At 30.7% G+C, this 72,089-nt stretch overlaps 1 protein-coding gene across 1 annotated transcript; it reads right to left on the bottom strand.

Moving 5' to 3' along the window:
- Positions 1-44,595: 44,595 nt before the first annotated feature.
- Positions 44,596-46,036, bottom strand: LOC111036583. The gene is made up of 4 exons (XM_022318661.1): positions 45,926-46,036; positions 45,634-45,792; positions 45,192-45,362; positions 44,596-44,835 (listed from the first exon to the last, which is right to left on the bottom strand). Exons 1-4 carry the CDS (start codon positions 46,013-46,015, stop codon positions 44,665-44,667), a joined length of 591 nt encoding a protein of 196 aa, XP_022174353.1. The 5' UTR covers positions 46,016-46,036; the 3' UTR covers positions 44,596-44,664.
- Positions 46,037-72,089: the final 26,053 nt, after the last annotated feature.

The following is a 72,089-nucleotide window of genomic DNA, read 5'->3' as shown; positions in this document are numbered from 1 at the left end:
ACGAGCCTCTATTCACATCATTCTATAGTATACTCGATATTGTCTTATAACGTATTCAATGTTTTGGAAAAAAATGGATTAACCTACAAAATTAAGAAAATAAAAATTAGTCATCATAATATAATAACATAAACAATACTTAAAATTAGATAGTGAATCACCCTTTTTTTGTTCAGTATTGGCTTAAACTATGATTCTTAGATATTTGAATCATGAAGTTAATTTCAATATTTCACACTTGGACAGGTGTATAGGGTACTTGCATATAATATGTGTGCAAATATAAAAAATATCAAACAATAATTTTGCCGTCTTTGCAGTTGTGCTGTAAAACTGTAGTAATAAATTCTAGACGGCCCTTCTACGTCTCTAATTTAACTCTCCACCAAGATCTAGGTATACTACTTGTTGTAACTGAAGCGAAACTATTTTACAAACGTTTTTTCGACAGACTTGAAAATCACCCTAACCCACTAATAAAAGAGCTACATACCTTCTTACTCCCCGGAAATCCACAACGTTGACTCAAAAGGAAATGGTGTCGTGACCATTTAAATTAAATATCTCTCATTAATTACCCTAAATATAACGTCAAGTAAATAAGTGCCACTTATGGGTGGCTTTTTATCCAAGCAATCCATGTTTTTTTTAAACTCTTATCTTATACGCTTATTGTGCAAAATTGTATAGGTTGTGTATATGCATTTGTAAAATAAAAAAAATAAAATTCTAGAAGGGAATCAATAGTATCATATCGTATAAGCTTCATCAATCCATATCCGGAACGAGAATTAATATGGTCATCCATATGCTCTCGAGTAGAATTTTTAGATCAGCCCGCGTAACACTTGCAGGTACTTCCCTATGATGTCCATTACTCATTAGGCGTCTACGTTACTTACAAGCTACTCTGTCTTATACGGCCAGTGGCTATCGCCACGAAAGAAGTTTTCTGTTTAACATAAAATCTCGTATGAGTTGCACGTCGGCTGTGTGCGAGAGAACTGCTGCAGTGACCGTATCGCGGAAAAGTTGAAACTAATTGCTCCAATAATACGGGACCCAGTCGGAATAAGACGAGCCACGACGACGTGATTGTTTTATAAATTACGGATGCAGCTCGCAAATACAGTGAAATATATAAGTTCGTTTTCGTATCGATGTTCGTACACGATACAACACTTATACGTAATAGGTAATAAAATATATTCTAAAACAATATGATTATAGGTTTAGGTATATTGTTATGTACTATATGTTACGGGAAAAGTGGACCGTCGGGTTGTATGTTGCCAGGTACCCCCAAGTGTGGGTTGGCAACGTGAGCAACGTTTTACATTTGCCCGGTCTATACCTCAGGTAAAATGTACCGTACAATAGTTTTTTGTTTCATTTATTTAATATTTTGTAATACTAATAATTATTAATAGTTCTTAGTAATATCATGTACTTTTTAAATTATTATTTTTTTAATACGATTTTATATTATTGAATATTGCTTTTCAATATTAATTTATGTTTTTTTTCATTTACCACTGCACAAACTTAATTCATATACCTAACTTAGGGTCTTAACTGCACTTACTTTACATACACGGTACACGACTGCTATGCACTGTCCAATAACACTAAAGATGCCTCGCATGACGTACTGCATATGATTGTAACAATGTTATTGTAAATATCTTAAATTTTCCGATACACGAATGCATACTCTATTCAAAATGAGATCAGCACTGGGTGGTTGTTGAGTTTTCGTCAGTGACGATCCGGCGACGTTGACCTCTTCGGCCAAAGCTTCCGAACGAATCTCAAGTCCCTTAGCACTATAGTTGGCCGATCGGTACTGCAGCTCTCATTTTGAATAAAGTAATGACAGCCACAGTAGTTGACCGAATGCTGACTAGGTTAGCAAGGACGAAGCATCATTTTTTAACGATTCGATATTAATATTTGTTAGTTAGGTGCATATCAGTCAGTATAAAATATATGTGTTACGTATTTTTTAAGAATGAATTGGTAAATGGGCAAGGGGCTATATAGTGCCGTACAGTTTTTTGCAAATTTTAAGTCCAATATTCGGGTTTCCTCGAGTTCTGTTGAATTTCTCTTAGTAGAACGTCTGTAATTATAGTAGTAGCTAGGTGCCTATATACTTAAGAAGGTTACTTTAAAATAGTGTTGTGTTTCTTACCGTATTATGGGGACTAGAACACTATGAACCTAAAATTGTTTCTATTTCTGTACAAGGAACCTAAATAATAGTCATTTTGAAATTGTAAAGTCAAACTTCGCTGCGGAAATTTAAATGGCATATTATATTAAAATCCACGACGCAAATTTCCAGGCAAGGTGCATGTGAATGATTTTGTATTCAATGCGAAACAATAAGTTGTTTTTTTACAACCTAATACAACAGATGTGGAAAATGTCTTTATTTCTAGATGTTATTGGAAAGTGGAACCCTATATTTTGTAAACGGGGCAAAAAAAAAAAAAATACCGAGAAAAATACTATCAGAATAATAATAATAATAATAATACAAATGTTCAATGCTCATATTATTCTCGTTACACTCCCGAAGACCGCAGAATAGTATAACATATAATATAATATATTATCTAGGGAGTTTTTGACCGAAACGAAAATTTAGGTGTACGTGTAGTAATAAAAAAACTGAAACCGTTATTTATCAGTCTACGAGAAAGAATATTATAATATTATAATAATATTACGTATTCCGGACTGCAAGATTGTTATGTCTTAAATAAAAAAGTGGAACATATTTTACTTTTATAAATGCAATAATGTGTTTAAACTTTAAAACATCAAAATGTTTTGCTATCAAATACAGAATGGCTATTGAAAATAACGTAGGTAATAACACTATATTATAGATTAAACAAAAAGTAAATAATTTGGATACGATATAAGATTATCGTCGAAATATTAAGATTATAATTACAATATAAGTAAATGACGACTAATCGGTTTTTTTGATACTTTGTCGAAATTAAGTTTGGAATACATTTGTAATATATTATTAGTTATTAATACAGGACAGAGGTAAATAACAATTTGTTTTTCAAATACCTATATGATTTTAAACAGAATAATACTGTTGTAAGCAAGACATTAATTTTCTTTAAATTTTTCGTGTGGAAATGTAATGGTTTTCTAGAAGAATAATTATTATCGATATACTTACTACAGCTTGATCGTTATTCAATTGTAAATAGAATATTTAAAAATAAAATATTTTTTTTATTTAAAAGCATATAAGATATAGATTACATATAGATTTTTTTCATTAACTAAGATTATTTTTATTTTTTAAAAAGAAAACAAATTAGAATACTCGGGATAGACATTCCAACTATTAAGTTCAATAAAATATAACTTTGGTTGAATTTTATCTTTAGACTCACTTTATAATAATTATGTGTTTTGTGACTAAGAAAATGCAATTATTGTTATAATATTGGTGGTAGGTAGGCATCAGTTATTATATATGAATATAATAATATTACATTAATTAATTTGTAATTTGTATACTTCTATCGTACATGAATGATTGTGGTTATTTAAAAAATAATGTTATAATTTAGAAATATTTTTTTGTTATGACAATACGATTTTTGGTTTGGTTTTTTAAGTAGTTTTTGCTCATTTTCTAAGTAAGGTGAATGGCAATACATTATATAATATATATGTATATTTTTTGGCAAGAAAAGTGTAATAAAGTCAGAGTACGGTAATCTTTTGGTTTTATGTTTTACAGTCGATTTTAAATTGCAGAATTTCTGATCGTCTTTGGTCTTAAACGAACTAACACTACAATAAAGTATCAACTAACTTTTTGTTATTTTTAGCTACCCACCTACGTAATGTTTAAGAATACCATAATTTTGAATTATAATACAAATATAGGTGATCATTTTTCAGTAGGTATATTTAACTATGTCTGTCTGCTTTAGTTTTCAAAAAAACATGACATATTATTTATTAAATAATAATAGTACTGGTAATGATACCATATGGGTACTGTAAAATGTTGAAATATTATCTAGGTCAGATTATTATATAGCATAGGAGTTTAAGCCCAAATAGATGTATGGACATATTTTATACTTTAATTCTATTAAAGATGTAATTTTATATTACTTAAGTATTTTGCTGTTCTTAATACATTTATTGAGACGATAATGTAACTGAAATCAATATATCAAAATGATAAATGTAATATAACAGACAATACCTACATCGCTACATTGCACACTTATTGAATGTACAAAATAAAGCTTTGAGTGTATTAGTAAATCTATATTTGTTTTTTTTTTAATCTAAACGACGTGTGTCTTAGCCAAAAATATTTGGCAAGTTTGTGACTTTTAATTTTGTTTTACACTCATTTTGGAAATATCAAAAAATGGTATTGCCACTATTCAATTTATATTTTATATTTATTCGTAGATTTAACAATAACTCAAGTCACAAAATGTTGATGTACAATAGTGCAGGAAGTTCATTAAAATATGGCAAAAAGCAAAAAGTTAACATGGATTATTTAATATTTTTAAGACTTTGGCGGCAACAATGGTCGTTTGTTATATCTTATTTAGTTAGAGAAATCACAATAATGGTACTTAATAAACATAATTCTCAGGTTTGTATGATTATAATAATTTTGACGTTAATTGCACATTTTGTAGTAAAGTAAATTCTGGCTTTATTTTATTTCATTCTGAGTTTACCAATATTTTAAACCTAAACATGTCTCTAGATATCAATGTTCAAGTTCTAAGTCGGAACTTTCCGTTTCAAATAGTTGTTTGAAAATGTATTATCAGAATGTTTGTGGCCTTCAAACGAAATTACCCAAAGTCCATTCGAACTTTGTTTCATTGACTTATGACGTTTACATATTAACGGGCTTGCCACTGATAAATCGGATGTCGAGTTGGGTTTCCAACTTCCAAGGGCATGTCATTTTTAAATGAAATATATTATGTAATATGTAGAGAGACAGGCTACGCGGAGGAGGTGATATATTATTGCCGTAAAAAAATTTTTTGCGATCTATTCTTATTAATTCAATGTAACATTATTATTATTTATTTTTTAGATAAAAACACCTTTGTTGTACGTCATAATGAATTAAATATTTGATTATACACCAAGAAAGTTGTAAGAATATAGGTACTATTTGTATAAATCTCTGTTTCGGACCGATAATCCCTGTGGTGAGCATATGTTAGATTGTTAGCTATTAGCATGTTCTTTAGCATCCGTCTTCCAAGTTCTGATATGACCCGATTTACCTTTGTTGACATATTACCTTATTGACTATAATATTAACTCTGATGTTTTCAAGTTTATGCAGCGACTACAATATTGGAGAAAACATATTACTCGGCTCTGTACCTAATAGACGAACAATTTTAATAGGTCGTGTATCATAGAAGCGTATACTGTGAGTAACTCTTAATACTAGTGCAAGACTTCTATATAATATAGTTTATAATCTAGATAGAACATAGATCTTTACTACCTAATATAACTTCATTACAGCCGAAAAAAACTGTTGACTTTGCAAAAAAAAAAAAAGGTTAAAGATTAAATTAAAATAATACAAAACTTCGTCCGACCTCCACAGAAATTCTAATTACTAGATAAACAATAACAATAGTTGTTCCGTGTCAATCACTGCGTGTATATGAATATACATCGAAAAGTGAATATTTTCACCTGCGTATCCCACGTGTGCCGAGTGGATTTACGCGTTTAGTGAGTTAGGTAGATATTAGTAAAATGTACAAATACATGACCGACATACTAATTTGTCCCAAGACCACCACCGCCGCCGCCGGACTCCGTTGGTTTAATAATAATAATAATAATAATAATAATAATAATAATTGATCGTCTGTCCGCGTTCAACGTATGCGGTAGGTGGACCGGTCGTTGCAGCCACAGCCAAAATTTAATGGACTAACCCGCCGCCGCAGCAGACGTTATAATTATTATTGACGTATTAATTACTATACGCTCGTGATTGTTGTTGTTACCCGGTGGGGAATAAAGGTAATAAAACGAGGGTCGACTACTGCATCTATATACATTTACGAAAATCCTATGCTAGTTTAGTTCTGCGCTACTATGCTTATATAGGCTATAAAATACGCAACAAAGTATAAGAAATTTTTTTCCAAATGTCTATCAGTTCAATTTTAGTAACGGTAAAACTATAAAAGGTTTACATGGTACCTATAGGAATATCATCGCTTTATATATAGAGAAAAAGAGATTCGAAATAAGGCTGTTGTTTATTGCGCCTTATACGACAATGGACTGTGGGCATAATATTAATTGTTTAGTTGCAGGGCTACTACTAAGTAGAGATTAATCGGCGGGGGCTCAAGTATATTTTATGTGACTCTGTCAAAACATAATTTTTAGACAATTAGTTTGAAAGGTATTAAAAACACAATTTGACACTGGTGGACGGTCTATATTATGCACTACATGTCAGTAGATTAAATTATAATAATTTAATACGAAGAACTATGATAATTAAATCATTATAATATCCCGGACATCAGGATACATTGGATGGAGGGAATAGGAGAAAGTAGAAAAACTGGCGAACGAAACGGCAAATAATGAACAGCAGGGGAAAAACTTAAAACACTGTACTTATAAAGACACTCTTAGGTTTATTAATATTACAATTGGAACGAGATGGTCACAAAAATGGAGAAGAAAAGAAACCAAGCTAAGAGATACAAGACAGACATTCCAACCGTTGGAAAAAAACAAAAAAAATAATAGAAATGAAAAAATAACATGTTTAGAAATAGAGAATACCAGATAGGTACACGTTTCAGGATTATTTTTTAGTAGCAAAGAAAATCAAACTAAATGCTCACCCTGCGAAGTAAAACTAACAGTCAAGCATCTTCTCGTCGATTGCAGACAAACAGAAACTGCTCTAGAGTTAAATAAACTATTACTCTTGAGTTCTTCCGTAATTCTTAGGACAAAACAAAACAGCCTACAAGTGCTACAATTGTACAAAAATATTAATTAATGATCCAAAAATTATTGACAGCCATGTTGGCCACGTTCCAAGGTTTATTTTTAACAAAAAAAAATACGTTTTTCTAATCAAAATAATTAGGTACCTAACTATATATTGCCAATGCATTATTTCAGTCTAGCACAGTAATTTCGAGAGTACCTTCTCAAAATCCAAGTAGAACAGTATAATAACTGTTGACGTTTTTTATCATAAGATCATGATAATATTTTGCTCATTATTGTTTAAACTTCATAACTTTGATGTTTTGATTGCTTTGATTCACCTTAAAGGATTTAAATAGTTTAATGGAAAACGATCACAGATCACTTATGTCTTATAACATAAAGTCTTTGCAATTAATTGAAATCAATTATTGACTTACATCTTTTTTATAATTGTATAAAATAAACTCATTTTTTTCTTCACACAATACTTCTCGATGGTATATACATATACCTTTAATAGTTTGGAGTGTTAATAGTTTATCCATGTAATAAAAAGGTTAGGTCAATTAGTGGGTAAAAATAAAATGTAAATATTTTGTTTGATAATTTATCATTATACATTACATCTACATATAACTTTTTTTGTTTACGCTTGTAACCCGAGTAGGTAGACAAAATGGTTAGATCACAGCCTCGACAACCCGTACTTATCCATACGGAAACTATCAACAAAATCGTTGAACTGTATTTAATTTTTTTCCGGGGTCTTTTCCTATAGGGTGGTTTTCGGAACGAAAATTACAGACCTACGCGAGACATCTCTATCGACGACGGTTTAAAACAAAAAGGTTTCTCTGGAGATTTTATTTCATCCATATGTCCGTTTAAAATGGTTGCCGAGTTTCAATATATTTATTTTTCCCATTATACATAGGTATAATAGTAACAATATTGTAATATCGTTTTAATTACCGCGTGGACCACCCTGGGACCAGACACGCAAAATAAACATTTTTTTTTTTTAATTTGCTTTGCGATGTAATTATCCGACGGGCTATATTTTATTGGAATCATTACAGACAATAACAATTATAATTATAAGATGCGAGCGGGCTACGGAGATGGTATCTTGTGTAGGTAAAATATTATTACATCGTAGTTAGTATAGTTACTATCTATAATACGATTTATATACAGAATATTATTATGTGCGTACGTCGCGGTCGACTGAACAGAACGAGTTTGAAGAAAAGTGTTTAACCAAGCATAATATTATGTGTGTCGTATGCTCGTACAAGTTGGCTTTGGGCCTTTTGGAATGAAAATACGTAAAGATATTAACGATGCGCTATTATTTTTACTTTTAATGTTGTGAGGCGTGTATATAAACTGTCCAACTGATATAACGATAGCGAAACGAATTAATCGTTGCCCAAAGACGAGATGATGTTTAGAAATATCTCGAGATCTCGGACGCATCTCAAAATAAAAATAAAAGTACCTAACAAACAAATATCTTTATAAACAAATATTATGATGATTTATTGTTAAAAAAAATTATTCTCCACCGAGTGAAATAGTATCAACGATGGGTATAATTATCGCAGTGACTACGTTGTAGTAATGACTGCGTGTTACTGCAGTGGAAATGAAAAAAATATTCCACTTAAATCTTTTATATAGTAATTAAAAAAAAAAAAAACTATGGTCGACCACAGCGCACGGTCCACGAGGATATAGTATAATATGTTTATGGTATAATAGTACATTAACGACCATATTAAATGGACCATAATATTACGCATAGGTCGTGTCCTAGAATCGTCGCTGTAATAAGGGGTTAATAATTTATACTATGTATGTTTTCCTTGTCGTAAACCGAGGATTTTTTCGGTATGAAATTGTAAACACTTTCCAATGATGTTGGTCTAAATTCTACAATAAATAACGAAAGTTAAACGATGACATTATTATACCGTTTTTACGATCGTCGCTTTACGATAATATTATTATCAATTATGTTTATGACCAGTTTACCGAAATTATAAAGCAACTGCCAACTAATGACATAGGTGGTACATAAGTAAATAAATTGAATGCGGTCGAGTATTGGTAATTAATAAAATATAATTGTTTTAGTTACACGCATATCAATAATAAATTCACATGCTAGTAAGGACATTCGTACATTAATTAAAACATATTAGAATACAATTAATATTTATAATTTTTGAGTATTTTAAATTTAATTATTTTTTCTATGCTAATTGAAATCGTGATCTACTTAATAGTTACTATGAAAATAAAAACTGTATACAATTACACAATTATTATGTTTATATTACACCTACAGGTATTATTTATACGATCATAAAGAAAACAGAATGATATGAAAAAAAGTTAAATTAAATTATGTTATTGTGTGCACCATGGAGTAACGTGCAGTTACAATGAAAGAGACAGACAAAATATGTAATTCAATTTTTTTACAGTACTTTGGAAGCAAACAATTTAATGTAGGTATATTTGGAAGTAAAAAAAGCTATTAAGGTCTTTTTTTAAACTTTAATTACTTAATAAATCATTTTTAATGTTTATAAGCAATGTTATTTATATTTTTATGTGTAAACCTATGAGTTTATCTTGTTTCAATTTTTTATATTAAATTTGTAATGTTTTTCAATATCCTTGGCCTAGTTACTTCATAATTATCCTCGAATTTTTAGTATTTTCTGATCGTGAAATCATTACTAAATAGTTATTATTATTTAAATAGACCTGTCGTGAATAGGTGACCGGACTTAGTATGAAATAAGACAATCATGAAAAATAAACTTAAATCTACACTTCGAACATGCAATCAATGCACTAAAAAATATTTATTATAATTTATAGGTAGGTATATATTTACTTTACGAATAATTATTGCTCGTCCAGTCACCATTGCTACACCTTAGTCTAAATTTATTATATTTTTTTTAATAAAATATAATTTTTGGGCCACAGGTTTTCTAAAATATAAAAGATTTACTGGACGAATTATACGCCTGATAGAAACGACGATAATCACATTATTAGTAGGTAGTTTATTTTTTGTATTTTCTTAAAAAAACAACTTAAGCAATACAATATTCATATCTAAAATCTATTTAATTAAGTTACAATCAATATAAGTTTCTGTCAAGATTATGATAAGTTGACTTTTAAATGTAATACATTTTGTTTACTTAATTATAATTCATATTACTATTTAAGTGTATTTGACTTCCATTTGTGGCCACTTGTGATTTTCGTGATATTTAATAAACTTTGTTTAGATATTGCTTTATGCAATATTTATTCTTCAAACCCGGGTCGATCAATATTTGCCAATTTATTTTTATATCCTGTCAGACCCAAACTCGAATGAACTATGACGTTTTTTGAGTTTATCCATTTAAAGAAAATTGCTTCTTTGACCGTTCTACCATGGTTATGTATACTTTAAGTTTATATACCTATTTTAAAATGAGAATAAATATCCTCAATATTGTTCATATTATTTGTATCGTATGATGTATATTTATTAGTAAGCTCATGAAATATTTTAATTAGAATGATATTATCTTCCATTAATTTAAGGTAGCGATGTTTTTCACTAATTCAAATTATAATAATATAATAACGCATGCATAAGCATAACATAATAATAATAATATGTAGATATGTAATTCTATAAGTTATAATAGGTGTCTACGTTATAATTTAAGTTTTACACTTTTTTAAACATATATTAATATAACAATGGAATCTTTTCTGAGATGATTGAAATATTAAAATCTTATAAATTATACTCTATATCATACGCTACATGCATATTATGCCACTGTGAGGGTGGGTTGAACTTGTTACGTGTGCATGGTTGATCGAACATTAATACTCATTTTAATTAGTATTTTTTATTTCAAAAGTTTGTTAATTTTATCTTCCATGATTGTATCATACTTATAGTATGCACGCGATATCGGCTATTTCGAAAAAAGTGTACAAATAAAGATATGAAGAGAAAATTAGATTTAACACCGTCTTCCACATAGAAAAATGTATACAAATATTATACGATGATAGAAAATAGTACTATCTAAAATCAGCATATCGTAGTAGCCAGTAAGAATATATTTTAAAGTAATATTTAATAAAAGCTCCACATTATTATTGAATATTTTTTTTTGGTACAACGAAAAAAAAGGTATATTCGATTTTAATTTGTTGTATTTTATTAATGCTAATTGTCATTAATTCCTTATCAGTGATCAAGTTAATAAAGTGAATAATCGATATTTATTTTGACCTAATGTATCAGAAAACGGTTTTTTCTCTTAAATTATAAATTAATAGTATTTATTAGTTCTGATGTAGATGAATTCATTCTTTTGAACTATTGCTATTTTTTAATTTATTGTGCTTTTCAATCGACGGATGTCAATTGTCGATTATAGAGGTAAATAAATTAATAAATAAATTTCAAAATGTACGTTTGTTATAATGGCTGTTCAGTTTTGCTGTCAGCTTTTTAACTTATGGATATTTTCTAACTGTCATCGATCAGAGTACCTGGAAAAGAAAACTCGAAATATTTTGTACGGTTTTCTCTCGGAGTACAATATTAAATATATAATTTGGAAAAAATAGTTTTTTTTTTAGTATGAAATACATCCAGCGATTTATCATAACAAGCTGAAGGATATTTTTGATTTGAACAGCCCAAGTCCTACCAAGCGTAATAAAAGTGTGACCCTTTGTTATATTACACAAAATGGGCTAAAATAAATCTACACCAAAATGTGATACACACAATTTATATAAAATCTTCTATACAGGCATACCGACAGCAGATAAAGTTTCTCTATTTTTTTTTTACATATTATTTTACTTAAACCTCATTGATCGGGAGTGTTTAATAGCGAAAACATAATATTTCGTTAGGAGAATAAAAGATGCAAGTTTATTATTGAGACTATCATTCTTATTTATTAATTCGATACATTTGTTATATTTGATTTCATGTTTTTATATTAGCTTTTTGAAATAATGAATACACATAGGCACTTATCAAAGATTTTAATTATTTCGGTACAATAATGTTGTATATAATGGTATATTTAATAATATTATTAAATTGTAACAATAAGTTTTACAGTTGAGTTACAAAAAATAAATTATATTATTTTTGTTTGTTTCGTGAACCATAATTTCTATTTTAAGTTCATATAATTATATCATACATTCGTATACACAAATTATTATAGAAAGCTCATATGGTATCAGTAGGATTCGTGCGTACAACTTTACTTGTACCGTACAAGTAAAATAATGATCTATTATAAGTGTGTTTATATCAGGTATATTTTAGCAATAATTGAGTTCTGTACAAGTATAATATTATCATTATGTAAATAAATTTTATTTTTTATTTTATTTTTTATACTATTTTGTTAGTTCTTCGATTTAAATATACATATAGGTACTACCTCAATTATTACAAATTAAATCCTACTATATATCACATATCGACACATCGATCGGTCAGTGTCCATTTGTTGTTTCATGTAAAATACACATTTATATACATTCTATATAAATGTAATGTAAGTGACAAGTGTACACTATTATACAAACAATAAATCGACACGTTATTCTCGTACCCTACAGGTATATAATTCGCGTCAACCATAAGGTGCTGTACAACATAATATCACGTTTGTTACAAAGTTTGTCACTGTCACGGTAATCAAATAACATCGTATGATGTATGTCGTATTGTCGTGGTAGTGTGACTGTTAGGTATTGACAAGTAGTTCATTTTAAATCAAATCTTAGTTATTTTATTCACGCCAACGAATGAAAAACTAAACAAAAGAAAACCAAAGAGGTCGCTCCGTTGTACAGAATATTTCAAAATACACGACGCTATATCGAGTAGGTCGCTATAATGGATGTGTTGTATTTGAATTTAATGGGAAATCATTGTATACCTATATACAAAAAACGGCTGTGAGCGTAAATTGTGAATCAGTCTCTTTTATTATTTTTAATTAATCTACTCCCCAGCTAGGTAGTATGTATTAGTACGCTAAGTTGAAGTACGTTTTTCAAAAAAATAAAAAATGCATATAATTAACTTATAAGTCAACACCAAAGTACAGTAAAATGGTTTAAATAATAGGTTCATGGTACAGGTTCACCGTGGGTACACATCTTTATAGGCAAAACTAAAGAGTTCGACCAGGTGTGGCATGATAGACTGCTTTACAAATTAAAATGCCTTAACACACTTACAGGTATCTACAACATTATACTATATTTAAATCTTTTTTCTATTTTCGTAATTTCACCATTCAAATAGATAGAACTGACTTGGATATCAAATAAATTAATGCAAGTGCACAAGGATCGAAAATATCTCCAATGCTTTTAACTTATACATATCCGATTTCATCACAACAGCGAACACGGTAATAGCGCCTAAATGTGGACGATAGTGTCGTATATCCTATAGTTACGATAACATTGAAAATGCGACAGAAAAAACATCCAAACTCAAATCGATAAAATTCAAAAATGGGTGCAAAGATGGAAAATTGTCCTCAATCCCTCGAAAAGGACAGCAGTTTTCTTCACTCTACGTAGACTCAAAGATTATGATACTCTAAAACTCGACGGTTAAAATTTAGAATACCAACGTTTAAATATATTGTTTCAACCAATTATCGTAATTAATCGTCAAATTTCATTAAGCTGGAAGTGTTTATTATTGGTTGGTATATAAACAAATTATTCGTCGTCTACTCGTATATGCTGTCCCGGGCTGATGTCAATATTTTCTACAATTCACATTAATAAAATACAAGTCCTACAATCCAAAGTTTTAGCTATGTATGATTTCAAATGCCCTCATGGATTGTTCGAAATGATGCACTGCACACAGACTTAAAACGATCAAAAACAGCATCAAGTATATATCGGTAAGCTTCTTCAGTTATTTACAAAACGCAAGTGGTCCACAATATTTCGCTGCGCCCGTCCTAAAATACGCCAATGTGTTTGTCCCCACAAGGTTTTAATTAGGTAGATAACTTTTTGTTAAATTGTATAACAGTTATGTGTAACATAATTATGGTTTAATGATAAATTAGAAATATTACTATAGGTACTACCAATGTTATCCGATATACAAATGTGAAAAAGCAAATATAAATTTACTTCAGTTTAGATGACTGTTGATGTCAAGAAAAACTTAAAAAAAATACTCCGTATTATTGATAGTTCAAAATTAGACTAAATATTTTGAAAATGTCATTGTTAATAGAAAATAATAATACAACGTAATGGCGAAAAGTTTCATTTCCATGTTATACTGTTACTCATATTTTTTGAATAAGTAAAAACAATATAACTAAAATCGTAAATCTGTATAATGGATCAACAGTATCAGATAACAGATATCTGTATTAAAAAATCTCAACGGAATTCGGCAAAGTGGAATGCGTCGCTTTTCATGGTTTCGAATAGTTGTTCTTCAAACATAATATTTTTCCTCGAAATAGGTAGGTAGTTAATCGGGGATAGCTGGTGATGCGCAATAGAATATTATATTAAATAGCGCTGCCGGAAATGCTCAAATTATCCAGTGATCGAAAGACGGAATTTTTAATCCCACATATTATTATATACTAATACTGATATCACATGTATTATTTTAGGAACCAGGTAGTATATAAACACACTGTCTCACTAAAATTATATACTTTAAGGACGAGGATTTATCAGGATTACGGCGGCGCTCGGAGGTAGTTGAATTAAGCATATTATAATAAATATTATGTGTATTTGCATTACACACAGTATTGCTATCGTACGATTTTAATATTATACATTTTTTTCTCGCAGTTTTTTGGTTTGCGAAAAGGATTAAAATATTATATAGTGCCTAGTATGCACACCTGTTTGAAGGATGAAGACGTCGTCGAACCAACCGAAAATAATAAAAATAACAACTAGTTGTTTTGTTGTTATTGTATTGTATTACTTTTGTACTCGCGAGTGTGTGAAACTGGGAACATAATATTATAAGTGTATCTTACAATTATAATAAGACCTGGAAATAAATGAATGCTCTATAGTAAAAAATATCTCAGAAAATACTATGAGAAAATATTTGTATGCCCTAATAACTCAAAATAATACACTTGTTTAAAATGTGATGAAAGTATTTCAATTTTTTATAAGTTTAAATAAAATTCGAAATTTTTTTTTTTTAAATTACTCAATTTTGGAGGTAACTATTATATTTTATTACATTTCATTCGCTTCGGTTTTTCGGATTTCTCTTCAGCTTTTGAAAATAATTTATAATTAATGTACATTTTGTTATAGCGTCTGATTGCTATATACCCGAGGGCATACGAAACTATGATGAAAATTGAACCAGTTAAAATTAATTCACCAACCTCGATACCAATTACAAATACATAGAGAATATAAGTTTAGCGATATAGACACGTGTAAGGTGTATTTACAGTATACTGACAAAAAACACTGTACAAGTGTCTGCATTGCAAAATTCAGTTAAAAATGTTGTTTTTACAATCATTGAAAGGTCTACAACGTTATATTATTAATTATTAATTATCATATTGTAAAAACCATATGTGTTATAATTTACATGTATTCACTTATACTTGTAATTTTAGTATGTATATTTTCATAGCAATGGCGAAGTATAAAATAAATAATACTAGTAGGTAGGTATTAATACGTGATAATATTTCGTACACTAACAATCAGTCACAGAATATTCGGTCGATTCAAATATCAAACAAATTAATTTCGACTGAGCAAAAATTAATAATAGTCCTTACTGATTCGTCGAAATTCCGAACTGCATTCTAATTATGCTAAACGTGTATAATCATTATACGCTGTGTAGGGTTTCCATCAGGTGCAATCAACATTTTTACCGCCCTATTATCTGTTAATATAATATAATGACCCAAAGATGTATTATAATAGTTTAACATAATAACATTTATCGTCGATGAAGCGGTTTTCATTATTTTTATGTCCGAGTATCACCAACAATTATGTACATATTGTTATCATTAGATAAAGGTAGGAATAATTTATTGTAAAAAAAACAACTGTGAAAATATATACAGCTATCGTCATATTATGTTTAATATCTACATTCTACATGGAACCGTACATTATATTTTTGTTGTAGTTTATAATTATTTAATATGATATATATAGCCTACACATTTTAAAAATGTCCACGTAAGTTGATATACTTATGAAAAAATGTATGCCAAAGCCAGACATATTATTTTGTTTTAGGAGCTTTATTTATATAGATTCTAAGATATGATTATAAACCGCCTGTTCGATACTCATAAATCCGCTAATGTCAAATAAACATAATTTTGATTTTAATAATAATGGACATTTTTTTTACAAGAATAAATAATATTTTACGCACTTATGAGCTTTTCACGTACCACTAGTCGACCGCAGGTTGAAAACCGCAACATAAACCTAAAGTGGGTATGTTGGAGAGCAATGTTTAGTGCAATAATAAACGACTAATACATCACCAAGTATTGTGATATCAACCAATACTGCCTCTCTGCTTTTTTTACGGTTAACAAAACCTCGGAAATAGCTGAGAACCTTTATATTTTGGCAAAATTTTACTTGAGTTTAGAATTTATAATGTCAATTGAACACAATAGATTAACCTATTATCAAATAATACGTCAATATAATATAGCACAAGTGGCCTGGTGTGGCACGACATTTGGCTTCAGTCACGAAAACGTGTTCTGAAGTCAAGCATCAGCCGGTGCCACTAATTCCCGGATGGGTGACCACCCGAGTTCTAGTGACAAAGCTTCGCCACATATACACATGTGTTCTAACCAACCTACATTTAAAAACCTATTAAAAATAATAACTACCTAATGGCTTATGTGGCTATGTCGCCGTAGGTTAATTAATGAACAAAAATGTATGTACCATATTATACCTATTATAGCTAGTATTCTATTAAAATTCAATCAATTTTAGTTTTATCTATTTTTATTCGTATATTATATACACGAACTACCTACTATAATTTAGGTTTATTATTATAACGATGACAAATTTTGAATTTAAAATCAATAACTTTTTATAATACTACTATATTAATACAATCTAGATACCAGAAATGGTGAAATCCATTTAATTACAAACAAATTTATTTTGACAGAGCCGAAATTATTAATAGTACAGTATTCATCGAAACGTTGAACTGAATTCTAATTATTATGGTAAACGTATGCTTACATAAGCACATAATATTATAGTATGTTATTTTAATAGGAACAGCCAGAAGTGATACTATCTAGAAAATTAACGTTTCCATATCATGTGTGGCAGAAAGTACCATATCAAATAGTTTTAATTAATCATAAAATATTACAGCATTTGCTTATAATTATAGTTGTTTTATAATTATACATGCGGTCCTTATAATAATAATTAATAACCATAATATGAAAAAAACACCGAAATATATGCATATGTACCGTGGATTTTTTGAGGCGACAAGTGTCGATGTCACACAATTTGATACGAATGATTTTTTTTATCAGACTATGCTCAAAAACCGTGGACACTTGTAGTTACGAATCAATTAAAACCACGCAGGAAACTCGTTTCGTGGATTAACATTTAAATTGTCCATTTACACAAATGAACCCGTTAACGATCTGGGGGATTGCAGTCAATAATAAGGTATAATAAATATTATTATAATAATAAACGTCTAATACTGCCGACGTTTTGTCTCAAACGTGACTTTACGACAGGCCGAGGAATAAAATGTTACAAATTATTATAATGCACCGTCGTCGATGCTGTTGCGTGACAATGACACACGCGGAAATCATTGAAGGTTTATCAACAACGTATTATTATTTATTATAAGGTATTATGATTGTATTTTAAATTTATAACACGCACGTCACATAATATTCCCATATTGACATCAACATCCGAACGTCATGCACCTACGCCGTAGAGGAGGGGGGGGGAAGGGCTTAAGTTCTGTCACACGATTTACATATTATCCGTAGTCTCTGCAGACGCTCGATCTCTCGGTGTATACCTAGGTAATAACTAATAATCGCTTACCTGTACCTACCTATATATAAAGTACGGGTAGGACGTGAGTTTGGCAGAACACGTCTTATTATTATCGTCATGAAGTTGCGCACAAATTATTTTATAAGTAGGCACCTACATCTAATACAATATTGCTGTGATTTTGTAGGAACGTCGATGGTGTATTTTACCCTTGTAAAAAAAAAAAAATAAAACGTTAACGGCTAAATCATTAAATAGTTGTTCTGACGTGTTTTTCGCAAACTAATCGTGTAGTGGGCGTTCCCGTATCCCGTGCACCGTGCCTATTTAGTGTGCATATATTATGCAGTATAGATTATATTTTTTATAATAGCCACGGTTTAATTATTATTATAAATCGTAGTACCTAAGCTAAAAGTGGTCGTATTAATAGTATGTAAACGAGTTGGATCAAATTTTAGTGTTTTGTTTTTGAAATGTAACTACCGACTGTTTCACCAATTTAATAACAGAGAGAGATAAACGCATAGTTATGTTTTAATTTTTAATTTTATTAATATGTTACAATACTAATTATACTTACTGAAAACAAATATTTCTCAGAAACTAGATGATTTAAATATTGAAAACATTTTTGTAAATGCATATGATGGGATATGTACCAACTGGTTTGCACAAAGTTTAAGTATTTTAAAAACTTAACACGAAAGCGACTACAATTTTTCGATTAAACAATATAGAAGGCAACCTTGTAGAAATATGATTAAAATAATCTGCTATAACATTCAACAATACTATGGAGGGATGATATTTTTATTTATTTTAAACAAATGATGATTTATGAATGCAATATCTAACAGAAATAAATTTTTTTATCAAGTAGCACAACATAATAAGTATATGGATCAAATAAAAATTATCCAGTGATAACTGAGGACAATCATTTCATCACAGGATAGTGCTTTGTCATTTCATTATTTATTTCTAACACAATTTACTATCGCCATAGAATGGTATAGAAGTAAAAACATAGCTGAATAGAGCATAATAATATGTTTAAATAATAAAAAAAACAAGGAGATTAAGTATCCTATCTACTGTCAATTACATATTCTTAACGGAACGTATTAAAATTTAACAATGATGTACTTTTTAATTATTTGTTTTAATGTCTGTCATTTCCTTTTGGTATTTTCGGAGCAGTAAAAATGATTTGATTTATATCTTTGAGGGTTGTTCTTGGTTGAAGAGTGAATCTATTTGGTACTTTGGGTCTAAAGTGAAATTTTACAATACTTTTACGGTACAGTTAGGAAATAGTTAATATTTTTTACTTAAAACCGATTTTAACTAAAAATCGATTCACTGTTTGATTGTAATTCGAAATCAAATATTTGCATCGAGTTTGGTCATTTAATTTTTACCAAATATTTAAATTATATTTATAGCCGAATTTGACTAGAACTGAAATCTTTTTCATAATATTTTGGCTCTGTGTATAAATAGTATGAAATATTTGTTCAATAAAATGATATAACACTAGCTGATCCGGCAAACGTGTTTTGCCAAAAAGTTTTTTTAAATATTGAGTGGACCCGGCGAACTTAAAGCCTTCAGATAAACTTTATAGTGATAATAAAACATATAGTAAAAGAATTTATTTATTGATTTATTTGAATTGAAACACATCACAATCACATTTTGCTTTAAAACATATAGGTTGTCATTTGAAAAACAAAAGTTGGTATCGCCACAGGATAATCCTTAAATGTTGTGAAAAATCTAAGTACACGAAAATATCGTATTTAACTACACTTAAAAATTCCGAAAATCAGAATTTGAATACATGCATAATTTAAGCATAAAAAATGGGGTGATCATGCTTAAAAAATCACCCAACAGTACGCAACGGGGTTCACTTATTATAATATCTACTAATACCTATATACCTATAGTATATACATAATATATGTGTAGCCTACATAAAAAGGGTTTTTCCGAAAAATTTTTTTCGTAAAAACCTTCTCCTTACAATTAATTAAAAAATTGAGCCAAACCAGCACAGCCGTTCTCAATTGATGAATTGTTATACATTTTTGGCTCCATTTATATACATACATATATAGATTATATAACTATTATTGGTTATCAAAATAGTCTACTTTGCTTTAGGTTTTTTTTCAATTTATGTATGATGCAATTTTTGTTTTAGCTGTTTTTGGGTAAAAAACTTGAATATTTAATATAAGGTTTCAGTTAAACGACTGTGATGCTTTGCATTGACGTCTCTTTAAAATAAAGTGCATCTACAACGTACATTGTCATAAATCAAAAGTCTGCAAACAGACGGTATTGTCATCGACAAAATAAACAAATCGATCGCAAAGTTAGGTGTAGTGAAAAATGATAGTAATATACAAAAGTGTTTGGGAATAAATCAGTTTGTGCGTAGGTATATCGGGCGATTCAGTTGAGCGCTGTTGTTGTCGCAGCAATTCGTATATAATAATTCGTGAGCGAGCGTAAAAGAAAGAAAAATCGTTTCGCAAGATCCGTTGAAAATCTCACACCTGGGTAATATAGTCAGTGTATGGCAGTTAAGACCTCCGAAGGCTCATATTGTATATAGGCATTAGAGTATGGTATCGTATAGTACACTTAATCCGGTTCCCAAACGACTTAAGCCCCATTGGACCAAGGTCGTCGCAGAAACACATTTCATAGCGGGTGCACCTCGGCGTGGTTCCTCGTATCCGCGTGTGTGTAGCTGTGCTCTACCGATATTCAAATGCAATCGCGGTCGTATTGTTTTGTACGAACGTGTAGTCGACAGAGACCCCTATGTGTGTGTGTGTGTGTGTGTGTGCGTGTGTGTGTGTATGCGTGTGTGCGTGTGTGCGTGTGTGTGCTCATGACTATTTGTAGACGGGGCGAACACACGCGGCCACACGGGTATACATGTATTCCTTTCAGCAGCCGTGTGTGTACTAGAGGCGCGCTTTTATCCCTCTCACGCGGTCTCGTCATCATTGTGCGCCGCGTAAAAGCAGGTGTCTGGGGGAGGGGGACGGATCGTCCGTGCACATGAACGCGCGGCCTGTAACGCATAAGAGGCTGGCGGGCGGCAGCTGACGTCGGTGGGAAAAAAGCGAAAGAAAAATAATAATAATGAAAAAAAACCGAAATCGTCTTATTAATAGGCACCGCGGCGGATCCGAAGTCGGGGGGGAACCGTCGCCGATGCCCCGGCCATTATTCTACGGACTCGTATGTAACGGTTTCTTCGCGGTGCGACCCGCTCCCGAACGCCTCGCGGACTTCCGAAAACGGCAGCTGCGGCGAAGAGCTGCTCTCCGTGCCGGGGAAAACACGAGAATACATTTTTAAAACGCATCTTTTCGGGACACGAACGCGATCTGCGTTCTTTCACACGTGTGTGTGCTGTGTGCGTGTGTGTAGCACCGGTGAGAACGGTCGCTTTTCTTATGGCCATCGTGTTTTCTCCATACCACTACCGCGGTTCCGATCGATCCATTTACATCCCATTATAACTTTTATTTATCTGTTTTTGTGACCGCCGTCGTATATTATGCGTAAGTACAATATTAACCGTCCGAGAGTTGCTATAGGTACTCGTTTGTCGGGCTGAGTTCCAGTTCTGCTATGATCCGTAGGTGGGAGAGGCACGGGGGGGGGGAACGTTCAAATACCCTTATAAACGATGTTTTCTCATATGATAATACTGTTGTCGTATTGTTTATAATACAATAATTTGTCGTCGGCTATAATGATCCGATACGTTTTATTGTGTAGGTATACCTGGCTTCATTAATATTAATAATAATTATATGATTAAGCGTCCTTTTTCTTGGATTACGATTCTCCTGATACACCTGGTGTTGGGCGTCATGTGGTTTCGTCCATCACGTGACCCAGGTTGATGTAGTAATACCTTCGATCTATGCTCTATACTCTATAGTGTAAGCATTTGAAAGCATTGATCATATTATATTCATTTCAAACGAAACAAATTATCTGATAAAAATGTTATAGGTAATAAATTACTTATATTTTTTACTTTGCATACAAATGCATATTTGGTGACTTTTATGGCCACAAGTCCTCTATCCTAGACTAATAATACTGCTTAAATGTACAAATTTAAATTTTTTAGAATTATTATTGTATACAATACATAATAATTTATAGATGCTCTTTGATGTTTCAATGAAATACAAAATAGAATATATACTAAAATATCATTACTCAGAAGTCGAGCAGTATGTTCTATATTATGTAATACCAATGATTATATATTTTTACAATATATACTCAATTTATACTTATGCTTATATAATATAGTTTACGTATGAATCAAATTTCAATAACTTTGATAGCTTTCAAAATTTCAACTATGCTTTTTCTACTTTGCACGACAATAATTAAGTTTCACTGTAACTGCCAACGTTATTATTGTACCTATCTGTAATTGTTGCAAGATTAATACTTGACATTTGTGAATTATTATGATTTACAATGCAGTCTTTTATTCTATATATTTGGGTTTGGACCGAGAGTATCGTCCCGAGGGTCGACGATCCTGAAAACAGTTAAGAAAACCTAAATTTATGGTAGGAGCGAGGATTCAAGCTCACCGTGTACCACACTAGCCATTGGCAAAGACGTATTCATTTTGCACCAGAGCGACTTGGACCGTAACAGACCGCCTGTGTATATGGAATTAACGGGTCACCGATCGCTAACTGTTAGCTTACACATAATATATTACATTTGCAATCTGTTCAATTACCGATAAAGTATACCATAAACTTAAATTTTGGGACGGATAGTGTGAGGGAGAATGCTAGGCTCGTGGGCCACATGAATTCAATCCGATAGTTTATATAGCTTATACTAGGTTTATCCTTACACGTTTTCGTATCTTTATCAATTTATCAGTTCAATCTAAATTGATTGATAACTTGATAAATATTATAATATTATACAGGAATATTAAATTTGTTGTCTCCGTCTTACACACGTATCACATAGGACATTTTCGATCACTAGATTCAATAGTATGCTGTAAGTGTGGATATTAGGGTGAATTAAATAATCATCAAAATTTAAGTTAAGAACATTATCTGTTTTTAAGAGTCAGTTTTTATTCGGTATTTTAATTTTCAAGTTAAATATATACATGCATAGTTGGCGACCTCTTAAGTGCATAATCTATCATCCAAATTTGTTCTTGTTTTAAATTCGTCAGAAATAGCTTAGTCTTTTTTATTGTATTGCTGGGTTAAAACTTAATACTTAAAATCAATAAATTAATATCATCTTTATTTTAATGAACTATTTATTATACCCAGTGTGAATAATAAATTATGTCAGTTGTGTTGGGGAAATGTTTTCAATTATATGGAAGATATTGTTCGTCTAAGTTAGTAGGTGGAGCCGAAAGTATGAAAACCAGTAACATATATTGAAACAAAATTAATAATATAAAAATATGTTCTTGTACGAATAAGCATTAATTCGGCATAGTATTACCTGGTAGATATGTTACAATAATATTATTCAGAAATGGTATATTATATTATCGTGTACATAGGTAGGTGTAATATATAAATGTTTTGCTCCACAAATAATTTAAATTTATTTTGTATGTGTAACGTAGTGCATAATATGGAAGGTTTGTTAAAACATGCCTAAAAAAAATGAAAACTATTTTGTTATAAATCAATGTCATACTTAGGTAGTTAGGTGAGTAAAATATTTATTCGATTTTATTTTTCGTAATGGTGATTTAATTAACATTGGTGTTACGGATATTGTTGATGATAGATTGTTGTTTAACTCATACGTATAATGCTAACGAATCGTGAACGTCGTGTACTGGACTCAAGTACAGCTGGCCGCGAGATAGGTAACTGGTTTTCCAAGTGTCTTGTCAATGCGAAGGGACGTTGACTAACACTCAAGCCATTAATAGGCTCTCGAGTGTGGTCTGGTTTGAAAAGCGATAAATAAATTGAAAATCAATTAGTTGTGTTTCGTAACCATCTTCCGATTTTTGATTAATTTGAATAACGTCAAGATTACATTAAACAGGTGTTTAGACACAGAACGATATTATTATTAAACATAACTTAATAATAAAACTTTTTACTTAAACTTATTGTATAACATATAGAATCCAAAATTATTTTATTTGGTAAGTTTTAATCGTTTAATAAGTAAACAACAGGAGTAGTATTCTTACTCTATTTTTAATAAATAATTGTATACCCATATATTATGCTAATTTTGCTTATAACACGTAAAAAAATACGTAAAAAATTCAAAAAAGTAATCAATAATAAATAATTATAAATGGTTTTATGCATTTTAATGAATCGTAAAAATGTTTTATTTATTAAAATTAAAATGGTTCTTGTTTAGTAAATTTTGGTTTTAGAGCCATGGTTAATGGGTCAAAATAACTCTAAAAAAATTCAGTATGACCAAATTTAGTATTGATTATACCGTTTGGCATTTAAAAAATGCAAGTTGTATTACGCATGCGCGAACTGAGTGGGTCAAAAATTTGAAATTTATCTGAAAATGTGTATTTATTTATTGCTAGTTTGTAAAAAAAAATATAATCCGGCCTAGAAATCCAGTGTTCCCTAAAATGGCGAACACACTGTATATAATTGTATTCACAAGTTCGATCAACACGTGTCGATGACGACCTCGACGACTTCTAGATACAAGACGACGAGGTTCGGACTCGCTAATTAGATCGAGGTATCATACGTAGACGCATTAGACGGATATTCGTTGATTTATCTCGTATGGTCGGAGATCAGTGGCGGCCGGCACGTTTTGCAGTACTTATTTAAATTTTCGTACTGGTTTATTTTAATAGTATGCACTAATTTTTTTTTCTTGTAGTAGTTATTTGTTTTCGTTTATGTTTTTTTCACACTTCGGTGCAAGTTTCTCGGACCGAATACGATCCGCTCATTAGCATCAGCTCTAATCTCGTTTGTCATCGTTAGCACACGCTGTTCCGTGGCGGCCAAGCCCGCTCATACCGGTTGTCGAGGGCGAGCTAGTCGTTGTGGTGGTGACTTAAGGGGAGGGGGTGGGGGGTTGGAAGAAACTTCGCAGTCTCTGGTGCATGCGACATACTATACGATCCTCTCGCATTTAGTTAAACGCATATTGTTATTTGTACACGAGCAAAACATATTGAATAAGTATTATAATATTATTATTCGGTACCTAGCTCTGGTTTGTAGGCATGTATTTATATATCGGTGCAATATTTTTAAATTTTCGTTTCATTCTCCTCATTTTTCCTTTCGGTCTAGACGACCTGTATAGTTGTAGTAGATTTGTATGTTGTTAGGATTGTTGTACATGTTTTGGGCAAGTGTGGCAATGATGAGTTGCAAAAACTCGTGTGGTCACCCATCCGAGAGCTAACAACGTTGGTTGGTACGTACACTCAGAGCGTTTCCGCAGATTCAGCGTCGAACCACGCCTCATCAAGCCACGCATTTTTACTTGTTTAAGGGTGAAAGTAGTATAAATTTATTTGACTTGGTTGACTTTAAACCAACACCACTCAAGTAATAAAAAAATATTTTATACTGAGAATGACTAGAGATAGAGATAAAGTGACTTATATATAATATATTATTGCACGACGTGAACTTTACTAGAATACTTTCTAGGTACATATTTTAATACAGGTAAACATTTTCTGTGATCATTAATGAAATACTATTGTGTCATAAACGAATCAAATATGATAGAACGGATAGTTCTAGCAACTTTTTTCTTTTCAATTTGGGTTTATCAATTGAAGTAATCTTATTATATCTGAGAATCGAGATAGGTATTAATGTCTCATATATCAAGAAACTTGATCGCAACAAATGGCAGCGACGCATTTTCCCCCTTTTTTGAGTAGTCAGACTTATAAGGATAAAATGTGATAGAAAGTTCTATGAAAAAAAAAAAACCCATCCATTTACAGCATTTGTAGTGAAGTTCTAGAAGTCTTTTACCATCATTATTATTGGTTTGTGAACATTTCTAAAAGGTACTTTATACCTTCAAGCTTCATTAAATGGGGAAAAAAATAATAAAGCTTTAATGTATTACACTATATCAATATAATATTATAATAGTGTAAAATATATAATATGATAATACCATTAAATAGATAGGATTCACTTATCATAATTTATTATATTTAACCATTTGTGTAATAGGTACATAAAATGTCATTAAAAATATTTAATAATACGAACTTCAAATTATCTATTGGTATTTGGCAATAAGGTTTAATTATTACAGAACGTTTTTGATGTCATGGCTATCAAAAAAAGAAAGTACAGAAATTATAAAAATAAGCTATTCTTACGGACGTGTTAAGCTTTTAGTTTTAATGTTTATGTACATATTATAAGTAATATTGTAGCTGCAAATTATCTTAATCTGTCCTTTGTATAATTACCAATATTCATGTAAAAAAAATACCTAAATCAAATATATTCCTAATGTAAAATTGCTAAAATACTGTAGGTAAATGTTATTGAAAGAATAAAATTATGCCTGTGTACACCAACGTATACCAGTGCTTTCCATTACAGCATAAAGTGCATAAGTAACCTGCCTAGCGTTCATGTACTGAAGTCTCAGATTTTATCACAAACAAATTTAAAAATATAATTTGAAATAAAAGAACATATTTTTATGACAACCTTTTAGAAAAAAATAATACTTCCAAACAATTTCCTGAAACATAATTTTTTGAATCTTATCATATGAATACTTCCAGGATTGAGTATTTCATATGTATTTTATGTTTACTAAAGTTTATTGTATAACTAGTAGAAATAGAAGATTTTTGGAATTTTGAAGTACCTATAATACCTACTTAGTCAAGAGCGCATATTATGAGCATATTATAATATTATTAAAACACTTTTTTAAAGACATTTAAGGACTTGTCGGTGACTATATTATGTCGGTTATTAATTTTAATTTTAAAAACCTAAAATGCATAATATAGTTTAATGATATCATGTACGTACATAGTACCTAATACAATTATGGGCAACTACACTAAGTTGATAATAAATAATAAATTGTAAGCAACGGTCGTACTTCTATGTCCTTGTACGATAGATGGTAGAAATCTGAATACAATACACATAACTACGTAGCTGTCATAATGTCATATTGTGGTGAATGATATCCGTCCTACCCTGAAGCATCGGTCCGACCGACAATCCACGATAAGTAGGTGTCATGCCGGAAATTATGTAGCTCTCAAATACATGCGTATAGGTACTATATCTATGTATGATATTGTAAGTCTATATTTTCGTTGGTATGTGGTCATCACACTTTTAAGTCTGCAAAATGTAATGTAAAAAGTCTCTAAAATATTTTTGACCCACAAACGAATTGGTTCAAATCGACCGAAACGTTTTTTTTTTCAAATGCACACTTAGATTTCTAATTTTTATTATTATTATTTAGAGTGATTGAATAAAAAATAAAAAATATTATACTATAAAAAAGTATCCGAAAGTTAGTATTTGATTTTAATTACAGATACCTTGTTCTGAGATTTTTCAAAAGTACGTATTTGAGTACCTATTTAAAAAGTATTTAAAAAGTATTTGAATATTTTTTACTTCAGTACGTCTTATAATACTGCAATTCATATGGGTATAAGACAACTTTTGGATAGTGAGGTATATCCAAAATTTAAACTGCAACCAATGTCGATTACCCTTTGAAATATCTCATTCCAGATACGAATCAATTTACCCATTGTAATTAATTGTTGGCAAATAAATAAATGATACAAAATTAAAATTTCGTAACTCCTAAAATTAGCTAGGCAGGCAATCGATAAAACACATATTCATTAAATACCATAGTCTATTACAGTATGTATGAAAATTAAATTTAATCTAATAAAAAAATAAATTACTATGCTTTATAAAATAAAAAGATAATATAATTATTATTTTCAAATTATAATAAATAAATACATATTATTTTTCGTTGGACATCAGGCACATAATGTCATTAAATGCGTCGGACACATTAGAGGAAATAAATAAATTATAACAAAAGTGCGTATAATATGTATTTACTATTGTAATATAGAAAAAAACAACCAAAATATAATTTTCCATCTAGTCATTTTTTAAAATGTAATTATAAATATATTGGTTTTATTTGATACTGAAAACATTTTAAGAAATTATTCATATAGGTATTTATAATCAAGTTCTAAACTCAACAACAATAATTTTATTGGTTGAGGCCAAAGGCGTAATGTTAAATAATTATTTTCATACAATATTCTTTGTAAACAGTAATTAAAAAAAAAAAACTATGTACATATAAAAAAAACGTTTATTTTGTGGTAGTGTTTATGTTATTTAGTTTATAAAGTCATATAAACATATCCACACGTATACAAAATAACAAAAACACCACATAGGTATATCTACGACCGATACATTTTATGCATTAAATGTGTTTTATATTTATACGAGGTTTTGTGTAATACTATGAGTATTTTTTATTTTTTTTTAGAAGTTCAATAAATTAATATTCCTACCACTATCTATTTTGTATTTAGTGATGAAAATATGTACAAGTTTAGTTTCGAAAAGTGGTACAAATGAAACAAATTCTAGTTATTACGGAGTAATGACAAAATTGTTGTGGTGGCTTAGGTCGTGAACCCTGTCGGCTTTGAAGTCTATAGTTATTTAATTTTCATGATATGATATTTGATATTCATGTTCTGATTGAAGCGGTTTAGTTATTTGTGTATTATATTTTGTCGTACCCATTGTGTTTCTTTCTATAGCGTCGAGATTTCGTCGTTTTCAATCTCGAAGCTGTATTATTATTAATTTTCAAATCGTTATTGTGACGTGACATTTTAGGTTTGTGTGTTTTGTAAACTTTGAAGATAAATATCTCAAGATTGGTTTAATCCGCGCTCGTAGCTCGATCTCTGAGATGATGCTTTTCAAAAAAAAAAAAATAAATAAATTACCCTCCGTAAGCTGCATTCTGATTTATAGATACCCACCGCGTATTTCTTCAAAGATACGGGCAGACAAAAGACACAATTTCGAAATTACATGTATCTTAATTCTTAATGCATTCATGAGCACGTTTTCAACAACAACAAAAAAAAATTGTGATAGTAATAATATATTAACAAACTATCAACGTACTATATTTATTGTAGTCAAGATTGGGGTCTTCGAGAATATTTTTTACATTAATGGCATTGGGTTCCGATACGATTAATATTAGTCAGTTGGATTATATTATGTATTGTAGCTTTAAATGAGTTGCCGTGGCTACCAAATACTAAATCAACCATTGATTGTTACTCTTACAAATATAATATAATATTTTGTCATTTTGTTCACCGACGATTGAAACGTGATGGTTATAACAACTTGACATCAGTTAATTGTTAATTCAACATGCAGTATTTACTATTAGAAAAAACGCCAAAAGCTTTAACAAATATATATATACATATATACATATATACATATATACATAAGCTAATTTATAAGAATTTATTATTGACTTTTTATTTTAATATTGTATTTTAATTAAACATATCTAAGCATGCGTATTCACAGACAGTAAATAATGGTCTTGTTTTTTTCTCGCCTTACTGTTTTCAGTGTCCAATCGATTGCTTCACATGTAGGTTATGATCGACTTTTTTATTGTATTGATTTAAATTTTTTAATAAGTGTAACAATGGTTTTAATATGATGTATTTTATACAATTTTAGTTTAAAACCATGTACCGTATTATCAAGATTTTATTATTTGAAAATAAAATGTGCATGATATCACAACCCAATTGATTAGGATAATCAGAAACCTAATTTATAAGCACGATTTAACTATTTAAGAAATAATTAACGTATATATTTTGAATTATTGTGGTAATGAGTGAGGCTAAATTAGTTTGCATAGTAAGTGCGACTACTCTGTATTTTACACATGACATGGTAATGCAAGAGGGAATGCAAGAGAGAGAGAGAGAGAGATACAGGGAGAGAGGCAGAGACAGAGACAGGGAAAGAATGAGTGAGAGGGAATGAGAGGGGGTGGTCCTTCGTGTCAAACATTGATTTGGAGTTTTACATTTAATGACAAGAGAGATATGCGACCGCCACGTCGGAATTCAATACCCCGGACGGGTATGTGCAATACGGGAAACAATTTATTGGAGTATGGATGGTATAGATAAAGGGTAAAAAACCTTAACGTCATAAACATATACTGCACGGAATTAATAATGTATATATATACGGCGGCAGATAAACAAAAACACAGGTTATTAATATCTGTTTGAAGAGGGCTTTACATTTTTGAACAGATGAAAAAAAAAACTACATTATGTGTTTATAATAATTTAATAATATGTATCATGTAATACTATAACGTAATATCAGTGTATATACGAGTATATACACACACACGCGGTAAAATCAGAAAAAAAATCATATTGAAAAGTACAAGGAAGATAAAAAAAAAAATATTAAACTTCGAGCACATTTAATAATAAATACTTACAGAACAAAAATTATGAGTAGTAGTGATCTGATTGGAAAAAAAATTATGATTGCTTCGGTTACATGTAGGAAAAAAATTGTTCGGAACAATACTCGGTAATAAGAATAACTAATAATCATTCAATAATTTAGTAGGTAGGTATTGCTGCAGGACATTTAAGCGGTGCAAGACGACAAAAAAGTTCAACGTTTGGGCGTATCGACCCAAAAAATGAAAACTGAGTAATTTTTTTTCTACCGGACTCTTTAAACGTTTGGTATGAATATAATTACACATCTGCGGGACATGATATATTTTTTATTTGTGCCTGATCATTGATTGTACCCGGATTTTTTATTATATTTTTACTTTTAAATCAACAATGTACAGAGGGTCAAATGAATGGTAATAAATTATTATTTGTGTAATTAATGAGTACATTTTTTTCTGTAGGTACGATGTCAGTTTTTACATTTTTTTTTTTTAATAACGACCGTTCATTAACAAAGTAAATAAGCAGAAATACCAAATACTATAGGCACACTTATACATTCATGTTTAAATTGTAAATCAATTATGATGGTTTCCATGACATTCCATTGTCTAAAACATTATATACCTCGTAAAATTTAAGATAACTATTGTATAATAAACAAATTACAAAAAGTGGTGAATTATTGTAGATACCTAGATATTATGTGCGTTTTCCATTTAAGTGCTTCTCGTTTCTCATTTTGAGCATTTATAGGTTTTCTTTTTCCGAAAACATTTTCTATGGCAGTTAAATTTCTGAACTGTGCAGATTAAAATTTAAATCCTGACTATTCTTTGGTCGATGCTCACTGATCATAATTGATGAAGAGTGGGATCTAAATTTCTAACCATAATATGGTTATATATTAGGTCGATATATGGCTTTCATTAAAATTTAAAACATTCACATAAAGGCCGTAAATTAAAAATCTAAATTATCCATAGTGAATCACACATTATGAATTGATTGACTTAATGACTATTATTATAACAACTAAAATAAATAATTAACTTATTGAAAACCTCGGTGTTTTTTAGTGACTATAGTGTTCACAAACGAGATGAAGGGGGACATACTATTATTGGATGAAATGGATTTGGTCCGTGATTCAAATATTCAAAATGTTTAATTCAAGTCTCATCAATAGTAAATAATTCATTATTATTAGTCATTTATTAGTCATGACTTAAACATTTTGGATTTGTGCTTAAGAATACATAGAAAATACTGTGCACAGCATTTTGGCACAGTCAGAAACTCGGGAATGAAAAAACGACCTGCAGGTTTTGGCTAAACGTTATAACACTTATAACCATGTTTTAAACTATTTTGGACAAGTGAAAACGGCCTAACTTACAAGACATTTAATAATTTTTGAGAAAACTTGAGCTTCAACATTTTGAATCTGGGTGTCTAACTTCGTTTACTTACATTTATTACATGCGTTTTATATCAATATGTTTCCCTTCGTCTCGTTAATAAACACTAAAACACGCAAAGTTAATACTATTTAATTAAGTTATCGTGGACAATTTACTGTATAGTCATTAAGTCAATCAATACATATTGTGAATATAGGTCATTTATACTTCAATGTAACGTAAAATCTATAATACTACATTATAGATATATCTGATACGTATACGACTGCTGTGCGTAATTTCTTAAAACATGTTTTCAGGTGACATTTTGTAAAATAATTTTAAAAATTACCTACTAAGACTTTATGTTTGTACAGCATAAATTTAACCGTAAATAATATTATACGTTTGAGAAGTTTTTATACCTTAAAATCATATTTGATTATATTTTACAGTGCAATGTAGTCATTATGGTTTAGTAACGAAAACACAAATTGAATGTTTGTAAAATACTCATTAACAATTAAGTATAATAATTCAACTTTTGTCCGGACGATGAAAAATTACTAATTATAACATGTAGACACTGTAGAATTTATATGTAGTTCGTGTTCCACGGAAAACGGTCAAACCGTAGTATGGCATATGATTTTCGGTTGAATGATTGATTTTTCCCCCCCAAAAAAAAACTTTTTTAAAGCAACTCCGACCTCGTACTTGTATAATAATATAATATATTATAACTATGCTCACACGTCTCGGTCTACAATGTGTGCTTAATATTATATTATCATATTGACTTAAACCAGACATACGCCGTCGGAGAGGCTTTAAGCGATGGGTGTCTATATAAAATATTCCAAGAGTTTCGGCCCCACACACAGACACAAGCCGCCCCAAATGCGATGATATTAATCAACATTCGTACCATCCGTCCAAGAGCAGCCAAAACATTCGGATCGCGTCCAAGGAACACATAATATGTGTATGCAACACAAATACTTTGAACAAATATATAGACATCAGCCCAGAGCGGTCCATTTAGGTTGGGGGTTTTTAATTGAGAGCAGACCATGTATATGATATTTTGACGTACCCGTACCACAACGTTACCCGTCTCGTTCATCCCCCGCGGAGGCACTCATGTTTCGTAAATTGGATGGGTAAACTCGGATAAGTGAAACGTTGTGTTATTATTATTCGGCGGTGTATGTAGAATATCGAATGTGTGTTTACCTGCACTGTCTGTCGCCGCCACGATATCGTTGACAAATGAACCGACACGAGTCGGGGCTTATTAATTGAAAAAAAAAAATAATAACAAACCAACAGACGGACAGGCGGATATCTAGACGAGAATATGGCGGGATAGTTATTTGTTGTACGTGTGCGTGTGTCCTTTTTACTCGCTCACGTTTATTTTTTAATGGACCTCCTCTTCTAAAACCCACACCGATGATGTGGTTTCGTTTCAACTACACTACTGCGGTGCGTGTAATATTTCATAAGCATAATATTATGATTATAGTACTTACCTAAATAATTATACTCGACATTACAAGTGTTTGGAGTGCGTGGTTATAAGCCCAAAACAAATATCTATATACCATAATTTAATAATTGGCAATCTCAGGCACTGAGTTCAGAGTTTCTGAGTGTGTAAACTGATGAACCCCGTCCGGTATATAATAGCTACTAAGCACATTATATTATTATTATTATTATGTAGGTATTTTCATCGACTCGTCGTCGTTGTTCAAGACAAATTTCTTTCAAAGCACTGTCTCTCTATAGCTGTTTCTTTGATGATTTTTTAATCCACAAAAAAATAACAATAATAATTATTATATCCCTTTAAATGTAAGAATCAAAACTATATAGGTATTCTGTAAAGCTAATATGGCCAGGCATCTGGGTTTTCAATATACCGTATGTCAACGGAAACCGGGTACATTTTATCTCTCATTACCCTGTAAATATTTGTTTTTGATATTCTGATTGAGGGACATTAAACTAGGATTCATATGGATCATACATTTCCATAACTTACAATTTTATAACTCATGTATTGTGCGCATGTTCAATACAATTTTATTTTATTTTTAATGGCAACCCCATACTCAAGTTAAAAATCGAATAAAATTGATATGTCCATCTCTCTGCTGAGAATCTAAAATTTAATTAATTTTTTTTAAACTATACCCGTCTCTAATTTTGACAATTTTAGTTTTAGAAAACAAGTTGAGAAACAAATATCACTTGAAAAATCGATCAATCTGAAAATTATATTCAAAATATGGGTTGCCATTAAAAAAAAAGAGTTTGGTTGCGATGAACCGGAAAAATTGTAAGTCATAGAAATTTTCGATCAATTAGTATATAGTTTAATGTCCCACAGACAGAATTTAAAAATATTTACAGGGTAATGAGTGATAAGGATTAATGTGAATTGTTTCCACGGACTCACAGTACTAATAAAATATCTAATGTGCACAAATCAAATGTGTGCCAAAATGATTCATCAAATTTCAAAAAAATCATATTCATTGTACAATGAAGTTAGGATATGTTCTAGAGGTTTTGCACAACTGCATTGAGTTTTTGAAACTATGGCTACAACTTATTTATGTGACAACCATTACTTGGATAAATACACTTCTAAGCGATATTGATGTTAATATATTTTTTATCTTATAGCTTAGCCCTAGGGCCTAGATCATCATGTTACTAGGAAATTATATTCTGTGATTTTTTTCTTTGGATTTGAAGAAAAAGATTCTGTCTTACTTCCCTTTCTGAGAAATTTTGATGAACAGAAAAGTCACATTACACTATACAGACTCCATGCTTTAAATTTGATTACAGTCGACCCGCTTCAACAGTTATTTGTGGAATTGTACTATATTATGTGCACCGTACAATTAATGAGTGTCGCGTCATACTCACATTGAACATTTTAAAACATTGTAACAACAATTTAATGAAATTTCTATCATTTAAAACTTAATCTAAGTAACTTGTAATTAAGTACTTAGATGTTATTACGATAAATATGATTTTTGTTATCAGAAGAATCATTTTCCAACACCCTAGCTGGTAAATACATAAAATACATAATCGAGGATAATATAGTATATTAATTTGATTTGAAATAAGTATATATTTATAATAATATAATAAATTGTACTTATTATTTTAATTTAAGTAAATTCACACATTTGGATCGATATCATATTATACATACAATATATATAATCTATTTTTGTAGTGTTTATACTATCTATGAAGCCGTTTAACTGTGCTGTAGTATAATATAATCTTTGCAACTTATGATTATGTCATTTTTATTATAAGTTCAAGCAACCATTTATTGTAATTGTACGTATGCACACGAATCAGCAACTCGCCTTTGTCTTCAATGCTTGCATGAGCTATTCGAGATTAATAAAAGGTATTTTTTTTTTCGGTTAAAAGTTTTAGTGGTATTACATACCATATACATTATATTTATGACACATACTACATGTATATGTATTTATCCACATGTTGCTTACAAGTTCCTTTATATACGCTTTTTCAATTACACGAAGGAAGTGGAAGTCATTACATTATCTGCGCACACCCGCTAAATCTTCTGTAAACACAGTTTGGAAATTAAGTGTATAAAATATCATATTATACTTCATGTAGGTACCTATCTAATAATATCGAGGGTTGTGACGGAGCTTACAGTAGGTATTATGTCACCAGTGTTAGCTTAATATTTTCAGCAAATTGAATATTTAGTCCCCGATAAAATGAATAAGTCTGTATTATAAAACGCACATAATATAATTTATGAATTCGGCCAGATACAGAATAATAAAACTATAGTTAAAGTATATAGTTTGTTTAAAGGCTTAATTTTATTTCACTCATACACGACTTGTGTTCTGCAGGCAGCATATTGTATATTATGTCAAAAACTAACTCGTTTAGTAGTACGATATAAATGAAACGATTGATTTGATTTTACACGTATATTGCTTATGTAAAATGCCTTCCGTGTTAATTATACCATTGGGGATATAATATGTGATCATTTTTCATGTATCATAGTTATGATATAATAATATTTAGTTTCAATCTACAATATGTATTATGAATAATAATTTATGCTGTGCTGTAACAGCTCAAGGAAATTAATTAAAACAATTATAATACTAAAAATATCCATGCTGTAAACGACAGTGAATATATTAATATTATTATAAACTGTAATTATTTTACGAAGCAACGGAAACTACACACCGTGTTTAATAATAATTATTAATTAATCAATAATAATTTGTTGAAAGTTGAAACAATACAATTGGTACCTATTTGCACCGTGTAACTTTCTAAAAATAATTTTTTAGAGTTTAATAAAATTTCAAAAAAGTATTTAAATACACGAATAACAATGTATTTGATTAGGTATATAACTATTCAAGTACAAGTACACTAAAAAACTATGTTTTATTATTTTAAAATACCTGATTAATTTTTTTTTCACATTAATTGCTGACCCATAAAACCTCTTTATTTTTAAGTCTGGATTAAGGTGGAATAAAAAAGATAACAATTAAAATTACTAAAAATATCCATATGATTTAAACTTTAATGATATTTAAACTTATTCTTATGACTTATGCAATATAAGTTATTTAAGAAACATGATAATTGGAAAGTTATTTTAAACGCCATTTTACTTCTAGATTGTATAGGTATATCCAGAAATCAGAATTGATTAATGCTAAATACATAAGTCATATTCTTCAGTTTGATATAATACATAATATTTTATATTCTGAGCTATGAATGTATAGCTTTTTTACCGTTATTACTATTTGGAACAGCGAAAATGTTTCAATTTTAACTTTGTTTAATTGAATATTAAGATATTTATGCCATGGACCAACCTATATTCAAACCAATTTAGAAAGTGTGAGTCAATATGATCGACGTATAAGTTAATAATAGTTAATAATAATAATAACTGTTTTTTTTTTAATATTTCCGACTTGTCAGTAACAAAAATTAGTTCAATCTACCGTATTACTATACTAGAAAAACAAATTCTGATAGGTATAAATAAAATAAAATTATGAATAAAATTAATATAATATAATAAAATATTATCTTTGGAAGTATAGACAGAATCGTTTTTCGTATAATCGTATGTAATAATTTAATCATTAAATTCAACACATTCTTTCCAGCGACCATTCAATGATTAGGTACCTACTATAGCAGCAGGAGTTCCACGATTTTTTTCGATCGTTAATAAGTTTAATATATTTTTTATAGTTCAGAGAACTTGGTCTGCTATAGTAAGGTAGGTAGGTAGGTAGGTAGGTAGGTATATTGAACTAATTTTTGCCAAAATCAAATCTCAATTATTATTATTATTTTTTTAAGTGTAATATTAATAGTTATCATAATTCAACGCTGACAAACCGTAACATGGTTTAATAGCTAAAAACTAATACACAGACAAATAAATATATTTGAAAACCACACATCGTTATACAATCATTACGTTAATCGCTCAGTTTATCTATGTAACTTGAAGTAGGGTATCCAATACAATGTTTATAATAAAATTGGAACTACCAGTCTCACGAGTCACAATACCCACAGGTATAGGAACTATATTAGTAACTAATTAAGTTAAAAGTTATATTATATATTTAACGACATAGGTACCTACTAAGACTATATTATACATTATTTCCTATTAAATATAAACTGTAAATAAATAGACATTCGTCTATATAGTATTAATAAGACTATAAAAGGGACAGCTATGGCAAGGCGACTAGCAATTTCGTAGGAGACGAATCGTACGAACTCATATTATAATAACTTGTTAATTATTTTCATACCGCTGTATCGTATTGGTATAAAAACGTTACAGTAGTAGAACTTATCATTCTGAAATGCTAAATTAGATATCCTCAAGTGAAATACGTATAGTTTTTCGTATGTGTTACTGCACTTTGCAGTGAAGGTGCGCATGTACTTAAAACCCGTTTACATTGTCTAATAAAACCGAAATGTACTACTACCCCTAACCCCTATGTTTTCAATAAAATATACAAATTGTTATTGCTGGGATTTGTGTCGTATTCAATACAAATAATATAGATCCCTCTTTACCGACACCACACGGCTGTGGCCAGTAACAAGACGATAGTTTTTATTGTTGACATTAATTTCGCTGTGCCCATAGGTATAAGGTATTATATTATACTACATATTATTATATGGGTATACGGTGCTATGGTAGCGTGGGTGAATCAAATGAAAAGTTTAATGTTACATTTAGTTTTTGTAATCATTGTGGGCCTATAAATCTGGATAAAACTATTTGGACTTCCTTCGAACTCTGCAACATAATATTTACTGTGGATGCCTAAAAAATAAATGTTAAATGCGAATTTATCAGAATCACAGGCGATTAGGCGTTCCTTCCTTTGCATTTATCTCAACAACTTAACGTTTACTGTGCGGCGCCCGTGGTATTTTAATATAATCGATTCACTGCCGACGGTGAATCATTAAATTTGAACGAAATTACACATCGCACTCGGGTATGCAGTCTTCAAAATCCTCTTACAAACATACATATTATGTGTCTCGTGATGGATAGCACTAGTTCAACAGTTAATTTAGTACAAAACATGTTCATCTGTACTATGATTAACACGCTGTGTTTTAATAATATACGACATATTTCTTCAACGGGGAAATCGAAACTCGAAATTAAATTCAGCCGTAACTAATGTATTATAATAATTATAGGAAAAAAGGTGTCCATTATGACGTTTTAATTTACAAGTGTTCTTATAAATTTGTTAATATACCGTAGCAGGCACCTGTATAATATTATGCGATATTACTATCCAACTATATACGTACGTTTGAGTGATATGGTTGTAAATTAAAACTACTCATAATTAAGTGTTTTAGATCGTTTTTAAAGATAAAATAATATATATGGTAGGTATAATAGTAATAATATTATATAAAATGAAAAATTGTTGATCAATAAATTAGGGCTTATTATGTATATCAAGAATAAAAAAATCAGAAAACGATAAATTATAATCTAAACTAGCTCTCTTGGTCTTGCAGTAGTGAATGAAATATGATATTAATTTTTAATATTTTTTAAAAAAATTATAAGCACATTTAAGATTTTCATATTTAATCGATGAATCATCGATAAACGGCAAACAAGTTTTAAAAACACATTAAAGAAAAACTCAGTTGGCAGTTAGTATACTCTTATTATAGATAATAGGACTAGTATAACATTCAAATTTAAAATATTATAACGAGATGGTTAATATAAAGAGAGTAAACAATAAATACCTATGTACAAATAGTACGAACGAACTAGGTGTAAAAAAAATTACACCGGAAGAACGACTGTCAGGTGTACTTACGTCCTACATATTATTATAATTAAGACAAAATTCTTCAATTAATTATTATAATTGCATCGGCTTTACAATGTCAGAGTAATAATATAATATTATTGAATGTAGTATTGAGCGTGTACCTACTATTGCGGAATTGTGGAAAAAAATTATATCACTAAAAAAAAACCCCAGCAGTATTATGCTGGTGATTGATTAAATATAAATAATTTATTTTACAAGTTATACTCGTATATTAGAAATAAAATAAATATTGTATACCATGTGAAATATATAATATTATAGGGTATCTATTATTATAAGACAATTTTTAACATACTATATAAAATTTAATTTTCTATTATTATTATTATTACCCTATAGGTATTGGCTGACTAGGTTTTATAATCATATATGTAAAATTATACAACCATAACTTTATATATTATTTACATTTTAATTTATGTACAATAATTATTTATTATTATAAGCTTTGGTATCGCAGCATACATTTGTGTGTATATTAAGTAATATTTTTAAGATATACCTAAGACAATTTTTTTATAAAATTACAATTTTTACATAGTAGGTACAGAATATTTTGTTTTATTTCTCATATATAGAATCTGTAAAATAAATTAGTTATACTTAGTCAATCCCCAGTTTAATGCTACTGAAATTTTTTTCCAACTTCTATCTATACCTACCAATAACTGATAGATTACTTACATATTATGTATTATAAAATGTACGATATCATGGTATTACTGATAAAATCTAACTGTCACTTGATTGTCAAAGTCTAATCGTACAGGTCCTTTGCAAACGTTAAGTTTATTGGAAGCAGCTATATACGCACAAATGTACAATATATCATCGTATATAATATATTATTATGTGTAAAGGAACGCGAATCACGTCCACGTAGATTTTTCTTCCACACGTCAGTACCGCGAAAAAAAAATAAACCCCGTTTGATCATTACGGCGGCGGCGCATAGGTACTCTTTATATATATCCACGTCTAATATATAATATCGTCGTCGATTTATCACGCGTTTTACGCCCGTCGATCGTAAATCACGCAACTCGATTTTTTCATGTCGATAAAAATTATATTATTTATATATATATACATGGGTACGTTTACGAATGAGTGTGTCTATTATAATACTATTACCTATAATATATAATAATATAATATATCGTACAGAGTTAACATAATATAAACTACAGTATGGTGAGTCGATGTGCAGATTTTCGGTGAGCCGGTTTCGTCTTTGCCGGTCGTCATCGTCGGCGAAATGCAAAAAAAGGCACAACCCGCGGGTTTGCACACCGTCGAGGACGCGATAAAATATAGGTAATAATAATGTGCTCTAAGACGTACTATAATAATAATACGTATTAAGAGCTCGCGAACCCTCCTAGTTGTAATATTGTAATAATAATATATTTTATATTGCACCATTTACCTGGACTGTTAATATCATTATAATACGATGTGTGTACTTCACGCACGTATTATACGACGACCACGACTAGAGACGTGCACAACTCACTAGCGTTTCTTTTTTTTGCTTCGTCCATCGCGTTTTTTTTATCGTCCGACCGCACGCCACCGGACTATAAATCTACGACGAATTTCGCACCTCAACGTGATAATTACACCCCAGACGGCGGCGAACTGTATATATTATTATAATTATACTTTATTTTATGTATCGTCGGCACACAATTAAATTTCACGACCGTACACGAGTGTTATAATGTATTATAAATTATAATATTATATCAAGATACGCTCCGTACAGCTCCCAGTATTGGCTGGCTATAGGTGCGATAATAAACGACTGGGATGTTTCGTACCTGCCTATAATTTAAACGACGTACGACGACTGGAGCGCAAATTACACGTTTTAAAAAGCAAAAAAAAATAAAATGCTCGTGTACATATTAAGTATATTATATTATATTAATGGTATCCGAGCATAGGTAATCGTTGACGTGCCTAAATAACGAGACGAAAAGTTATATTATCAAACGATTATTATACATCATAATAATATATACCTATAGTAATATATATTATATACCTATAGTATAATATTTATTATATTATTATGAATACCTAGTGTACCTATAATACGGTACTAAAGCGCTCTCAAACGGTGCTGCACAACCGCAACAATCCACCATTATCATACGTCATAAGTACCTGTAAAACTTGGGATGTATTATTATTTTATTATATTATTATACCCCCGATCGTCACCGTATTAGATTTCCAAATGGGTTTTGTGTTTCATCGTACCTATGTTTTTTCTTTCGCCGTCGCGCGTTATCGTATATTATATTCTATGCTCAATCAATAGAGTCTTCCTAATAATATTATAAAATACACCCTACATGTAAACGGTTTTAATATTATATAACATTGTACGCGGACACCTGTCGTGATTAAATTTAATGACAAATGAATATCGTTGGCGACGGTGTGCTATAGATTCACAGGCGAATGACTAATCTATAAATTATTAAAATATGGTATGACGTATAAATAATGCGCGTATATACGGGTGGCAATTATTTTTTACGACTATTTTTTCCCTCTCCCTTCAGCGATTGGCTAAACTTAAAAATATTACATTTTGTAGGAATATGACGAAGTAATTAATAAAACGCGGCGGCACTTAAACGGATAGTAAATAAAAAAAAGTATATTATAATAATTTATAATATAGGTAATAAATATGTCTATTCATTATACTCACACAGTTATAATACAATAAATTATATATAACAAGCTCTCGAGCTTGAAAGTACCTATATATAATATAAGTCATAAGATTTTACGAGGTATTTTAGGATATTGGAGGTCATTGCATAGTATACGCTAGCTATCTTCTACACAATAATATGACGTTACATTAAAATAACCATCTAGTGGAACAATATAAGTTACATTTCCTTTGATTTCTCTTGTGTTGGATGAGGTTTTGCTTAGATAATAATTAAATTTTATTCGATCATTCGACTGGAAAACGTAAAATTTCTAAGATATTTACTCGGTATTCACCCTGAAAAAAATATATATGGTCATTGTTATCTGTATTATAGTGTATGTTAATATAAGGTATTAGGTCTTATAACCTAACCTAGATATTAGAGAGCATTGCACAGGTAGAGGCAGCCAGTGGCTTGGCTTGGAAAAGGTATTTGCTGCGGTGGTTGCCCACGACGCGAGGAATGCCTTTTACTCGGCGTCTAGGCTACTCATTGATGCAGCACTTCAACGACTAGGGTTCTCGGGATATCTAGTTCAATTTCTGCGGTCTTATCTAAGTGGCCAAACTCTACTGGTAGACGTCGATGGAGTTCCCGTCAGGATTGAATTATCGTGTGATGTCTCGCAGGGTTCTGTCATTGGACCTTGCTTGTGCAAAATTTTCTACGACGATCTCCTGCAACTGGAGTTCCAAGACGAAATGAGGCTGGTTGATTTTGCTGACGACATTGCGCTGGTCATCTCGGCACCTAATGCAGACCTCAGAGAACATTGGCAATCTGGTACTGGAACTGGTCAACTAATTGATGCAAGAGAACGGTTTGCTGGCGGCGCTGCAGAAATCTGAAGCGGCAGTCCTGACCAAGAAAAAGGCGTATCGAAACCTTATATTCGCCTTGATCGGGCAGCACATTCCAGTGAACTCCTCGTTAGTTACCTTGAGGTCCAGTCACAGATGAGGGTGAACTTTAGTGCTCGTGTCAGATTGGTTTCTGCTATGGTGTCCGCTCTTGGAAGGTTGATGCCTAACGCCCAGGTACCTTCAGTATGTAGGAGGCGTCTGCTTATTGTCGTGGTTGGTAGCTCACAGCAAACTTCTGTACGCATCCCCAGTCTGGTCACTGACGGCCTGGAATAAAACAATCTTTAGCCAGGTCCAAAAAGGGGCCGTTATACAGGTTGCGGGGTGTTAAAGGACTAGCTGTGTCCGATATGGCTGCTCTGGTCCTGGCAAGAATCCTACCTATACTTCACCTTCTGGCTGAAGAGCTGTGCAGAATCGAGGAGCGCAAGCGAGAAGACACGACGGCAGCAGTTATCAAAATGCAGGAGCGCGAGGTGATATGTGGACGCTGAAGTTGATTCCGAATATCCGTAGGTGGTTGAACCAGTCAAGGCTAGGAAATGTAACATTTCACGTGGCTCAAGTACTGTCAGGACATGGATGCTACCAGCTCTACCTGTAGAAAAGGAGGAAGGGGCTAATCCCTGCTGCATCCACTGCGAGGAGCTGGAAGACTCAGTGGAACATACGCTGTTCAATTTTCCGTACTGGATGGAGAGTAGGCTTGAGATGGAGAAGTGCGTTTTTCTGCGACTGCAGCCTGGGGATGTCTAGGATATCATTCTGGGGCTGGAGCAGGAGCTCCTCCCAGATAATATGTCGATAGGAGGTGGTGGATGGAGGCTTCAGCGGAGAAGCAGAGGCTAGCGTTTGGCAGGATAGTGGAGACGGTACGCTGGAAAAAGGAGGCTAGAGAGAGCATCAGGCAAGCAAGAAGTGGATGGGTAGGGTAAAAATCTTATTATTCTGTGGGCCGAAGGCCAGCTTTTCTGAGTGGTTAGAGGCCTCCACCTATGTGAAACTTATATTATGTTTTTTGAATAAACGATACGGCAACGGGTGGCAGTATTGTGATAATAAGTTTCCACCCGTTCCTGGTTTTCAAACGGGGGAAAAAAAGGCTTTAGAGAACATTATTTTGTTACATTGTGATGTTTGCTATATTTACACATAAATACCTACTTAGGTAGGTACCTACTTTCAATCTGTAATTGTGGCAGAAATAAATTTTACTTGTATCTGAACTAACAAAAATTACATAAACAATACAAATAAAAAAATAAACTTATGTGAAGTTGTGTTTCTCACTAGTATCTATAGTACATGATATGTTGTATAAATATAAACCATTATAGTTTTATTGTGATTTGATGTTTAATCAGTTTCCCAAGGTCGCTTCACCTCTAAAATATAAGTTACACATCCATGGACTATTTTGTTTTTGGTGAATTGAAAACGTAGTTTGTATGTCCCATAAAAAAATTGCTTAGGTAAATTTGAATACAATTCATCGTTATTCTTCATGCCAGATGAAACGTAACATCCCTACAAGTATAAAGCATTTTTTTTTTTTTTGAATTACAAATCATTTATATACTGTGGAGACTAATCAGTAATTGTAATTAAAATTACCAATTTAATCGTTAAATTAAAGAAAAAGGTGTATAATATTTTGAACAAAAAAGGCACTAATGTAAAAATATTAGAGACTATCACTAAGGCTCAGTTTTAAGAACAACTTTGGTTCGATTGGTCATCTTAAGTAATTCAATCAAAAATATGTTGGTATTTAGATCTTAATGAGTGTTATACAATACATACTACATAGGTATGTTATATAATCATAATTTAAAATATAATAATGTTTATATTATTTTTATTTATATAATACTTATCTTTACCACGGGAATAGGACAACCACGTATATTGTGCATTCCTAAGTTGTCCAATACTCTATTATAAATATTTCCCAGCACATTCTTGAGAGATGAGCAAGCTTTAGGTGACTTAAAAATATGAGCATTATCCTTCCAACCACCAACAGAATCTTTTACCGCCATATTGATTTCAACCTATAGCGAAAACAATTTGCATATTTTGACCAAAACCGTATCCACCATCATAAAACGATAAAATTCAATAATTATTTTCAGAAGTCAATATGTATTTGATAATCAACTTATGATGTGAACCAGGTGTATAAAATCCCTAATTTCTTATGTGTTCAACCATAAATCTATAGTGTATTATATTGCAGACAATTTAATAATTATAATAACTAACTAAATTTACTTCAATAGAAAATATACAATTTAATAATAACAATAACATAGCTATACTTACATTAAAAGAGTCATCAAGGGGCACAAGATTGGTGAAGTTTCCTTTTATTTCTGTGGTGTTTGTAGACGTTTTGCTTAGGTAATAATTAATCTTAATTAAGTTATTCACCTGGCTTAATTCACAACGTAGAATTGCTAACGGTTTTAATCGGTACTCACCCTGAGGAAAAATATAAAATCGTTATAAGCTGTAACATAATATTACGTACACGGTACACGCAATTAGAAGTCATTCTTTCGTTACAATGTGGTGGTTGCTATATATTGGTACATATACTTAATTAGGTGCTCACAATCGGTAATTGTGGTAGAAGTAAACGTTTAGTTGTATCCGAATTAACAACATTTACAAAAACAATTAAAATGATTAGTAAACACTTCATGGTTGGCTTAAAATATAAAACAAACATACGAATCCTCAACGCAGTTTCTTGTTCTACTGTTTTCATCAAATGAATTTTTTTACAATAGTAGGTACCTAATCACTTTTAATTTTTAATGCAATCATGTATATGTATTTTATTATTTATTGATCTTACTTACACTATTGTTGCATTAGATACCTATAACAAGGAAGATCATATAGATAATAGATGTATATTTTGTATAGATTACATTATGTTTATTATATTATCACCGATTTAATTATATCCGTGACATGAATAATAAAAAAAAAACCCAACTGCTGTGTAAAATTGTGAAAATATTAAATCTGCATAATTTTTGACCGTAGAGGGTTAGGATACCGTATAAGCATGAGAGACGTTATATCAGTATTATGTAGAGGGTGTTATGTTTAGTGGCCAATGTTTACTTGTTTCTTAACTACCTCAAATTGGTGAAGTATAAGTTTATATTATATAATTATTCTATCTATAATACCAGTAATGCGTAATACTCCATACTTGTACTTAAATATTATGATTTATGACGTAGGCCTGAATACAATAAAATATATTATATACATTTTATTTAATCTGTATTTTTATAATAAATAAAAATAATATGTAATAGGTATCTACTACTGATAACTATTAATTTAATAAATAATAATAATAATAATAATAATAATAATATACTTAGGTAGGTAATTGATTTAATTGATGGATATAGTTGAATGGGAGTTAGTGTGATATATAAATAGTTTATACGTACTTAAAAATATTCATAAATTAGGAGACAAATATTTCTAGTACTGCTGTATCCCAACTTTAAGGTTAATTTTTCAATCGGTTATTTCTATTTCACTACATTACGAAATTTAAACTGGGAGTCGGATATTGTCTATTTTTCATTAATATATAGACATTATGCGTCTGAGAAGAAATTTCTCACAAAAGTTTTGAGAAAAATATTAGTAAGCTGATGGGGTGGTATGAGGGGGGACTTGAGGGCTTGGGAAGAGAAGGGGTATATAAGATTATGATGCTGAGGATTGTATTTGAGTAGGTAGTCAAGTTGTCGACCTTATTTTCTATGTCTTTGGAGATTTTTAGTTTGGCTTTTAAATTGAATTGCTTTTGTATTGATTGTTTTGATTTTGTTTGAAAAACAGTAAAAAAAAGTCCGTTTTATTTTGATTGAAGAATGTCAATTCGAAAAAAATATTCCGGTTTTTGTTTTAATATATAGACATAAACCTTTTTTTTTAATTGTTTATGGTATCAACTACGAGGTTATTAGCCGGAGGTACTGTAGGGTTTGGAACTGTAGGGTTTTTGGAACTGTAGGGTTTGGAACACGTGTGTGAGACATAAACCTATACATTTAATTTTTCCAAATACTATACATTAAGACGTGAAAACGACATAATTTTCTTGTTGCAGATTTGCAAAAATAACTAAAAGTTCAGAATGATGAATAGCTGAGTACTTTAAAGTCAGTGTAATTATTTTTGGTGATAAATATAAAATCAAATAATTGTTTTTTTCATTTTGATAAAAATATAAGAAGAGCATCTTTGTTGAAAAACAAATATATTTAATTAAATGGGTACTTTTAATGAAAAGCTAAGATTTATTAAGTATTGTTTGACCCATTGTAATATGGATAAACTGTAATTACCCTAATGTAATATGAAAAATATTTCATTTCGCATTAAGTCTTAATCAATAAGTTAAAGTAGACTAAAAAATTTAAACAAAATGCATCAAAATAAAAACTAACCAAAGTCGGTTTGTCAGCGGTGATTGTTCGATACAGTCACAGCCTATTGAAAAAAACAATATTAAAGTATTATACATGTCCTACCTTCCTATTTTAAGTGTGTGTGTTTATGGATGTACTTCAAAATCGATTGGCATAAATGACGAAATACACAAATATGCTTGCAAATTACATGTGAGCCCGTTAGCTAGTAAAATAACAAAATAAATTATAACCAAACGAACAACAACACAATTTATTGTTCTACTGTCATTCAGAGTAAAATAATTGTTGGTTTTAATATAGTGCCCAATCTATTTTGGTTTATAATATTATAATGTGTATGTATATATTATTATTATTTATTGACCTCGCTTTCACCATTGTTTCTGTATACACCTATAACATGCAATATCATATAGATAAAATGATTATAGATATTATACTCAATATTATTGACATTAATTACTAACTATACACTAATTTGTATTGATGATAATAGGTTGGATTTGTTAGTTGATAGTTATGATTCTTGATTTTTGGAGACTAAAGTGGACTAGTACACTAAAGTATTCTTTCCCTCCTGATGTAATGATGCGAGCATGATATATTAAATAATAGATGCCGAAATTCCAGATGGTTGGATAATTGTCATGTTTGAAATACTTGAACTTCATACATTTCAATTTCCTGTTTCAATTCGATCTACTTATCGTTACGTTCAATTGCTAAGTCTGAAGAACTTTCAACATCAACCATTTAAAAGGGAATAAAATATTTGTTTATTCTACTGTAGGCAAACACAAATAACATTAAATAGCATTATTAATACGGCTGAGAACTTGAAGTTTTTCATATGCGCTCTTAATTTAGAATATTTAATTTCACATTTTGACATATTTATCACATTGCATATACTTGAGTTGAGACTTGAGCCATGGTTGATGAATTGAAAATGAAATGTATATGTTCCATAAAAAATTGCTTGTTTAAATTGGAATACAAGTCATTATCGTGCTTCATGCCAGGAGCTAATGCAATGTTTATATTATTTTTAATTGTACAACACTTCTATGAAACGGAAATAGGACAATTTATTTTGGGTATTCCTAAACCCTCCGATATTGCAATCCAAGTATTTCTCAGCAACATTCTTGAGAGACGAGCAAGCTTTAGATGTCTGAAAAATATGAACATTTTCCTTCCAACCATCAATAAAATATTTTACCTAGGTATATTAATTTCAATCTGTTGTGAAAACAGTTAACACATTTTGACCAAAATCGGATCCACCAGCATAAAACGATAGAATTCAACACTCGTTGAATTATTTTTAGAAGTAAATGTATTTACTATTTAGTACTGATGTGAACTATGTAAAATCGTAAATTTAATATTTGTTCAGTAATTAATCTATATTGTATCAGAAAAAATATACGGTTTAATAATAAAACAAAAATATTTACATAAATGATGATTCCTTATACCTAACGCTAACGTTACCACGACCACGTTTACTGACAAAATGTATACCTATACACGTCTTAACATAAATATTATTTCGATCGCCGGAATACCGCGATTAAGTATCGCGCTATTTACCTTTTTGGCAACACTTTAAACGTCCATGCGTGATTCTGTGTTGGCGGGTTAAACTTTCAAGGGGGGGGGGGTTGCGAACAGTGAACCCTGCAATGACGTCTCGAATTCCGGTCAACTGACCGCTTGGGGGGGGGGGGGGTTGCAGTCGATTTTCAGACAGTTGCATACCGACGGAGATTATGTATAAGATATTTATTATAGGTTCACTGGGGTCGGGTACAAATCCGACGTGTTCGACCCCCCCCCGACAGTCTGTGTTTCTCACAATATATACACACTTATTGACGATTCGACTGATGCAACGTTGCGTTTTTCGGAGGATTCCGAATATAATAACCCCCCCGGATCAATAGGATTTCCACGGCCACCCGACCCGTGCCACTGCCAATCGTTCGTAATGGACCGAAAATATCTAATTTCACCGGTTTTCGTGATGTCCGAGCGGGCCAGCGGCGGCGACAAAGCCGATACTGTACCCGTACAATACGCGCGTGGTGCACAATAATATGGTATAAACACAATGCATGACGTATATACGTGTAGTGCACGTGTATAATAGTGGTGCACGCATAATATAATATTCGTATACATGTATATATATACACGCGAGTGCACGTTATAACAAACAGGTGTTGTGTCCCGGAGGATATTATTATATTCTGTTTTTTTCTTTCTTTCTTTTTTTCGGACGCATTATTATTCTTCTGGTGGGACAGAACCGTACGGGGCCAGATGAATGGAACCATATTGTACAATAAAATATATATATATATATATATACAAGTATAATATGTACGTATAATAGTCAGGGCGCTTGCGAACGGCAGTAGCGGTGGCGGACACGTCGTCGTCGTCGTCGTCGTATTCTTTCTCTCGGACGCCGTCGGATAGATTTAATTGAATTAAAATGCGAAATGCGCTCCTCCATTGAGTCGTGGGCGTCGGGGTCGAAACCACAATGCGGTCGGCCACTTCGCGGTGTACCTTTAATATATATATATATATGTATGTACGTATTATTATTCTATAGGTACCTATTCATCTTTCTCGAACGCGTTTATATATTATATAATGTTTTTCGGTTTTTCTCTCCATTCTCTTTGAAATCCGCTTAACCACAATAGAATAAACCCAGTGAGATATACGCGTATTATGTATAATATATAATATATATATATATTATATATATATATATATATATATATGTGTGTGTGTGTGTGTGTGTGTGTAGAGAGAGAGAGAGAGTGAGTGAGAGTGAGAGAGGTTCGTCTCCGCTACAGTCTGCCGAACTGATCTAACGTTTTTGCAGTCCAACTAAATAGGTACGAATGGTACGATGTAATGTTATGTTGTTCATCGAGCGTATTCGCCGAGACATTATGTATAATATTATTATGCGCAATAGTGCCTACCATTATTATAGTGTGTACAGTGTACACATACCCATCCATGTACATCTTGTCAGATTATATTCGTAGGGCGCATACCTGTATAGTATCTTTTCCCAATGGTTTTTTCACCCCTAAATTCTTAGTCTTTTAAGTAAAACGCTAATGCGTGGCACACACGCATATATGGTACAGCAGAGATCGAAGTGGGGGGGGGGGGGGTAAATACTATTCTTCCGTTCGTTTTGGTAGCCTTTTCCCATCCCTCTTGTCTTGCTTAAAATTACCCCCATACACCTTAGGTTTTGAAAAACTAATATCGTTTATATAGTTTGTAGTTCTTAAACCAATGTCGAATATACATTTTTTAAATTATCTTTTCTTATATTTTTCCACAGTTTTAACATTTGACTTTGACTTTTTATTTATATTCAATATACACCAAAATGTCACTTAGTCCCAACTTGCTAAAGCTATAATTTCAATTTACAATAATTGAATAGTATAATAGTTGGTAGTAACAACCCATCGAAGTTTATGTCAACGCACATTTTGAGGAATTCACTGGGTTCATGCTGCCTTGTTAGCACTTATTTTGAATTTTGATACACTTCGATCACTCCACACACATTACTACCTATAGTATTTATCAAAGAAGTACCCTAAAAACTATATACTGGTCCATATAGAGAAATAATATTAGTATAATTATTTTAAGCACAATACATGCATTAATTATCTTACTTAATGGTCGGCAGGGACTCTGGGTTAAATTTTGGGTGAAACTTGAACGATAAACAAAAACTAACGACGATAATCGGATAATCTGTTAAACCTTTATGTGCTACAGTATTATATATGTATACATGCGCTTACTAACTACTGAATTATGAATAGAGGTCACTCGGCACTCATCTCTTTGTATAATAGTTGTAATTTGAAAAGATATAATTATCGTAGGATATTAAACACGACTACACGATTATCTAAACCTGTATAACGAATGTACCAGATGTATTGAAATCAGAAACAAAATTCACATTATTAACTCACATCGGAAGATCCAATAAGTGCACATAATAATAAACATAATATAATATAATACGATGGCTTGGTGAGGAGCGGTGTCCACATTCTGTTGCGTACGCGCTCTGAGTGTACGCACCGGCCGGTGTTCTTAGCTCCCGGATGGGTGACCACCCGGGAATTTTGGCTACATATCCTTGCCACACATACACAAACCCGTGTCACAATCCTACCAACACAAAAACCTACAAAAAATATAAAAAAAAATTATACCTAACACCATATGGTACCCATATTATATAATATTATAATCTAAATGTTAATATATGACTATTTTTAATATATAAATAAGATGAAATACATTTCATCCACATGCATAATTATTTACTATTTAGAACATAATATATTATTATACAGCTATTATAATAATCGTATCCTTATTTTATGTCATATTTGTAATAACGTTATCGCCGTCATTGGTTTATTTTTTACATGCATATAATTTATGTAAGAAAAAAATAGTTGAATTTACTTAAAACTTTTATTTTGTAAGCTGTGTAAGCTTAAAAATGTAAAGTGTCCTTAAGATTTGATTTTAGATGCTTAAGAACGTTTTATTTGTAAGCTGTGGAAGCATAAAAAAATAAAATGTCCTTAAGATTTCATTTTAAATGCATAAGAACGTTTTATTTGCATGCTTACATGGCTAACAAAATATAAATAAAATTACGATCGGCTTTCTACCTACTATTATATTTATACATTTATGCATACATTTTCATTTATTCGAGCTATAAACATCCAAACCGACCAAACCACAAGTATTCAAATTCGAATGCAATACGAACGTATTCACTTAATTTAAGTGATTCCGGTTTATATTTAAATGTATTGAACTCAAAATATAATATTATTCAAATGTATATTTTTTTGTTGAAGTATGCATTAACTGAAATAGTGATATATGCCATAAACACCAGTTACTGATTTAATTATCATTTACTGACGAATGTATTTAAACGTTGAATGCCTACTGTCGAATGTAAACATGGACACAAGTTTAATATACTAAACTTAATCATGAAATTATCGATTATTGCAGTTGTACAACTCCAAATTATGGAGCATTTCATAATTTCATATAGCAAACTGCTTTTGTTTAGTATAAACTAGAGCTGGTATGATGCCACTTCTTCTCGATATCTCATATACGCATGGTATATAACCGATAGCCATTTAATTTTGTCGAATTTATGAACTGATATAATATTGCTAATAAATCCGAAATCCAATATATGAACTGATATAAATCATCTGACTTATCAAAACATCTTGCATTTCTGTAAAGATGATTAATTCATAATAATGAGTTTTCAAGTCCAAAATTTAAATATTATAATCATAGAATTAAGTAATTTTTATTGCAAAAAGTAAACACAATTATATAACTAATAATAACTGAACAGTCATAAATAATAGTTAAATACTTAAAATAAAAACAATAAAAACATTGTATGTATGTGTTCGAGCCAAAATAGGTACCTATAACACTCGTACGAACTCATAAACCACATGTTTATATACGAAACAATTGCCTCGTATTGATTTGAATAAAAGGTCCTAGTTGCATTTTTTATAAATGTCAAACCTAAAAATTGAGAATCAAAACCCTTATAAACTTACTTGAAAATAAATATTTAACCGATGTTTGAACAAATTTCTACATCAATTATTTGAAATGTAGATACTTCAACGAATTAATAATGAATTGTTTGGTATCACATCACGATTGTCAATTTTACTTACACATTTTTTGGCACTGAGATTATTTCATTTCCCATATTTTAGATTTAAATTTTCATAGCTTATTATTTCCTCAAAAAATTCTTTAGTCCTATTGTGAGCATAGCCACCCCGCTTTTTAAATTATTTTTCTTACCACTTGTAAAAACAAAAAAACAGTGTTTGCTGTGTTGTCATAGATTTTTTTACTTTGCGACTCCCCCCACCCCTCCACAGGTCCCCGGTTTATATTTGTGTGAGATCCCTCATGCACATAACAATCAATTGTTGCGAATACCTACACGCCTAACTTATACAATCGGTTCATAAGACTAGTAAAAAACGTGTTCAGCCGGAACATCAAACAATATAGCCTAACTCTGGGAATATCTGCAGAACTCGGCCAAACAAAAGTCTTACGATCGGTTCGGCCATTAATGACTTGATATTTCATATACGAACTGCCTTTGTCTTGCATAAATCTAAAACGACAATTCGATATATTAATAGATACGACTTACCATTTTCCCTTGAAATCTGCTCTGCATGTCTACCACTGGCGATTTTCTCGTCGCTCTAATTTTCTAGTCTGTATTATAATATTATGGCGGGTTTCAAATTTTCCGGGCCAAATTTTTCTTGTACGGAAACACAATAATGTGTGGTGGTAATGAATTTTTTTTCGAAACTCACAACGCTCAAGACCCATGGCGGTGAGTTCGATTTCATTGACGCACACCGCCACCGAGCCGCCGTTGTTTCAGACGGGTTTTCCGCGCGATGATCGATGTTTCTTTAAACGGACACGTCACAAAAATCACAATACAAAATATATTGGGCCTCCCGGAGGCGCTCATTATAAACAATATAAGTACCTAGGTATAGGCATACTATGGAAATATTAAATAGGTATATTATTTTATTCATGGGAGCGATGCGATAGTCAAGTTAGTGACGGCGATGCGGTTAACAAGTAAAATGTATACTATAATATTATTATAATACAACGACGGCGGCGGTAATAACATCTTATGGTATCATACAATAATAATAATAATAATAATGATAATAATAGTATAATACACTTATTACGATATATTATTATACACGTCCGTTGACCGGGTCGGGGGACGGAGTGTTCGATAAATCAACCGGTGGTTTCGGGGCTGTGATTTATGAAGTGCACGGGCAGATGACGTCTGGCTGCAGACGAGCCGTGTGCGGCGGCGGTCATCTCCCGGTCGGTGCACGTTTAATTAGGCTCCACAACTACGCCAGTATTATGTAATAGTATTGCCCACAGTGCACATCATACACGGCTCTGGTGGTCCTCTGGAGAGGCACACTCTGAGCATAAGTACACTAATTTCAATATTGTGTTCACAGCACAAACATAATATTACCCGATGATAATATTATTGATTGCCGAGACGACCTTTCTGCGCTCGTTACCATAAAACGTTATACTGTCGTGTAAGCTGTAATACCTAAATACTTGATATTATCATTACAGCTATGATTAGATTGGTAGGTGTAGGTCCCAGCGCGCGTGCGAGTCGCGCGGAGTACACTTCACTTTGTGGTGTTATTATAGTTCCCCGACTATGTTGTATTGTTGTATTATAATTGTTAGTTACCTACACGCCATAACGAGAGTACTGTCTGACTAAAAAATAAAAATACATTTTGGTCAATAACTGACTTAATCACGACTGGAGTGAAGTTCGAATTCGATACGACTTATTATGGACGATGTTAAACCCCGATTTCATGTCACTTAGAACACTTACGAGTTGAATGTGAAAGAGTTTCATTGTACACCTATGTAATATTATTATTTACCATCACACAGTACCATACATACATAATTACATAACTAAAGAACTACCAAGGTTATAGATAATGTATAAAAAAAAAACATTTGAATTTAATATGTGGATACAATATAAATAATATTATTTACTGGCTATTTTCATAAATTGTTGTTGGTTATAGAACTTCTTCAAACTTATCTAGTGAAAAATGTTTAATTTTTTTATTCATTTATTTATTTCAGTCTTGAAAGAACGTTATTATAAAATATTTCTGAATTAAAAACGAATGAATAGAATTATTGTAAATTAAAATGTAAAAGTATACAACCTATTTATTATATTTAATCGTAAAAACACGAACTTTTTTTTTTTATTCATACGATAGACATTAATTAAAATTATACTTAGAGCCACTAAGAGTATTACTTATATAAGAGAGAATGAATGGAAATTAATTTGAAATATGCAATTCATATGTTCCGAGCTTAAACAATTTAAACAGCTATTTAATATACATACCTATATAGAGAGTATAACGAGCAAATATGGACCCGACAAAACGTTATGGCGTCACTTGTCTGTAAGTAGATTATAATAAATACCCACAGTAAAATACAATTACCGTAATATGTAAATCCGGAAATGTTTGAATTAGGTACCGCCTATATTATACCTATACAATTTATATGCATAATAAAACCACAAGAAACTTTATGGAAACAATTTCTTCGTACATTATTAAATTTTCATTGTACAAACGTAATAGTAATAATATTATGTTCATACGCCTACTCTCGCTCTCATTAAATATAGCAATTAGTGGCTGTTACAATATATTATAATATTACGGATGGAATATTATATTTTTTAGTGGATATAAACGCTTAACAATGCGGTACTCGGCTTTTGTGTGAATTAAAATAATATTGTTCGGTAGCGTTTTACTGCAGTGAGCTATTAAAGTAGATATTATATTATTATAAAAGTAGGTACCTAGTTTAAGTTCGTAAATCGCATAAATGTCCAATCCCGTATTCGTACTTCTGAGTTTTTATTCGCCAATTTTCTAATAAAATATTTTTACGTCCTTTTCGGTAAGTGCGAGGCTTGTACTTCAAAGGATTCAGCCAGGTAAATCTATTACCTTGTAATTTGTACACGGTTTTTATTCGACTTCTCAAATCGATTAACTTTTTGTAGTATTTAATTATTATAATAATTATAAGTGTAAAACGCAATAACATAAGAAAATATAGTATTGATTAGTAAATTTATTACCAATTACTATCATACATTTTATTGGCCATTTCTGTTTTTAAAATGTATGACTGTCCATGTCATTAGCACGGCATATGCCTATTATTTTACATCCATAATTTTTATTCTCTTATAAGCACTAAAATATATTTTGTGGAACAACGTTTTGACAAATTCAAACCCATTCTATATTTACATAGTTTTGATGTAGCATCCAATTGAAATCCCATCATGCCCGTTTTATCCTAGTCGATATTTATGTTTTTCTATTAACTCAAAATTGTCTTTGATCGTTCCTCACATTAAATAACACTGAATAGAATTCTTTTTCTTTTTAAGTTTATCATTTGTTTATTGGATGAAAAGTGTAGTGCCTACATATAGAAAAGCATCGATATTTTGAGCCAATAAATTTAAGAATGAAGACTTTATATAAAAATGTATTTTCGTAGCAGTAAATGTAAAATCAATAACGTAAGGGCTAAGAGATAGAAAATATAAAACAAAACCATTGTTTTCCATTAAATATTTTAATTTCCATACAGAACTAGTTTTGATTATGTTTTTAATGGTTAACATAATATTACGGTTTTAAAAGTTAACAGATTGACTTGTCCCAGCTTGAGTTCCTTATGGATTATTAATTATTATGATCATATTGAGGTTTTTAATATTTAATAAACACTTATATTAATATAACAGTAAATGTTTTGAGTTGTAATTGTATATTTGATTGGATTCGGCTTTTACAACTGAAAACAGTGAAGGTAATAGGTAGCTATAAATTATTTTTATAGCAAAAAATGTTATTTATCTTTATAAATTATGATTATATATTAAATTGATTATACAAGTGCTCATTAAAATTGTTATTTAATATTTAACAAAATACTTAATTCATTATATATTACAATAATGCATTACACTTAATGACAAAATGTATACATGATTAAAATACTGTTTTTTATACGACTACTTCAAAAAAAATGTAAACACATTCTGCAGTAAGTTGCGAAAAATATTATACATAACACATTTTTATTTCTCATACTCAGACTACTAGTATGTAATTTGATTCGCTTGTAATAAAACTTTATACTATGCGTTACTGTGCACAATATGATTATTCACCAATTCGTTTTGCGTGTAATTCATTTTCAGAGACGGTTATAAGAGTTGAGAAAAAAACTATTATTTTAATATAATTTTAAAATGTAAAATAACTGCAGCAAACCCTGCCCCATATGCTAAATAATACACATACCTATTATGAATAATTCAGTTAAAGGTTTTTAATTTAAAAAGTGTTTCAATAAATAAATTGTGTCTTATACGCGCAGTGTATTCTTTTTTACTATATGCGTTGAATACGTCTATCCACATTACATATTATATACACATTTTTAAAATTGTTTTTATTGTAACTTCCGCCACAAAGGCCATTAGATAAATGTAAGTAGGTACCTACATTTTTTTTATAAAACAAATAACACAATATTTTAACCAGGTAAGATTATGTATTGCTTTATAATTATTATGTGTTTTAAAATGTTATCCCTGCTCCACCAATAATATTTTATACTTCCGAATCCCCCATCTAACATACATATTTATATTGTTAAAAATTGTTACCCAGAGTAAGACTCTCGCAACAATTCACTGACGAGCGACACGACGTGGCGAATTTAATAAATTTGGCGAATCACATCCCATTGTGTTGTGATTGTACACTTCAGATTTCAGAAGCTCGTTGAGCGCATTGATGTTTGAAATATTTTATTATTATATTATAACGTCGCGACTGGATAATTGTCCGCATTGTATTATTTTGTGTATATACGCTTTATACGATACCCCTATACACTAGATGTATACATATTAAACTCGCAGTGATCAAATGTTTCTAGGGAATACATTTCACTCAACTGATAATTGAGTGCTAAACAATAGAGTAGGTATGCCACATATATACTATGCAATATGTATTATGTACGGTTGCGTAACGTACCAAGGGTTTTAGTTTGGGTCGTTTGGGGAACCTAAATGTTTTCATCAAAAGTTGATCAATGAAAACAAACATCTATAAACAGTTGATGAAACTAAATCACATACTATATAGGTACAGCTTAATTCAATATTGAATGTTTACCTTTTTCTCGATGTTCGATGTGTAAGCAAATAAGCATCATCGATAATATTAATCCCACAATAGACATTTTGATTTTTAATTTACCTATCAAACAGTTATTGGAATTATAATTATAGTTTTATAATCAAAAAGGAAATAAAATTCAATAAGAAATAAAGAATTATCGCAATACATATTATAGTCACATATTTTAGGATACAGCTAGTCTGACTTACAGTTCTTCAATGAATGATTGGTGAATAATAATGTAATTACGAAAAGAAAGTTTTCAAATAAATTACAATACTTTTTACATAAAAACTATAAACTTGAAATTTTATATTTAAAAGATCTCAGTGGGATTGGTATACCTACAACTGGTGTTTACTGTTCTTACTTTCTAAGATAATTTTTTATGGCATTTAAAGACTTAGTAATCACGAAGTGATTAATTTAACTAAGTTTTATTTGGATATTAGCAACCCTGATTATAATTAAGTTATACATTATGTGAAACTACAATGAATTCTTAATATCGCTTAGTACTGCAAAGCTATAATATTTTAAATTATGTAGGTTACCCGGTACCTACAGGAGATTAGCATGGATTTCTAATTAGAAATTGTAATTTATAATCATTTTCTTTAAATATTTTGTTATATTTTCAAACTGCAGGCTTAAACCCATTATATACTTGAGAATTCCTCGAGAATATTCATTATACCTCTAAAGTTCGAACATTGTTTGTAGTTTGCATTATTCGGATTTAAAGAAATCAACTAGATTTTTTTTATAGGAAAGATACTTTTTGTTTTTATATATTCTGGTATTTTAAAATAAACCAAATTTAGTCACTTTTTTTTTTTGTAGACAGTCAATTTGAGTTTACACAATTTAACTAATGTTCATAATAAACTTAATACTTAAAACAGTAGGTATTAATACAATATATAATTTTTAATTTTGTTTACTAAGTTTACAACTTGAACGTGCACTTTATATTTTTTCTTTATGTTTTTTAATGAAGGTTTTTCTCTGTGTAATATAATTTTATTTTATTTATTTTTATGATAAATTTATTTCATTTATAAAAATTAATTCATGGTGAATTGTAAAGAAAATCGTAGCTTTTTTTGTTCAATGTTTGTTTTTGTTCCTCGTTTTAAATTAAAGTAAAATTGTTCTGAATATCATGATAAACAATGAGTTCTTTCTCTCGGTTTTAATATTTTAATGCACCGTAAATACTCTAGTTGTAAAATTAATAATGTTGAACCGAATTATCAAAATACTAGCTTCGTATTATACCGACTGGTTATAACGTATATTATTAAAACTACCCACTTCGTATTTTTTATTAAGAGTAAAGTAAACAGCTGTTGGTTTAGTACGTACCAATTCACGATTCGTGTTTCGTATTAAATATTAATAATGAAAGTAGTAGGTCGTAGGTGTATAGGTAGGTACTTCAATGTATTGAAATAATTTTCAAAACACTGTGAATATATTCAATTAAAATTACCAAACAAAATATATCGTAGTCAATAGTCACCCATTTTATTTACAGTCTCATATATTCTATGAATGTCTTGTTCTCGCAAACTGTAATATACCTACCTACTATAATTACATTTTTTTTTTTTGATGTTTGATAATAACTGTGAACTTGAGTTCTAAGATTTGGAATTTGAATATAGTTGGCAACGAAGAAAAATTATTTTTGTTAGGTGACTAGGTGAGGATTGAAGATAATATGCATATGCGTACAGTCACTTTTGAACTGTATGTACCTAAAATGTAAAAAAAGACACGGGGTTTGGATTTGTTATTTCGCTTACTTCAGCTCAAGATATAGGTATTTGAGTAAATTATTATGAAATAATAATAAATCATTAGAACAAAAAAAATCAGTACCTCCTTGTTCGTTAATGAACCATTACCACACAGTATAAAATGAGTCTGTCAACGTCCTTAATCAAAGAATTCGAAATTTATTATCAACCTTTAGTCTTTTACGTAATCAATTCATAGAAAATGGGCAAATACTTATTAGTTATTGAGTCCTTATATTAATTATGATATTGAATCGTATTTTATTATTCTATCACGTTAGTATCTATGTTATCGGCTAATACTTTAAAGTTCGTACCTATCTCACAAACATTATCTTAAATATCTTTAAAATCTAATTAAAAAAATACACAAAATTAAAAATAATATAAATAATATTAGTTAATAACACAATGTACCTCCAATTTTTAGACTTCATCACCGTTACATTTTTTGTAAGACGATATACGGGTTAGAAGCCACCTTTTGTAAAGTGTTGACGTCAAAATACACCCTTTTACTGAAGGGTTGAAGGGTTGAAGGGTTGAATGGTTGAAGGGCCTGTGTCACATTACCAAAAACGTTTGTAGAATTAAAACTATGATTATGTTTAAAGGTAATTTATTTAGTATATCCTGATGTGAGTGCAGAGAATATAGGACCTTCAATCATGTAGCGTTCGAACGTCCAAGCCACTTCTATCTGCGAAAGCCCAGAATGGATTGTCTCACAACCTCGCCAATCAGTGGCTGGAGAAACTAGATCTCCAACTCTATTACCAAAAATATAATATATTGATGTATATGTTGAATATATATTCGTCTTAAGAATATTTTTAGTTATTCTTCAAGAAGGTAATCGGCCCCCACTGAACATGTTCAGTGAATATGGTATTCATATTAGCTAATATAAACTGTATTTTGTTTTTTTTATTTATAATTGTTCGTACGTTACCTTTTTATCATTACCTAGTCTATGGCGTGTAATCACCCGTCACCATTCGCTAAATAAATAAATAAAATACCCCGATGCGTAAGTTTATACAATATGTAGATACATTTTTGTTTTAAATCGTTTTTGGGCGATCCTTTGATTTTTCCTGGAATAGGGAATCTTACTTTTAGAATACTTCGTCTTGTACACATTATTACGTACTCATGGGTATTACCGGTAATATACTTAACTTTGGAAAAAAAAAACAAGTTTGTATCGACACCGAAACGTCGGCGGCGGATAAGGATTCGGCGGTGCCGGTAAATATTTTACGACCTCCACGCCAAGACGGTAGGTATAATATTATTGCGTGTAGTAATAACATATTATATACGTAGGTACGTGTTTTTCGACCATTGAGATTTATTTCCCATTCGAACGTATTACGCGCGTCTGTGTTTTTAAGGACTTCATTGTGTCGTCGATGCGCCGCTGCGTCGTTAAATACAAGGAATCCGGTTCGGAGAAAAAAATTTAACAAAAAAAAAAAAAAAATGTACACTTATTTATTATACACGTTGTGCAATATATATTTATATAAATATATTGCGGAAGATAAGAACTGACGGCGAATTGTACCGGACGGAGGAAGGGAAAAAAAATCACACTAATTAGACGAACGTTCGCGAAGACATGATAATATAACATAAAACTATATACTTGACGTGTATATAGGCCCATTTACGCCTCGAACGATTCGCAGAGTACCCGCCTTGGTTGTTTTGATATATCTATATGAGTACAACCTTGTTAAAATATCATCGGCGATGTGTGTACACAGGACCATTATTAATATTGTTATATATCTTTTTTTTCTCTCTCTCGCGGCAAGCCGGGTTTGTTGTATACTACGTCGGCAGAGTTTTTTTTTTCTATTCCATTTCGCTCGCTCACGAAATCATTATTCTCCGAGGACTGATTGCCAATATAGGTATAAGGCACATGGTCGGTGACCGCAGTAAACCTGTAGGCTGTGGCACTATACGTACCAGGTACCTACCCCAAGTTCAACAGATCCACACCGAGTGAATTCGGATAAATCGTTCCCGAACTTCATTCCACATTGAAGGTTCTGAATCAATATTCACGTGTGTTTATAAGTTATATATATATATGTATATGTCCCTTCTGTAGTGAGGTTACCGTGTATGTGGAACAATTCGATTTGAGAAAATCGGTATGGGTACTTTTAAAAACGAAATCTCATTGCTACAGATTGGGTTTCGTTACAGCCGAACAGATTTTATTTTCAGTTCGTTTAAAAATATTCTGGCGAGCCGAAGGTTATTAGTTAGAAAAAATTGTTTTGCTTGAACCCATAAATAATAAAAGGAAACTGCAGAGTGCAGACGTCTACTTACGAGACGCATTAATGGATTATGTTGTTAGTGTTCATGATTAAAATAGTAAACATTGCAAATGGAAAAATATTGAATAAGATAAACATTGTACCTAAGTAGGGTTACTCGGGGAATAATAATTATAAAATATAATATGTAGTTGTCAAAGATTTAATAGAAAATTATTCAGTGTAACAGTTTGCCTTACGTCGTTTGGTTTTCACAGTGATTTTATATGAATGATGATTTGGAATAAAATAGGAGCCTTATTTTAAATTACAAAATGTGCGAGTAATAAATATTTGTATAACTATTATTGCGAATCAAATACTGTAATAAAATACACAACTTTCATACCAACTACCAACATTATGATAAATATATTTATAAAATATCGTAGTTATAATATTTAATATTATAATATGATACCTTGCTTATAATTTGTATGTGTGCAATTAAAAATGTTCTTAATGTAATTTCCAACAATCTTGTAACAAATAAATTTACAAAATATATTAATATTCAGTATTATTATTTTTAATGTGTAAGTAATTAACACTGTTGAAATAATAGTTTTAAAAAGTTTGCCGTCTTTAATTTATACTATACATTCTAGTGGTTTCAGAAGTTGCAAACTCTCGTGATTTATGCTACTTATTACAACTTAGGTATATACTTTAAGCAAAAAAAGATTTATTACTAAAACTTAACATTGCTTACGTGATACTGATATAATCAAGGACATGCGATTTTCAGATCTGATAACATCATACAAATGAACTGATAATTAACAAAAAAAAAATGTAATACATCATTTTTTTCCATTTAAGCGCTTATATCATATACCTACTATAATAATATTAAATGTATAATTCATTTTGAACGTTTATATAATAGTATACAGCGTAGTTCCTCCCATAACTGTTAGTATATGGATAAATAATTTAAATTTATTTTACATTTTACGTATACTAATGTATGTAAATCGTTTTACAGTATAATATTATCATCGTGTATACAATTATTATTGCGATTTAAATACAAAATATTGTTATCGTCACTATTTGACACAGTTTTATTTCGAAAACGGACGTCAGTTAAAACCATCAAGAATATTCTTAGAGCATAGTTAAAAATGTATGACGCTCTCGCATATTAAGAAGCATGACGATCGGCGAGGTCTTCTATGGAAAAAAAGGCGTTAGGTCGGAGTGTAATCATGAGGTGGACAGGGTACATTTAATTTATAAGCAACATTTATACTATAATCAACTTTCTAGTCAAACACTTGCATAATATTCATTTAATGAAAAATTATCAATTTAATTACGTAACGAAGTAATGCGTTTAATACCTACTGCATTTACTAACTTCTCAATTAAAGAATGATTGATTGACATTTAAAGTAAACACAACGCTAAGTATATAATATGTGTCTTTGGTATGTATAATGCCATATATTCGTATGCTATGTACAGGTACGGTTTATAGTTAACACTAAAAATGTACGTCTTGTTCGTGACGTGATATGGATAAAAAAAACAACGAACACACACAGGCTCTATGATACACGATCAACTAATACTAACGCAATATGAGTTGTGAAGAGATCGTAGATATCGACAAATAATAATTTTACTGTATATATGAGGGGATATGCATACATTATATTTTTGTATTCGAAACGAGGGAGACCAATATAATATTCCGACGACTAATAAGGAATTCAATTTGATAGAAGACGCCCTACCCGCATAGGGTTATACCGTCTTACAGACGTATACAACATAGCAAATTGTGCGTTCTGAATGATTCATTTAACTCAGTTATTTTTAATTTTAGAGTGAATTGACTTTTTATCTAATTTAGAGGTAAGAATATTATTTAGGGTTTTTTTAATATTTAAACTATGAAACATGTTATTTAAATAATTTGAAAACAGTAAATTGTCAGTTTAATTAATTATTCAGAACGTACAGCTTTTGTAAGAGAGAGACCACGCTTGGTGTTCGCTCAGTGCAGTGGAACTGTCTACAATAAACGCTAAACATACATGATGATATATAAAATGGCCACCACGTTTGTCACCGTGACCATGTGAGTACATTTTTTTAAATTAACATTTAAAAACAATGAATTTGAAAGATAATATAAATAATATCTTAAAAATAATTATCATAGTTGAAAGCATCGTTTAGTTTGATACACTCCAATCGAGGAATGACCAAGGAAGTTATTCTGCTGTACAGTTTTCTTCAGTAGAGGCTCCTCCAAATCCTGGTCATTGAGAAGTCAGTAGTGATTATAATATGTACAATGGTCAATGAATATGTTAAATTTGAATTAATTGATAAAATACTGTATGTCTGTATACAAAAAACGATTCTGGAGAGTGAAGAAGACGGTTAGACGGATTTTCACAGATGATTCAAATAGTATTAATGTATTGTGCTCATCAGGAGCATTATCTATCATGATTTATAGGTAATATAAAATAACCACTAGACAACTACAATACATTGTATACATCATTATCTGATGTACCTATTATAATATAGACATGCTACAGAGGAATTGCCTATATTATATGGTTATAACTTATAAGTACTACAGCTTCAGAGTTAAACATAATATACATAGTATATATTATATGTATATTGTTATTGTATTAAATATTTTAATGTTAAAACGTATCACATGAAATGCTGTTGATACAGAAAACAATAAAAATGGATTTGTTTTTATAAACACCGCGGCTGTGATAATCGGGAATGATATTGCCTAAGTCACACGCGCGTTATTAATCTAGGTACGATCGATTGGTTTCACAACAAAATACGAGATGTTTTCGATGCTCACACGCCGCATGTGTTATACACAATCAACACGACCGTACGATGAATCGGCTCAAATCAAACGGAAATGAACCAACAAGACGTCGAATTTATGCTCTAACAGTTTCCACTTCTTGTTCGGTATTCCGTGCTGTGGTCCAATTTATACATAATACACTGGTTATGGTTAAAACTGAAAACGTGAAATCGTGAAACGGCTGAAAGCTGATACAGAACAAATAATGTCTCTGTATCCGACACGATGACTTTAAAACTTTTAAATCAATAAACTCCGTTGGTAAAACATTTTATTTTACTTTCTTCAGCACCACTATTGGGGGTGAATGTAATACCTGCCAAATTGATTTTTCTCTTTTGGATTTCCCACCGGCTTCTGTATTTATTTTATTTCCCTTGCAATTCTTTTGTTGAAAATCGTTTTTCCGTAAACACCTATACCTACGGAAGGCAAACTGTACAATACCTATTTTATTTCGAATGAAATGAATAAAGTTTCTCGTTATTTATTTATTTTTTGAGTAGCTACAAGCAGTCGTCAACAAACAAAAAATAAGCAGTATACTTAGTACATATATATATTTTATGGTTATTATTTATAATACGTCGTATTCGACAATAGTAAACTTTTCATTCAACGAAGCAGAAAATAATTCGCTCATTTCGTTATATTATGTTCCGTCGGACCCAAATACAATATTATTGCTATCATTTTGGTATAAGGGAAGAATAGCTTGGTTGGGCGGTATTTATAATCTCGTTTTTGAGGAAGGCACCGAGAGCAAACGGCTTTCTAAAAATTGTTTCACCGATATTTTTATGTCCAAACTGTTCAAAGACTATTGATTATCTAATAGTATAGGTTAAGATAATGTTTGTTCCTATCGCTAACAGACTTTATAAATGGTTTAGTGCTTATGGTAAGTCCCTCTTCTTGATAATACATTTTAATTTTGGCGATGAAGAAACTAATGTACTTTATCATGTAATATCAGTAAACAGGCAGCAAACCGTTTACTCTCGTCACCTCCACAAAATAAAGCCTTTTGTTCATTTATAAATGCTATAGGAACTATTCGGATATCAGATGTATGACTATTGACTATATTAATTGAAGTATATTCAATAATGGTATGTTTAATATAATATTTTATAATTAACCTACAATAATGTGTAATTTCCTTAATATAATTATTTGTATTACTGCTGTTTGTATTTTAATTTTTTATTCATAACATAGCGCACTTCTATAGAACAAGACTGTCACAACTCAATTTGAATTAAAATTCACCTATGTGTTCGAAACTAAAAACTTAAGTACTAACAAATATACTTTACAATATGACTTTTTTTAATATTATGAAAATAATACTCTCATAAACCTAAAAAAAATAGGCTTATGAATTGTGGGCTTTTAAATTTTTTTAAGTAAATCCAATACTGCCATATTTTTAAATGTGTCTGTATCTCCTACAGAAATTGTTTTTAGATAGCTATATTGTAGACAGTTTATAATGTTACTGCAATATCACAAATTATAAAATACATTACCTCCTCAACTCTAAATATTGCTGTTTTTCACTCAATATATCGCAGGATATTTAGTTTTTATTTAGTGCAAGAATGCCACTAATCAAAAAAAGGTAGTCTTAAATTTTGACTTAAATGATTAATTTGGTAGATTAAAATAAGCGTACTCCCATAATTTAAACATGGCTCTCTTGTCTTGAAAATTAGCTGAAAATGTAATAAATTAATACTGACACATCTTTTTGGTGGCTATTAAAATAGCTTGATATTAAACATGGCTTCTTGCATTTAATGGAGCTATTTTTTCACTATTCGAAAATCAGTCCAACTCAAAATTGAAGAATTTCGAGTGGTGACAGACTTAATCTAGAAGTGCGAATTTAGCTCATAGAAAATAGAGATCCAAATATACCTATGTTTAAATAATCAGGTGGGTAAGTTAAAAATATGAAAAATACTGTACAAAATGTGAAAATCTTACTTTTTGGTTCCTGGCACTATACCTACAGTTTTTATATGACGTGTAAATTAAAATATATTACTTAATGTATTTTATTATTGATTCGTCGAAATGGCACGAACTGCCGAATAAGAATTCATACCGAAAACAGTGTTAACTCAACAACAATCAGAGATTTGTTAATGCAGGTAATAATAAATACTTCAATGATAATAATATAATATGATTTCGTTTGGAGTGCGATGACCCTGTCTGGCGCGCGACTAGACCGGTGTTGCTGCAGTTCCATGTGCCGTTTTACTCTACCCCTAGCAACATGTGGGCCTACAACTGCTGAGCTAAGTGTTCTTAATTAATAATATAATATAATAATAATAATAATAATAATAATAATAATAATATACTGCAGACGCATCGCGCGCGTACGGCGGCGGCGTAACAGATGTGCGACCATATTTCGTGGATTTTCACCCGAAACAGATGCACGACGAAGAACCGTATAACACAATATATATAGCGTATAGGTATATATAATATGGTCGAATCGTCGCGCTTCCATTAACCGGCTGGTGCACCACTTTATACGTATGGATAACAATATCGTGGTGTTAAAACACAACTGGTACGCCGAACACGATATAATAATATTATCCATCGTTACCTGGACGAGGACCTCCCGCGGGAGCGAACAGATAGGTATAGACAAAAAAAAAAACAAAATATTGATATGAAAATATTCAGAGAACGGCGTCCGACGTTGCTCGGGGAGAGGAGGGTTCGAAAAAGTTTCGGTGCCACGGCATACACCATCGTTCGTACTGTGTTATAATATATCCAGGGGTTAAAGTGGGGGGAGAGCGCAGAAGAAGCACAGTCTTCCTATACCTCTGACGATAGTTGAAAAGCGTCCCCTTTAACAAATTAGTATCTTATACATTAGACATTATTTCCATAAAACTATATAATATGAAACGCTTAAAACTATATGGAGACATTAGTCCCATCTGAATTCTTTTCCCACTTTAAACCCTGAATATATCATATGCATATATACATGTACGTCATACCGATACCGAGCGCCGACGCGGAAGAGACACGAATGATGGTGGTGTACGCACAATTTCGTGAAAAAATTCATTACCGGATCCGAGTGGGGACGTATACTATTATATATTAATATACGCCGTATGTAGACATACATACGTCGTGTTACATTACACCACACGTAATACTTACATTATAACGGGTGTGAGGAGAAGAAAAAAATGTCCAACGTAAGGTATGTAGCCGCGTGGAAAAACGAGCAATTACGCGCGCGCCTAGCTGTCTCGTCTGCCCCCAAGGCCGTAAATCCGAAATTAATGTGGCAGCTCGATTGTTTTTTATCCTCATTTGTGTGTGTGTGTGTGTGTGTGTGTGTGTGTGTGTGTGTGTGTGTGTGTGTGTGTGTCCAACGTTCGGGTGAGAAAACACATATTATAGGTATACTTATCAGAACCTAGGGCGTACACAATAAGCGGACGTCAGTGTATAGGTATGAGTTCTCCTCAGGCACTTCACTATTATAATAGGTACCTACCAGTTACCTACTATTAGTTGACAATTATAATTTGCATTAAATATTTGAACACGGCTAAGAAACAAAATTAAGTGGAATACAAAATAGGCAATTAAAATAATATAATACGCACACACTATGTAAAGTATACAAATTAAAGATGTGATGTAGTCGTGTAGAACATATTTTACATGTAAGAAAATAACCTACTTTTTACATCTAATAATATAAGTGTATCAATAAGTTGAATAATGTATTATATTTTTCATCGGTTAGTAATCATTATTTTGACGAAGACTTTGGCTTTGGAATTCATCAAGCTATTTTTCATATCATCTGTCGAAAATAATTGAATTTATTATTATTGTTTGCATATTAATATTATGATTTAACATTTGGCTACCTGGCTACAGTAGTATAGAATTACACAGATGCTAGCCACATTGCACATTATATTTCACATAGACAACTTTTAGACTTTTTATTTTAGAACCTTTAGGAGCGAAGGGGCAGTAAAACATATTAGGTTTTAATTGATTATATTATTTTACTGTAACTTTTGTACAAATATTATACCTTGAAGCTTCGAGCTAAATCTACTTTTTTTGAGAATAAGTTTGGCCTAATGTAAATAGATGCCCAGTATACATACTGAGGTTTCAAATGTAGTCATAATTTTTAAGCAAGACATTTCTTCAATTCTATAAGAACACTCCACCCTATTATATTGTATAATTCGTTATGCCATGTATACTCGTACAGTTAAAAATATATGATATTATTTTTGTTTAATATTTGCATCCCTATTTATAAGACCATTAGGTAATTTATTTATTGTTTATGAAATTATGCATTTGACATTTAAATTAATATAACATTTTCTAAGAATTACTTTATTGACAGTTGTTTAATTATAAATTCTGTTTGAATATTTTCCATAGCACTGCTATAGATATTATTATTACGACCGTCTTGTGTCACGAGAAACTCAATTTATTCATTAACAATCAAATGAAATTCCTTTCATAATAATATTATTATACAAATACATTAATATCAAATGAATGCGTTTTAATAAACAGCGTGGGATACTGAACGAGTGGCATAAATTAAGTCGAGCGTCCTAACGATTTTTTAAATGTTTCCATATTAGGAATGTAATAGAGGTGTTTTGTATTTATATGCATTTATTAAAATAGATTATTATTATTTTCAGTCCTATTCTAAGCAAAAAATGGAGTGAGTGCTGTAAAAGTATTAGCTAATTACTTAATGTACATATCTACAAATTATTAAAAAACTAGTCTATAGTTTTTTGTTTGTATATTATGTCATATCTAGAGCTTTCCACAGTTCATCAATCGTGTTTATTGTTCCATCACACATTACAAAAAATAATATTTTAATAAAAATGTATAAATTATGGTTGATGGATTTCCTTAAAAGCTGGTTGCTGAGCAAGATGAGAGGGGTTCCAAACTACGGATAATTACTAAAATTACATTAAGTTGAAAAGTTGACTATACTATGTTATAATATGGAATGAAGTAGTGAGTATTACGAGTATTGCTACTTAAATGATAGTACATAAATTATTGTAATAATGTATATATTTTTGAAATCCTGTCATACATATAGTATATTCAGTATTAATGTTTGTATGAATATATTTGTACAAGCTTATTAGGTAGACCTTTAAAAACTCACTGTCAATAGTGTGTTTTAAAGTTTCCTAAACAAGCTTATTTCAATTTGCATAAAATATGTAAAAAACATTTCAAGTTTAATGGTCGTTATTTTTTAAAGCTTTTGCTAGATTCACTATAAAAATGTACGATAGATATTTCATCAGAAACTGTTGTTTTCAACGATCCTATTTAATTTCATAATAATAACAGTTTTTTTTCATTTTATTCCCGAATGAACTCATCATTGGAAGGTTTTTAAAAAAAAATTGCTATATAAACATATAAATATTCTGCTGGGTCACTATAATATGAGTTAACTTTTTCACAAAAACATTTTTATTTATATTGGAAACGAGATTTTCGTTTGAACTCAAATACATTTTTAACATGGTACGATACTGTTTCACAATAAGTGTTTAAAATTCAGACGGAGATTCGGCTCTAAAATACAAATGTTTACGTTCACATGTCGCCAGTCGATATTAAAGTTTATACTTTATTTTTGTGTAAGACAGCAAGTACGGAGGAGAGGTCTCATCTATTTGTAACTGGCAAACAGCTGACGAGAAAATTGATTTTTGATGTGTTTATCTACCCTCACTTCGCGTACTATATGCTACGGTAGCATTGCTACCACCTATAATAAATGTATCTATCTGTGTTCAGCGTGTTCAGCTACAACTGATGAAAGTAGTAATATAACACACAATAAGCCACGGTTTTGGCACGCAAACAATCTGTTCGTACCCGTTTCATGATAATATAAATGAACACAATATTATATTTTGAAAATGTTTTCAACCGGTGCTTTAAACGGTAGGTACGTCCTACCTATTTTATGATGTATATAAATGAATAATATATTATATTATTATGCGTGTGTGTATTGTATAATAATACTTATATAACGTTTGAGATTTCGGAAAAATAATATCATCGATACGACGAAAATATACCGCACCGAAAACGGAGAGAAGGGGGGGGGGAGAGGGGGTACACACCTTGACAGTGATTTTCAATGACCGTAAATTATTCTGCTGGATATGAGGTCTGATTTTTGAGAA

The sequence above is a fragment of the Myzus persicae genome, unplaced genomic scaffold (assembly GCF_001856785.1).
Source record: "Myzus persicae strain clone G006 unplaced genomic scaffold, MPER_G0061.0, whole genome shotgun sequence".
In the NCBI taxonomy this organism is placed as follows: domain Eukaryota; kingdom Metazoa; phylum Arthropoda; class Insecta; order Hemiptera; family Aphididae; genus Myzus; species Myzus persicae.
Note: the sequence above shows the minus strand (reverse complement) of the source record. Positions and strands in the feature narration are given on the sequence as shown.

What these genes read in the sequence shown, in the direction of transcription:
- LOC111036583 (XM_022318661.1), bottom strand. Translation starts at nt 46,015, where the DNA reads ATGAAGTGTTTACTAATCATTTTAATTGTTTTTGTAAATGTTGTTAAT. An exon ending in TTCTACCACAATTACCGATT is followed by an intron (nt 45,793 to 45,925) that starts GTGAGCACCTAA and finishes ATTTTTCCTCAG; the next exon opens with GGTGAGTACCGATTAAAACC. An exon ending in GTGGTTGTCCTATTCCCGTG is followed by an intron (nt 44,836 to 45,191) that starts GTAAAGATAAGT and finishes TTATACTTGTAG; the next exon opens with GGATGTTACGTTTCATCTGG.